Source organism: Talpa europaea (genome assembly GCF_964194135.1).
Source record: "Talpa europaea genome assembly, chromosome: 10".
Taxonomy (NCBI): Eukaryota; Metazoa; Chordata; class Mammalia; order Eulipotyphla; family Talpidae; genus Talpa; species Talpa europaea.
This window is the reverse complement of record NC_140077.1, coordinates 44,050,939-44,122,578: the sequence shown is the minus strand read 5'-3', so window position 1 is coordinate 44,122,578 and position 71,640 is coordinate 44,050,939. Positions and strand designations below refer to the sequence as shown.

The 71,640-nt window shown below is 46.7% G+C and overlaps 3 protein-coding genes across 4 annotated transcripts in view; 1 reads left to right on the top strand and 2 right to left on the bottom strand.

Moving 5' to 3' along the window:
* Positions 1–21,523: 21,523 nt before the first annotated feature.
* Positions 21,524–41,171, top strand: MACROH2A2 (macroH2A.2 histone; the record flags this gene model as incomplete). The annotated part of the gene is made up of 8 exons (XM_084244827.1): positions 21,524–21,695; positions 30,479–30,585; positions 32,139–32,336; positions 33,676–33,786; positions 35,257–35,356; positions 36,765–36,854; positions 39,312–39,486; positions 41,006–41,171. The coding sequence occupies 8 exons, from the start codon at positions 21,524–21,526 to the stop codon at positions 41,169–41,171; spliced, it is 1,119 nt and encodes a 372-aa protein (XP_084100953.1).
* Positions 41,172–43,244: 2,073 nt separating this feature from the next.
* Positions 43,245–50,910, bottom strand: AIFM2 (AIF family member 2; the record flags this gene model as incomplete). The annotated part of the gene is made up of 8 exons (XM_084245803.1): positions 43,245–43,396; positions 43,675–43,875; positions 45,033–45,185; positions 46,144–46,252; positions 47,764–47,856; positions 48,604–48,723; positions 49,960–50,075; positions 50,730–50,910. The coding sequence occupies 8 exons, from the start codon at positions 50,908–50,910 to the stop codon at positions 43,245–43,247; spliced, it is 1,125 nt and encodes a 374-aa protein (XP_084101929.1).
* A 15,659-nt stretch (positions 50,911–66,569) lies between these two features.
* TYSND1 (trypsin like peroxisomal matrix peptidase 1) overlaps positions 66,570–71,640 on the bottom strand; it is a gene marked incomplete at its 3' end in the record, with an annotated part of 7,486 nt that continues 2,415 nt past the window's right edge. Inside the window, exons 2-4 of one of the 2 annotated variants that reach the window (XM_084244825.1) lie at positions 70,717–70,847; positions 69,593–69,778; positions 66,570–66,787 (exon numbers count right to left, since the gene is read on the bottom strand). In XM_084244825.1, coding sequence (XP_084100951.1) covers positions 66,570–66,787; positions 69,593–69,778; positions 70,717–70,847 — 535 coding nt within the window. The remainder of the gene's footprint in view (positions 66,788–69,592; positions 69,779–70,716; positions 70,848–71,640) is intronic. The other variant, XM_084244826.1, reaches the window with a different exon arrangement.

Genomic DNA, 71,640 nt, shown 5'->3' with positions numbered 1-71,640 from the left:
TAACACACTGCAAAACCACCGAATTAAAATTACTGTCCTTGCACAGTCACCCACCAAAACATGCATCTGCTAAGCGCAAATATTATGCAACGCTGGATTCTAAATCGGTCTTTATAAAAAGCCAATAGGCGTGGACATAAATTCTCAGTTCTGGTGACTGCGGTCACCCTATGCTATCGTCCCAGGGGTGGACGCGAGCGTTAATGCATTTGTTACTCTTGAACGACCCGAGACCATCGAAGGTGGCATTTTTCGCCTTCACCTTAAGGCTCTCCCCAGACCTGCCCGATGAACGCCCACGCCGCCTTCTTCCACCAAAGGTGGATTCTGCTAAGAGGAGACTCTGGATCGTGACCCGAGTGCCTCTGTCCCCAGCTCTGGGGAAAGCCTCCTCTTGGCAAGTGGCCCTCGGCGCGTCCAGCAGATCGCTCAGGTTAGCGACGCGGAGGCCGCGCGGTTTTATCATTAATGCTCCTGGAGGACAATAGCTCATCAAGCCCCACCGAAAGCCCCGGACCCGTCGCGGAGCCTGGGCTGGCGGGGGATGAGGCTGAGCGACTCCTCCTAGAGGTGGTTATGTGGAGAAGGAGCAATCCCTTCTCCCTCCTCCTCCTCCCCCCGCTACTATCCGCGGCCCGGAGAACTGCCGCTTGCCGCCATTGACACGCACAGATAGAACCCAAAGAAAGGCAAAGAGTCCTGCCCCGCACCGGCGCCGCGCGGGCCGAACCTGCGCCCCGGGAGAGGCGCGCCGAGGGCACCGGGCGCCCCGAGCAGGCGGCGCAGCACCAGGTGAGCCCGCCATGGCGATGGCATTATTGTTCAGAGGGCTTCGGGGTCTGGAAACAAAACCCGCCGCTGGGGCAGTGCAGGGACCCGAGAGACCCCCCAGCCTCTCCCCGCAGCCCGGCCCCTGTGGGCGCAGCCCGAATCGCGGGCCCTCCCCGCAAAAAAAGAAAAAAAGAGAAAATATAATTCAAGCGCCCAACTTGCTTCTTCGGGAAATAAAGGGGGGGGGGTGCTAAAGAAGCGGTAAAATCCCTGCGGCCGGCGAGGAACTGGGGGCGTCTCGGTCGGTGACCGAGGGCGGAAAAGGGATGCGGGGTCCAGCGGCTGGCCCCGGGCGAAGGTGGCCCGGGAGGGAGCGGAAGGCTCCTGGGGATGAAGAGTTTGGGGCGCAGGAGCGGGAGGAGGGAGGCGCCCGCTGCCGAGGGGGGGCTGGTCCGGGGGCGATGGGCTGCACAGGGTCCGGGGGAGCCGGGGCAGGGCCGTTCGGGGGCCTCCGAGGGTGCCCGGAGTGGGCGCCGGCTGCTCCGGGCTGACAATGGAAGGGGCGCCAAGGCTCCGGGAGGAAGGGACCGAGGCTCGGGGGCGGGCCGCGCCGGGGAAGGTCAGGCCGGGGACGCTGGGCGGTAGGGGCGAGAACAAGGCTGAGCGCGGCGCCCCGGGCGCCCCGGGCGGCGGTGAGCCCCGGGCGAGCGCGGAGGAGGGCTCGGGGCCGGGCACTCCCCTCCGGTTCCCTTTCCGGGGCGCCTGGTGTCGACGCGCGTTGCGCTTTCCCGGGGAAATGGCGGCCCCTCTGCAGCTCGCTTGGGCAGTCCCGAGTTCCCTCTTTGCGCGGGAAAAAATAATAATAATAAAGAAAAAGGGAATAAAAGTAAAGTGGGTGCGCTGCAGGAAAGGGCTGCGCCGGGCAGGAGGCACCGCTGCGGGGTGCGGTGGGTGGTGACCGGCTCCGACTCCCGGGATTCCCAGCCCGCTCTCCCGCTGCACCCCAATCACCACCTCACCCGCCTTCTAAATTGTGCCAGCGTGTCTTTCCCCACCATTCCTCGTGGGGGCGCCCTTCGCTCCTGCCCTCTTTGTTCCTCACAACAATAGCCAAAAAGGACATGGAGCCCCAAAGGGCCAAATTTGCTTCCTTCCCCCGGAGTTTCCAGTCGCAGATTTTTCTTGACTGAAAATGGGCCTCTGTGGGCTTAACTCAGGAATTATTGGCAGTGGCGGTAAGGGTGAGCGAAGGGATGAAAGGGCCAGAAGAAATGAGCTGAGAAATCAAAGCGTGGGCCCAAGTGTATTTGAGGGGAGCACCAGCCCACAGTCCTGATGGGCAAGGCAGTTTCCATGTTCCAACAGCGCTGGTGAACTGGGTATCTGCCCAGCGTCCATCCAGGAACCCAGGTGAATTCAAAACCCAACCTAGGTCTAAGCTCCCCAGACCAATGAGCGACCAACCCAGCATGGCTAAAGGTCTCCTCACTTTCCTCTTCCTTGTCTGTGTTGATATAAAATTGCACTCTCCCAGCGCTGCGTAGTCACTACTGAAATTGTTCAATGCGTGAGAGAAAAAGAAACATTATTAAGAGTGAAAATGCGTCTTTGTTTCTGTTGTTTCCTATTTGGGACCAATTTCTTTGTAAAGCACAAACTAACCTACAATTTCTCCATTCCTATTTAACTGAAAGTTAGCTTACCCCTTTGGAAAACTTATTTTCAAATAAATGTTCAGAGCGCCAAGATTTGGAACCATGCTCATGGATTTTCAGAATTGCTTTAGCCCAAGATTATCATATAAATAAATACAGGCACTGCCTGGAGGGAAAGTTTATCTTGAATCGCATAATTCACACCTTTAAAGCCTCCCTTTGCTCTATCCAAATTTCCCTTAAAAATATGTTCTCCACTCCAGTTTTTCCTACCCTGTTACAGTTACTCCCCACCTGGATCCATTTATTGCCATGCTTTAGACATTATTGATGGTTTCCTCTGCTTCAAAACTATAAATGAATTTACCTTTTTGGATCCAGAATTTCCAAAGATTCTAACCCTCCTCCCTTACCATTCCATCTTCTGTCTGGTTCCCAGGGATTCTGAGGCGCCTTTGATCTGCTGTTTCTCAGTGGTGGGGACACCCTGCTAGCTATTGTCTGAGACAACCAGGTCTGTTTTCACTGCCTCCTGCCAGGAAAGCAGGAGGCAAATCCTGTCTTAGGCAACTTTGAACGAAAAGATATCTGTAACTTGTTTACCGGGAGGGATGTGCAAAAATTCAACCAACTTTCTTAAGAATGTTTTTCATTTTTAAGAAATAACCTCAGTGAGATGTAACATTGGTGAGTGCTTTTGAATTGTCTATATTGCACAAATAAGAGCAAAGAACTTATGGTTAAAGATCATCCAGCAAGCATTTATGGAGCACCAATTATTAAATACCTTCAGATGGAAAAATATGTGAAAAATGTGAGAAAGCCATGGGCTCTCAGGGAGCTTACAACCCCGAGGTTGGGAAATACAATACATGTGCAGGTAAAATAAGGTAGAAATGATTAATACTGGCAAGCTAGGGGAAATGGATACTTTTAACTACTACTGACGGGTGTGTAAACTGATATAGTCAATTTGGAGGGCAGTTTGGCATTATTAAAATTAATAATGTGCGCCTTCTGTGCCTCAACAGTTTAATTTCTTGGTGAAGCAGGCATATGTGTGCACAGATTATGTAATTTCTTTCCACTGCAGAGTTTTGGTAGTTCTGAAATTGATAACAATCTTATAGCCATCATAGGGAATAGCTTAATGAAATCTGGCACATCTATCTTCTGGAAAATTAGGCAGCCGTTTAAAAGAATGATGTGAATCTATATATATTCTGAGACTGAAAGGTCACCAAAACATATTGTTAATGAAAAAGGCAAATTGCAGAATATTACATGCTGGTACCATTTAGTAAAAGCAAATATGCATAACATAGTCCTCTGGAAGAACTAAAAACTATGTATTTTTAAGTAAAAATGTACATCTAAATGGTTAGAAAAGTTATCGAACAAGACACCCACTAAGAGAGGCAAGAATAGGAGGACTTTTTGAGTTTAGTCACATTGTTCATGCACATCTGTACCCATTGTTATAATATTTGAAATTTGACAATTTGAATTAATGTATATATTGTTTGGATAATTAAATACAATTAGCAATTTTACATTGACACATAATGTATAATAAAAGCCACAAATAAAATGCTACAGTAATTTTTTTTAAAGATTTTTTTTATTTATTTATACAAGCACTGGGTACAGTCAGAAGCGCAGGAGGGTGAGAGAATTCACCAGAGCCAGAGCAGGGAGCAGAGCAGGCAGAAGGACCGAAGTACACTGCTGAGGGGAGCAGCGGGCGGCAGGAGAGGTCTGCGCGCCATGTGGGACCCTCCTCCGGTGGCCAGGGAGCAGCCGGGGATCGAACCGGTGCTGCAGAGGCTGTGGGCAGCTTCACAACCCAGCGCTCAACCGCTGCGCCACCGGGGAGGCCCTACAGTAATTTTTAAAGGCAGAAGAAAACTTTAGGTGGAAGGAAGGGGTAAGGCAAGGCTTCTAGGAGGATGTGGTAGTATTTGGAGAGAGGAGGAGAAGGGGACAGGGCAGGTAGAAGGATGCTTGACAAGTCATAGCCCTCACTGCTCACCCTCTTTCTTCAACCTGATTGTGTAAATCCCCTTACAAGATAGAGTCCTGGCCTCCCCTGCCAGGGTTCAGTTTGGGGAGTAAACTAAGTGGACAGTTCCGAACCTCTTTCATTGCTATGACTCCGGGATTGTCAGATTAGATTAGACTTAGAAGGGAAAAATGAGCAGTTGAGGATATAAGTTCTAACCATGGTATTGGAAGGTGGCATGGTATTGGAAGGAATATAGTGAAAATTTGAGAATGGGAGATTTTTTTCCCTCCCAGCTTCCTACTGGGATGTATGTTGGGAATCTGGTTGAGGGAATGGTGTTTAAGGAGCCAATTCATTTCCTCCCAAATCACAAAAAGAACTCCAAACTGCTTTTGAAATAAATATTCAAGGCTGGTTCTTTTATTCATGATGTCATTTATGGTACGTTTTTTGAATGTTGATTATGTAGGTAACACTAGACTAGGTGTCATGGGGGTGGCACACACAAAAAAGCACAGCAGATACACCCCTGACCAGGGTTCGGAAGTCAGGCTAAGAGGAGGGGCTCTAGGTCTGGCCTCACACGGGCTGTGGCTATGGACAACCTCTTCTCCCATGCCACATCTTGTATTGTGGCTAAAACTGAAGTGGGCTCCTAGGAATCTACCCAAAGGACACAAAAACACCAACTCAAGGGCCTCTTCAGTGGCACAGGGGTTAAAGACACAGTGCTATCAAGCTATTGCCAGCCACGGCAGCACTAATTTGATCCCTGCCTGGCCAGGGAGCTACCCACATGGCGCACCAGACCTCTCCTATCTCAGCAGTGCTGCTCCCCTCAGCAGTGTATTTCAGTTGATCTGCCTGTTCTGCTCCCCACTCTGTCTCTGGTGAATCCTCTTACTCTCCGCACCTCTGGCCTGCACCCCAGTTCTTAGATGCATAATAAATAAATCTTTGATTTTAAAAAAAAGCAAAACACCAATTCGAAAGGAAACCTGCAGGCCTATGTTTATAGCAGCACTGTTTACAATAGCCAAGTTAAGGAAACAACCAAAGTGCCCCAGAACAGATGAGTATGTCAAGAAAATGTGATATATACACACAATGGAATACTACTCAGCAATCAAAAAAGATAAACTCATGCATTTGTGGCAGCATGGATAATGGAAGGGATTATTCTACGTGAAGTGAATTAGCAGGAGAAAGAAAAATACTGGATGGTTTCACTTACTGATGGAATATAGAGAATCCCAGCAAAGGATCAGAGTAAGACAAACTTTAAAACCAACCCTTAAAAACTAACCATAGATCTGTGGCATCCAGGAGAGGCGGGGGAGCAAGAGGGTAGGGGAAGAAAAGTGAAGGGAGGAAGAGAGCACAGTGGACTGTGGTGGAGGACTATGGGTGTTTTGGGAAAACTATGGTGACCACACCTGAGGGGAGAAATCCCATACTGTGAAAAGAAACAACCAGGATGTAAAATAATGTTATGTCATTAATTTTTTAAAAAATAAATAAATAAAAATAGAAGTGGGGGGGACTAAATAAATGATCACTCACATCCCCTTGAAGCTTAAATGATGATTCTGTGAAATCTGATGATTCTGACATTTTCAGGACTGTGAACCCCAGGCAGATGGAGTTTGGGGGACATGGGATTAGACTTGGAGGGGCCCAAAATGCCCAGCCTTGAAGAAAAAAAAACAAAAATATTTTCTGTCACAAGAGTTCTCAGCAGATTATGTGACCCTCAGAGTTTTCCCAGGGCTAAAATGTCATCATCACCCCTTCCACCAGCTCCCAAGATCAATGAGGGGAATAGATAGTGCTGAGTTTTAAGCCTCACATTACCATCATATATGTATATACATATCTAGTCCTTTTGAAATGAAAGGACAATTGGCCTCAATTCCAAGAAAAGAAGTCTCTAAAACTGTTCTGTAAAATAAGTCATCATAGCTAATATTTACTAAAGGTCTACCACCTGCCAGGTATTGTTCTAAGCAGTTTATATATGTATTAATTCATTTAATTCTTACAACAGCCCTATAGGTAGGTAGTATTATTATAACCATCTTACAGAAAAGGAAAGAGAGGTAAAGAACATGCCCATTGTCACCACACAACTCGTGGATGACAGAGTTAAGACTCTAGTGTGCAGGCCTCACCCATAGCCCCACATGCTGACATTCACAGCAAGAACAAGGAGCTGCTACTGAAACAGCCACACAGTGGTGGCTTTAGCAGGGCTACAGCATCCAAAGGACAGTGGCCAACAGAGGACAGGTCACTGTCTGTGGGTTCTCACCCACGCACGCAATTGTACTCAGGCTCAGAGAACAACAGCAAAGAGGTTTATTTAACAAACAGGGATACAAAGAGTTTCTAAAGCCACAGGTGGCTGCCTACCTCACCCCAGACGGTGTACACAGTGTCCAAAAGCCGCTCATCCAAGATGGCTCTGCCCTGTCAACGAGGGCCTGGAGCTCATGGTGCATCGACAGGCAGCAGGCCAGGATCCAGCTCACCACAGCGGGAGGTGCCACACGTGGGGCCGCTGAGTGAGGCCCCAGCAGCCCACAGCAACAGTCGGAAGTTCGGGAAGGACAGCGCCGGACTCTGACCAGACCGCAAGGAGGCAGCAGCCCCAGGAGGCAGCACTGGATGTTCAGGAGCAGTTACCATCTCTCAGAGGTGACCCCGACAGAAAGCACCAGTCATTCATCAGCAGTGCTGGGTAGCACTGGCCAGTAGTGCCAGCGCTAGGAGGCGGTGTAAGATACACCAGCTTACAGCAATTTGTGAGTTGCTGATCCACACCAACTACAAACAGCTCTTTGAGACACCAGGCCCGGGGCCTTTGGTACTCCTTTCAGGGGGTGTCAGGCAGGGCCCGGGGGTGACAGGCGTGGCCCCCAGCCTTTGCAAAGCTCTTCAGCTTCTCTGAGAAGCATTTCAGCTTCTGTTCTTCCTTCAGATGTGGCTGCTTTCTTCTGAGGCCAGGAGCAGAGTCTGATTGTCGGGTGTGTGTTGAGAGTCAAAAAATCGAGTCCCAAGCTGGTTCCTGCCCGGTCTTATCTCCTCTTTCAGAGCCCCCCACCTACAAGTCTGATTGGCCGTTTTCAATCTTATGGCTGATTGGTCCATTCTACGATCCAGGCACAAAATCCACCGACCTCTACTGCCTGCAACTGCATGGAGCCACAGTGTTGGAGCTAACCCCATGCCCCTCCCGGCAGCCCCATATTTGGGGCTGCGTGGTAGCCCCATGCCCTGGGGCAGCGTGGTAGCAGACTCACTGCCAGCTGCCATCACCGATGGCCACTCCCTGCAGCTGAGCCCCCGTGAGGGGCCACTGGTGGCGGGTGTAAAATGTGCACCACTCGATGCAGCTTGCACTGCTCACAAACAGCTTCTGGGGCCAAGTGCTGGAGCCCCGAGAAGGGGGGAGGGGTCTCTGGGTTCACTCCATTCCCTAGCGCCACGGGTTACTCCCATTTTAATATCGTTACATGCCTTTTTTAATTTAATTTAAAAAGTCCTTATTTGCACCTGTATTTTACCTACATCAAAGGAAAGATACAATGCATCAGATTGGGCCCATAACACTGTACTTTAAACTGTCTTGTCACAAAGTATTAAATAAGATAAATTTGGTGGCTTTTCTTCAGCCCTTACTGTTCATTTATCCATCTCACCATCCATCACACTTTGCCCGATTTATTTGACTGGCATTGCCAATTTGGTCTTGGAATAGAGTAAGTAATTCAAGTCAAAATTCTCCTGCTTTGACAGAAATGTGTGTGGATATATGTGTTGGACCCCCAGCCTGGGTACAGGGACCTTTCCTTCAGCTGATTCTGTAATGTCAGAAGAATTATCTATAGCAATATTTTGCTTAACCCAAAACTGCAACACGTGGTCTGACCAAAAATTTGGGCTTGTTTCTGGATGGGGTGGTTGGTTCTGTTGATATAGTTTAGATGCCTCAATTTGGAACTGATCCATGACAACAGGACAAAAATATGACAAAATAAAATTAAACATCCTGGAAAACCTCAGCCTTGTGTTTGCTGGCCTGGCACTATGAGCGGTCTATACACAGAATTATGTGACTTGTATTTTTGTGCTGCCTCCACTGCTCAGTAAGATGATTAAAATTAAGTAGAGGTGGTAGACTACCAAAAGGTAAATCCCAATAGCATATGCAATATACAACATAAACTTTTTAATCAGGCAATAGTTCTCTGGGTTCCCCACTAGACAGCTAAACTTCCAGAATTTCAGTGAAGTGGTAATCAACACAAGTGTTGCCCCCTTGCCACTTAAGTGGCTGTTCTGGTCTTTAGTAAACAATATAGACTATTGTCTTGGGTGCAGAAGAGTTCGGTCCCATAAACAAAGTAGAGCATATTTTTCAGGACCCAGTTTTCTTTTCTATGATTATGACGGGTGATGAAAGTGAAGTCAAAGAAAGGACATCTGCATGTGACTTAATTCTACCCAGTTGTTACATTTCTATGAATGTAAGTGACATTGGGGGAGGGGAGCTTCAGTAGGGACATTTTGAGCATCTTTGTAGAATTTTCATAGGAAAATAAGTCATTGCAGCACCTTTGGGCTGGACAGGACCTCCAAGGTTAGCTTATACAATGATTCTCAGGTGCAGCTCCACAGAGCCCTGAGTCCCAGAAGAAATAGGACCAAGCCATCCAGGTTTCCAGGCACCTCCCTATCCAACAGCAGCGCCCCCCCCCCAACTGTTTTCTGTATCAGAACTCCTGAAAGATTTTGTTTGAGCAGAAGGGAGGGTCTTAAAAATCAACTGGCTTTCCTGAAGGTCATAGCTGGCCAGCGCAGAGATGAAGCCACACACACATCTACACCCCTGGTCCTACACCACTGGCTCCTTCTGTGCCACCCCATGCAGTCTCTGCATCCCACCCACAGGTGGAATGTCCTTATCTGACTGCTGGTCATACCTACCTGGTGCAGCTGATAAACATGCTAACCTGTATTTCATGAAAAGGAATGTGGGCCAAGGGCTATGAAGGGCCCACATAGCCATGACCAGGGAGCCACACCTGTCACCAGCACAGAACGCTCGACAGAAGCCACAGCCTCCCAGCCATGTGTCCCTCAATGCCACCCCTGCCTGAGGACTAGTAGTAAGGGAAATGGTAGGGAGGAGCAGGCAGAGTAAGGGGTGGAGCAAGAGGGGTTCTGGGCAGCCACCTCCCCTTAGAGAACGGCCTATTACAACTTTTAGAGTCACACCTGGACTCGCCTGTGCATACTGTTGCCCAGCACCAGGGGCTGTACCCCAGCTGTATGGACTCTCATGCCCTCTCCCAAAGGCGCTTCCACATCCCTCACACCTGAGAAGCTCGTCTTAGCTCAGCTAATGCTAGTGCCCTGCTCAGAGAAGGAAGCAGGCCCCTGTTTATAACAATAAACCTCATGAATAATTTGAAACTATTAGGTTTTGAGGAAACTGGAGAGCTTGTCCAAAGACCCAAGACCAGGCTGGACCCAGTGTGGGCTTTGATTTTTTATAATGTTTTCCATGAACAAATAGATTCAGGAAGGCAAAAGGGTTCATTTTCTTCTGGGGTACATTACTAAAACCCAGAGAGAACTAAGCTTACTTACATTCCTTTATTGATACTCATTTCTCATCGAACTAGTACCATATGTGGCCAAGTATATCTATATCAAAAAAGAACTGAAGGCTCATAATGAAGAAACAAAATATATATCAACAACCTGTACTTCTGTCATTTTAAGGGAAAAAAAAAACAAAAAAAAACCTTTGGTTCAATTTCAACCAAGACAGCAAGACATACTAAAGGTCACCTCAAATGACAGCAGCAGATACCCTAATGCCACCTGCCTACTCCCTCCCACCCCACTGTCCTCTCTTATCCCCTGTAGAATACCTGGCATTGCCACACAGTCCCAGGCTCTGAATTATGAAGAATGTGCAGGCAGTTGAGCTTCCCGCTGGATCACTCCAAGACATGACTTGAAATACTTTTTAAAAAGGGAATGATTTGTAATCCAATAGTATAATTTAAATAAATTGGGTTAATGCTTGGTTCTAACATTCATGGCTGGTTAATTTGGTTAATTTGATCCATGTGTCATTTGATGAAATTGCATTTGATATAGCTCTTTACACTATAAATTGTTAATGTGCTTTAACATATATGACGATAAAATTATTGACTGTTCTCGTTCACTTAAAGGTGGCCTTGGAAGAAAATGGTTTGGAAAGTATTACTTGTGCAATAATGATTTGCCCTTGGAGTTCATAAATGGAAGTGTAATAGAGCAAGTGATTTAGCTAGTATTACTGAAAATGGTTTTTATAGCTTCAAAATAATACTAACAAAACTATTATTATTTTAATACAGTACTTAGGGTAACACACTAAAATATATTGGAATTCTATTAGGTGTGAGACTAAGAGATTTTTTTATATCCTTTGAAAATATATCTCTACATAGATTTCATGTATTTATATTGAATTCTCTGATGTCCTACCTAGTTTTATTTCAGCTCATTTTATTCTCCCCAAGGATAGTTTTGAACTGACAGAGTAAAGATGCTTCATTACAGTGTCTACTTCATCTTTTCATAAATATTTACAATATAAAATATTCTGAAGCACAATACTAGAGATTAGGGAAATATCATGAGGACTAAAAATGAATAAATTTCAGCAATTTTAAAACAGTACACGAATGCATTAGGGGATGGCACTATGAATTTCATGTTCGTGAACATTTCAGAAAACAGTTTTTTTTTTATTCATTTTCATCATTAAAAAGCTTTAAGCCCTCTTATTTCTAGATTAAAATAATGTGGTTTGTGAGAGCATTTTGATTTGCATTCTTTTTTTTTTTTTTTAAAAGATTTATTTATTTATTTATACAAGCACTGGGTATAGTCAGAAGTGCGGGAGGGTGAGAGAATTCACCGGAGCCAGAGCGGGGAACAGAACAGGCAGACTGATGAAACACTGCTGAGGGGAGCGGTGGGCGTGCAGGAGAGGTCTATGCACCATGTGGGACCCTCTCCAGTGGCAGGGGATTGAACCTGTGCTGCAAAGGCTGTGGGCAGCTTCCCAGCCTGGTGCTCAACCTCTGTGCCACCAGGGGAGGCCCGATTTGCATTCTTTTGAAAAGAATGACCTCAAAAGAGTAGCACTGTCAAATAAGCTGTTCAGTAAATTCCAGGTCCTTTTTTGGGGTCATGAGCCCAGCCATTCCTCACCTGAACTTGTTGGTCTATAACTGATGGACTGCTGTCCCTTCTTTAAAAGTCACTTTTCAGAAGTTTGCAGAAAAATGGTCACTTAATGGATCATCTTGCCATTGGCTAGAGTTTGTCATATTCCTCATCAGCTTACTTATAATAAAAATGTCAATTAATTGAGGCATCTAAAAAAAAATGTGTTACTCTTTATTGGTTCTTTATGCTTGAGAAAGAATTGTTTAAGTGAAAGGAAAATATTAGCGTAAAGAAACCCTCTTGTCTTTTCATGAAGACATGCTGTAATCATTCAAATATGGACAAACTGAATTTCATTCTATTATATGAATGAGTCTTGTACAATGTTTCCATATAGAATTTTATACTTCTCAATTATCTCAAGACCAGTTGGTTTCCAGTAACTCACCTGTGATGAAAGTGATCTAAATTTTTTACTGTATCGTTACTGCCTACTTATAAAACATTTGAGCTTTTTCAAATCCTTATTCATATTCATTTCTAGGCCAGTCCCCAAATGGTATTTGTTAAGTTAATACCCATTACATTAAGTTAATATCCAATAAATAAATATCCAATTCAATATCCAATCCAAAGAGTCCAACAACACTAATCCAAAGAATACAAAAACACTAATTCAGAGACATATGCACCCCACATTCATTTGCAGCATTAGACACAATAGCCAAGAATTACAAGCAACCCAAGTGACTCAAGTGCCCTTTTTTTTTTTTTTTAAGATTTATTTATTTATTTATTTATTTAAGCACTGGGTACAGTCAGAAGCACGGGAGGGTGAAAGAATTCACCAGAGCCAGAGCAGGGAACAGAACAGGCAGACTGACGATACACTGCTAAGGGGAGCAGCAGGCAGCAGGAGAGGTCTGTGCGCCATGTGGGACCCTCGCCCAGCGGCCAGGGATCGAACTGATGCTGCAGAGGCTACGGGCAGCCTCGCAACCCAGCGCTCAACCACTGCGCCACCAGGGGGGCCCTCAAGTGCCCTTTGACAGAGGAATGGATAAAGACGTTAATATATATATGGTTTACTCTTTATTGGTTCTTTATGTACTCTTCACGTGTGTGTCTGCATATAATCACCTTCTTTATCCATTCTTCTTATGTATGTATACATACACACAGTGCTGATTGGCATGCCCTGCCCTCACACCCCAAATTCCAAACTGGAACCATACCTACCAAACAATAGTTGAGGAAAACTTTTCTATGTACTTGCAAAATTATCCTTGTCTTTCATTCTTATATATGAATGTATGACCCCAAATCACCAGACATTAAGGAAAACCAGCAAAGAGAAAGATGAAAACAAATAAATAGGACAACTTACTAGGTTAAAACAATTTAGAGGGCCTCCCCGGTGGCGTAGCGGTTGAGCGCTGGGTTGCGAGGCTGCCCGCAGCCTCTGCAGTGCCAGTTCGATCCCAGGCTGCTCCCCGGCCAACAGAGGAGGGTCCCACATGGCACGCAGGCCTCTCCTGCCTCCCACTGCTCCCCTCAGCAGTGTACTTTGGTCCTTCTGCCTGCTCTGCTCCCCGCTCCGGCTCTGGTGAGTTCTCTCACCCTCCCGCACTTCTGACTGTACCAGTGTGCTTATATAAAAATAATAAACAAATGGATCTTTAAGAAAAGAAAAAAACAATTTAGAGAACAGAAGATAATTTATATGCATCATAATTAGTTTCAGACAGACTAGAACATACAGTGCATTCATAAAGAGCAAGGTGCAATGAAAAAGGAACGGAGAACAAGAAAGAGCTTTTGAAAATTAAAAATATAATTACTAAAATTAGATAATGAAAGGATTTAGAAAATAGAAAAAGGATAAGAGATTTGGGAGATTCAACATCTGGTTTACAGGCATCCTGGTAAAGGATGAGTAAATGAAGTGAAAGAAATAAGAGATGGAGGAAAAGATAATCAAATACTTAATAGGGAAAATTTCCCAAAGTCACAAAAGCTATCAGTGTTTAGACTTGAATGGGCTCATCACTGAGTGCTGAGGAGGATGAATGGGGGGGGGGGGGAATTGAGGCACCAGATTTATCTGTAGCCCTCAATGCAAAAAATAATAATGATGGATCAATGACCTCAAAATGCTGAAGCAAAATGATTTTGATGGTACAAATTACATATCCCACCAAAGGCTAATCCAAAGATCATTCCAAAATTTACTTTTCTGTGCTGTCTCGGAAGAGTTACAGAAAATAAGAGAAAATCGAGAAAGCTGAAATCATGGGATCAGGGATAAACTAGGAAGATAGTTCCAGAGTGAAAGCTGGTAACCACCATGCCACACTGGAGCGATGTCAAGAACAGTGTCTCTGGGAAAAAAAGTAGACCCAACAAAGAACAATGTAATTAAGAAGCTGGGATATCCCAGCTGAAACTAACTATATATAAAGGCCCTTTTTTCTCTTGTCAACAAGGACAAAGAAAAGGATAGTTGAGGAGTCTGTATTTGCAAGTTGTCTACTTGCTAAAATTTATTTGTAACCCCAGAATCAATACTCTTGGTGCTTTGACTATCACTCAAGGCAAAGAATGGCATGCCCAGAACAACAAAAAAATGAGCCATTTCTCACACTATAAACAAATGTCCTTTTTTGGGTTTATTTAATGTCATGTAGTTCATATTTTTGTACTTTTTGTTGGTGATTTTTACTGATTAAAATGGCCACCAAGCATAGCCCTGAAGTGCTGCCTAGCATTTCTAAGCACAAGAAGGCTGCAGTGTGCATTACAAAGAAAATATGTGTGTTAAATAAGCTGTGTTCAATCAAGTGTTATAGTGCTGTTGGCAGAGTTCGATGGTAATAAATCAACAATAGATATTAAATATGGTGTCTTTAAACAGAAACACACATAAAACAAGGTTCTGTATTGGCCTATTGATGACAACGTATCCAGAGACTCACTGAAATCTAACCCTGTTTCCTGTTTGAGCAGTGGTTCAGTATTTGCTAATTCAATGTTCCCAGCTACTTTACAGAACTCCATATAATGAGAATCAACTGTAATTAATAACCTCAAGGGTTGGGAGACAACCTATATAAGAAAGACAGCATCCAAATGTCAGTCCAAGTAAAATGTGGAATGATAATAGCACATTCCTAGAACAAACCCACTGTTTGATGCCAGGACATGAAAGTCCTAGTGTTGAACCACAGAGAAGCAAATATGAGGTTAACACTTCATTTAGTTCTGCAGGGAAGAGTATTTACAAAGTCTTGATCATATAAATGCTGCTTATGGGCATTCAATTGCCATTATAAACCTAGAAACAAATTGAAGATTTCATTGTGATTACAAAATATCTTGAAGCAGGACATTATAAATGTCATGAATCAGGACAGTGGAAAGGATGGAAGACAGATGTAGAATTAGTGAGCTAAAGTAGGAAGTAGTCCAGGGAAGGACTGGAATGTTCACAGCCTCATTTTACAGAACAATGACTCACGATAACACCTAAATTTGGTGGAGTCAGAAATAAAGATTGAAGTGTATTATTAAGAATTTCCAAGGTGGGTCCTCCCTGGTGGCATAGGGGTTAAGTCTCAGTGCTATCACCCCTGCGGGCTGAGTTCCATCCCCAGTCAGAGAGCTAACCCACATAAAGCACAGCAGACCTCTCTCCTGTCTCGCCTGCTGCTTCCCTCAGCAGTGTCTTTCAGTAAATCTGCCTGTTCTGATCACCACTCTGTCTCTGGTGAATCCTCTCCCCGCACATACACACCTCTGGCTTACACCCCAGTTCTTTGTATAAATAAATAAATCTTTTTAGGGCCTCCCCGGTGGCGCAGCGGTTGAGCGCTGGGTTGCAAAGCTGCCCGCAGCCTCTGCAGTGCCGGTTCCATCCCCGGCCACTGGGGGAGGGTCCCATATGGTGGGCAGACCTCTCCTGCCGCCCGCTGCTCCTCTCAGCAGTGTACCTCCATCCTTCTGCCTGCTCTGCTCCCTGCTCTGGCTCTGGTGAATTCTCTCACCCTCCCGCGCTTCTGACTGTACCCAGTGCTTGTGTAAATAAATAAATAAATCTTTTAAAATAAATAAATAAATAAATAAATAAATAGATCTTTAAAAAAGAATTTATTTATATATGCTCAGCGAAATAAGCCAAAAAGAAAAAGAAAAATACCGATGGTCTCACTCATAGCAGGAATCTAGAATACTTAAATAAGGGACCAGGAAAATGAATAACTATAAGAAAGTGAAAATCAAAATCAACAAAAACTATGAACCAGAGACACTTTTTGGGGGGTGGGGGGGCGGGAGGGGAGGGATTGGGGTCAGAATGGGGGGATTGCAATTGTATGGGGAATATAAAAATAAAATTTATTAATTTAAAAATAAAAGAATTTCCAAAGAATTAACAAAAGAAATAGAAATGAAAATACACTGTCAACAAATGAGAAAAATGAACTAAGTTTTCACCTGTCTTAGACAGGTATTGATAGGACTGTCTAAAAGTAAAAATAAGTTGAAAACTAGAGGTATCAAGATTGAGTTTTGGAGGTAATCCCTGGAAGTAAAATTCAAAATTGTTACATGGAATGGTCTCTGGAAGCAAAATTGGGAGTAGAAAGAGGGGGCGACAAGGGAGTTTGTTGCTGTTCATATTACAAATTTCTTGGCCTTTTTGTTTTATTTTACTATGTACAAATATTACTTAGATTTGAAGATGTAATTAAACTCAAATTTTTAAAACAAGTTCTTTAACTTTCTTATTTTCCTTGGATAGGGTTAGCTTGAGCAAGTCATCTTGATATATTTCAGCTTTTGGTGGTGGGCCCTAACAGAAGATTCCAAACAGTTAGATCACAAAGAACATAGTGTCTTAGTCATGTTTTCCTCAATGCCCCTAAGACAGGAGAAATGCCGCTCAGTTCAAATTATTAAATGATTAGGTTCAAACAACACATATTTGTGTCCTAACAATTTAGTAGCTGTTTGGAGAAAACAATAAACATGAATTAAAATTAAAAAGGATATTGACACCCCTCTTAAATCTGTCACAGTGAATGACAAATAGCATGTGTGCACCCCTTGAGCACTGCACAACTTCTGACACCTTGGAATCAGACACCAGCACTCTCCTCTCTATTCCACAGTGATTTTTCATCCCACACTTTTAATCATAGTAATGGCCAAAAGAATCAGCTTTGCAAATATATGGCCCTGCTGTGAGCTGATACTTGTGGATCCAAGACAAACATCAGTGTGTTTCCCTTGGAAAACATAAACATCCAATGAGATGCTCCAGGGTGCCTCAGCACACAGGGTACCACAATTGTAGCATCTGTTTGAAACTTTATTATGGCCTGTCCTGCAACTTCAGTGGAAAATATTTGAGGACAAGAGCCATATGTATTCCACAACAGCTAGTGTAGTTTCTTGTTCAATAACAAATGTCCCATATATACTATCTGTCATTGAATCTGTGATGTCATACATTGTAAGATGCATGCTGATTTCTAGAGATAGACAGAAGTTTTTTTGGGAAAAAAAATGCATCAAAAAATAAATAAAATAAGGTAGATATTTGAATAGGCTGGTGTGAGTTTATTGCCCAAATCTGAGTTAGTTCTGCAATTTCATATTTACCCTTCTGGTATCCGTATAAGTTAACTCATCAGTGTCCTTATGGGTTTAAATCCCAATCATAGAAACAAATCTTTAAACAGTGGAGTCCAATTATGCCCTCTTGCCCAGCACACACAAAACCCGTGCTGTTCTTCCACCTGCTGCTATTCTGTGAATGAAAGGGAATGAGTAGGCAGCATTCTCTCCCCTAATTTTTGACTTTTATTTTTTCTGTCCCCCATTGTTAAAATGCTTAAAAAAAAAAACTCTCCCATTCACTTGCAAGTTAATATGATACTGCCTACCTTAATGGTACCTTGATCTTTCATATATGAAAGGACAGGTGTATTGCAGATCCCAGCTGCATCTGGTCGGAATCCCAATTTCTCAAGCACCCCATGAGGGACCTGGTGAAGGGGAGGCACCTGAACTCGGCTTCCAGGGGGTGCCCACCTAGTGTGCATAACCTGGCAAGGGCTTCGCACTGCTGGATTTTGTCCTCAAACATGTAAATAAACATAATGTATACTATAGTGTGGAGTATAGCTTTGGCTAATTAGAGCAAAATTTGTTTTACCTGCAAAAGGTAAATAATTGTATGAGTGGGAGGAAGAAAAATCACATTGCAAAAGTTCTTAAATAAATTACAGAGGGCCTCCCTGGTAGCTCAAGTTTTAAAGTCTCAGCTTTATCAAGCTATTGCCAGTCACTGTGGCATGAGCTCATCCTCCCAGCCAGGGAGCTACCCACATGGCACAGCAGACTTCTCCTGTCTTGCCTCCTACTCCCCTCAGCAGTGTATTTCAGTAGATCCTCCTGTTTTGCTCCCCACTCTGTCTCTGGTGAATTCTTTCACACACACACCCCTACCCCGCACCCTTGGCCTACACCCCAGCTCTTGTATGCATAAATAAACAAAATAAATCTTTAAAGATAAATAAATAAATTACAGAGATCCAAATTCATAGCAAGTAGATAAGAACCCTATCAAGTTTTTAACTCCAGACTGCCCAAGACTGGATAGAATCCCTAGGAAGGAGTGGCCTGGAAAAAATGGAAGTTAAGTGTTGCAACTTCTCACAACTCTAGGCAGGGTCCAGCACAGGCTGAGGAGCGGGGGTCTTAGAAAGTGGGGTCTTCTCTCCAGTGGCCCCAGAAAGCGCAGCACTTCCTTACGTCTGTGGTTCCCAGTTGACATCTAAGCTCCTGTCAAGCCTATTCTCTGCTTCCCCTAAAGATCCCTGGCAGTGGCCTGATTCTCACTCTGCCCAGGGCCTCACAACCCCCCTGGGCCTAGGAGTTGGGTGGCTGCTGCTTACACTCTTCACATTGTCTGAAATGGTGGGTTCCTGGGCTCAAAGATCCCAGCAGCCCTGTTCAAGTGCATCTGACAGTCAATCTCACACTTAGACCTAAAATGCAGCCCAGCTCCGTCTGGAAGCAAAAGAATGAAAGTCTTGTTCAAAGTGGTATGTGTTTGGGGTAATCCCTGTGTTTTGCAACATTCAGCTGAACAATATTCAATGTTACTCTATTTGATCTAGCCCTGATTTTCCTTACTTGGCTATTGTATTTTCCTAAGTGGTTTAGGCATCAATCCCTGAAGACACCTGTGTTTCTCTACTGCCAGGACAATCTGTGACTCCTGTGGCTGCTATTGGGAGTCTCTAGGGGGCAAGACGGGAGTGGCAGGGCCCTGCCCTGTGGCATTCAGGCTGCGTGCATTGTTCCCTCTGCTGCCAGCAGAGATTAGGACTGTCCAGCACACCCTGTATCCACAGGGCATGTCCACCCTGTGATGGACTTTTCAGGTGGTTTCCTTGGCAACCAGACCTACTAACCTTCCTCCCCTTCTCCTCTTACCAGGAAGTGAAAAAGCACATAATTGGCTTAGTGGAGTCACCAATACTAACTAATACATCTTTATGAAACTCCACAGGCTCCTAACTCTTTAGAACTGAATTCTTTTTTTTTTTTTTTTTTAGAACTGAATTCTTAAAGACACTAAGCTTCTTTTCCACAACCATTTGAAAAGTGTATTTTATGAAAATGGGACTCTTTTAGACCAGAAGGACCTATAGGATCAATTAATCATATGTTATCCCTGTCCCCTGCACTATTTTAATCAATAGCGCAAATGACTATACTATAACTGTGCCTATTATAATGGTTGCATTTAGCCACAAAATCAGCACTGACCAGCAGCAGGCCTTCGTACATTTACCGATGCTTGAGTTTCCCCAACATAAATTGATGGTTGATAGTTACTGGCCTAATATGCTTCCTCAAAGAAGGACATCTGTGAATGAATGCATGAGAGTTAGCAGCCTCAGACAGCAGAAGCACAGAAAATGTGAACAGATGTTCTAAAAACAGCGATACCATTTTATCCCTGGGCCTTCCTGTGAAAGAGATCATAGTCTAAGGCATTTTGCCCATCTTTGCTGGTACTTAACTTTGATGAATACCTCCATCTTTTGGAGACAAAATGACATATAAAATAGGAGTGTGGTAAGTATTCAATACACACAAGCACTTAAACAATCACGTCCAGGAAGTGTGTAATAAAACACCCCAAACTCCTGGCCTTCACCTCACAGATAGGAGCGTGGTAAGAATGGGGTTGTTGCTAATTTCATAGGTTGTATATAAAACTGCTCAGTCACAATAGGGGATAATTGGATATTTCAGAAATTTGAACTCTAAATTCATTCTTCCATCCAGTTAAGTGAATCCCAGCTTTGGGGCCTTCATATTAGCCTTGAGTTCACATAACATTTTCTTCCATCGTCATCTTAGACCTTTTCTTAGGTCGATTCATGGCCACCTCGGCTGTGGGCAAGCTGACATGGTCACTTTTTGAGATGGACGTCTCCATGGATGGAACCAATTGCAATTTTTTAAAAAGATTTTTATTTATTTACTTACACAAGAACCGAGGTACAGGCCAGATGCGCGGGAGGGTGAGAGGATTCACCAGAGACAGAGAGGGGAACAGAACAGGCAGACTGACAAAATACACTGCTGAGGGGAGCAGCGGGCGAGACAGGAGAGGTCTGCCACGCCATGTGGGACCCTCGCTGGTGCTTGGGATCGAACCAGCACTGCAGAGGCTGCGGACAGCTTCACAGCGCTGCGCTCAACTGCCTGCGCCACCCCGGGAGGCCCGCCAATTGCAATTTATTGTTGACTTTCTTATTTTCCATCCCCAAAGGAAATAGCTACTGAGAATATGGTGACCCTTGGGGCAGGGAGCTTTGACTCTACCACAATTCTTAGGAAATTTCTCTTTCCTTTTCTTTGGTCCTGCTTGTTTGTCCTCTGTAATTTGCTTTTACTTATTCTGAATGATATTTCATTTTTTGATCATAAGACTCCTCCAACCAATAGGTTGAACTGTTACAATTCTCTGAGTTATTTTAGCCTTACAAAGACTTTTTCAGACATGTACGATCATTTTATCTTCACACATAAGCTGGCTTCCTGAAATGACAATGAATTACATTCATGTCTCTCAGCGTACTGGACTGAAGTCACCTCCTGCTGTTCAAAATCAACCTGGATTCCCATTCCAAAGAGGAAGAGCTTGATTTGCCTTATGGCTTTTAATTTGTTGTGTTTGGTTCCTCTGCATTAGCTTATTCAATAACACTTAAAGAATGCTACATTATTGGAATTTAGAAAAGGGTTTCCCTCTGAGAACTGAACACATCAGCTTTGAGTTTGTGGTCAAAGCTGACCACTATAATAGGCATGACCGTATTATAGTGACTTTTATTAAAATAGGCAGAAGTAAATCAGAGCCCAAAAGGACCGTTTCATTTTCTTGTTGCTGTTGAAACGAATTATCCCCAAATTTAGAGGCTTAAAACAATACAAATCTACTCTCTTAATAGATCTGGAAGACAGAAGTCCAAAATCAGTTTCTCTGGGCAGCTCTATTTAGTGACAGTTTCTTTGGCTCTTCTATAGGGACTGGGTTGGTCTGATGGGCTGGGGATATGTACCCAAGTCCGGGAGCCTCCCTGCCCGCAGCACCTGCAGGCCCAGCCGCCTCCCCCAGGTCAGACACAGTCACAGTGCCCGGGGCCACACCACTGTTCCCAAGATGTTTGCCAACTGCTCCTCCTCACACTGACTCCTTTTCTTTTCAGCATTGTGTTGGTGTCTGGAGACCACTGAATCAGCAAGCTGAGAGGAAAACTGCAGCAAGATGTCGGGCCGAAGCGGGAAGAAGAAAATGTCCAAGCTGTCCAGGTCAGCCAGGGCCGGCGTCATCTTCCCGGTGGGGCGACTGATGCGCTACCTGAAGAAAGGGACGTTCAAGTACCGGATCAGCGTGGGTGCTCCGGTCTACATGGCGGCCGTCATCGAGTACCTGGCAGGTAAAGTGAACAGTGGGTCCCCCCCCACCCCCTCCCAGCGGCTCCTCCCACACAGGCCAGGACCGACGCTCTAATTCCCCCTGCGGCTGTGTTCAGGCTGCTGCGGTAGTGGTGGGGTTTCGGCTTGCCTGCTGAGCTAAAATCAATTTCTGCAGGCTTTAGGAGAGAAAAGAGGACACAAGAAGGACAGATGATCAGCACGAAAGAAGAGAACTCCCAAGAATGTGCTTTTTCTAGACCAGCCCTCCCCCAAATTGTGTCTTGCTTTAAGTGAATGCAGTACACAAAAATCTAGGCCTCAGCAGAAGGTGGCAGGGTGGAGGGTTTGTATTCCTTTTGTAAAAAAAATTCTGCACTTTACACCAAATTCCTCGTTAAACATCCATTTTCCTGGTGTATTAAGACTAGAACTCAATGTACATAAATAACATTAACCTGAGCATGGGAGGCATCTTCTGTTGGTTCTATGAAGCTGATGGTTTTCTAATTTTGCTCTCCTTTATTTTTTTTTAAAGATTTATTTATTTATACAAGCACTGGGTACAGTCAGAAGTGTGGGAGGGTGAGTGAATTCACCAGAGCCAGAGTGGGGAACAGAACAAGCAGACTGATGAAGTACACTGCTGAGGGGAGCAGTGGGCGCGGCAGGAGAGGTCTGTCGCACCATGGTGGACCCTTGCAGGTGGCCGGGGATCAAACCGGGGCTGCAGAGGCTGTGGGCAGCTTCACAGCCCAGCACTCAACCGCTGCACCACTAGGGGAGGCCCTGTTCTCCTTTATTGTTGTGGGTCTGCCTATAGAACAGTACTGGTACCTTCCTATGCGCCTCTCTACAGAGGGCCAGTCCAGCCTTGCTGGTCAAACAGGAATGGGAGGTGGGTCTTTTGCAGTATAGTGTCAGGACAGGACACAGGGCAGGTTTTCTAATATCCAACAGACCGGGTAAAGGAGGAGTCAGAGTCCTCAGTGGTTTTTGCAGGTCTTTTATTGGGATTTACCCGGTACACAGCAGTTAAGTGTGCTGGGGGGCCGGGAGGCTGGCAGTCCTCCCAGCCCCCAGCAAATCCTCACTCTATCTGGGCTCTCCGGTGATCTCTGCTTCTGCTTCTCTCTCGGCTTCTCTTTTGGCTTCTGCTGGCGTCCCCGTGACGCCACCCTTAAAAAGTACAGTCTTAGCCCAGGTGAATCCAATCTACCTATGCCCACACCCTACTCCAGGTGCCCGCCATCAGGCATGCATTCAGGACCGCAAGGATCCATCATCTATCCTGATGGCGGGAGGGCAGAAAAGCCTGACATTTTTCCTTACCCTCCATGCAGCCAGGCCTGTCTCCTCTATGTCCTTTCCTACCCATCCTTTGTGCTTTTGTTACCCTCCAAAGGGGGGCTGGAGTTGAGAGGACACAGGCTTAGATGTCAGCTTCAATGCAACTTATTTCACCAGCTCTGTTACCTTGGGCTGGTTCCTTAACTTCTCTGAGCTTCAGGTGTTTCCGGCTGTAGCTCATTGAACTCTGCTAACTCATTAACTGAGTTAAATGAGGTAACATTTGTAAAATTGAGCTAATGCATGTCTGCTGCATAGGATGCATTCAATAAATGTTAATTCTTCTCTCCTTTCTATTAAGAGCTGATGAAATCATTCTGGGCAAGGTATAAATAATTAATTTCCTAAAGTGTTGTATTTTCAAGCTGTATTTGCATTTTAATGAAAGGAGTTTTAAGACAAAGGAATGCATCATTATTAGTAGAATCTCGGGTCATTGTTGAGTAAATAAAAAGGGGAATTTTAAATCAAGTATTAGTTGTTTTTACTGTTGTTTTTGGAGGGGGCATCAATTGACTTTGCTGTGGGCAGGGAGTTCAAAGTACCAAAGCTTCCTGTCACCCTTGAACTAACCTTCAATATTCATGACTGAGTTGACTGAGTTCCTACTTTGGATCAAGCCTTACAGATACAGCAGAAAGAAGATATGTGATCCTGCCTTCACCCGGTTTAGGGCGGAGAAAAACATCAAACCTATCACAATCAAATGACATATATGTTGGGCAGTAAAGTTAGAGACGCTTTGGGAAGCGGGGAGGGGTGATGGGGGGTCCCTAATATAAAGCAAGTGTCATTACAGCCTAAATCAGGTCCTCAACTCTGGCTTTGCCCAGGTTGATTGATCTAAAATCCTGATTCCTGGGTCTCACCCTGGCAGATTCTAGGCTGTGTTCTTGACATTAGGATTTTTTTAAGTTATCTCAAATGATTCTGATGAGCAGCTAGGATAGGAAATTCTTAAGTGTTTGCCAGATTCAATGGGAGGGTTAAGCTAAGAGGAGACTGTCAGGTTGGGGAGCAACAAAGATAGAGACCCAACGTTTATAGGAAGTACTCTACTGGAAGTTCTCCCTTCTGGGAGCTGGAAAATGGAAGAGCTGGGAGCAGAGCTGGGAAATGGGAGCGGGTGAGAGATGAGATGGGATTGGTGGGGGAGTAAGCGGAGAAGGCAGATCCTGGAGAGCCTCGGTGAACTTGTGTACATTTTGCACTCTCTGCAGGGGAAGGCATCAGAAGAGGAGGTGGCAAGAACAATAATCTTGCCACCCCAAGGTCATGGCAAACTTGGTGAGGAAGGTGTGGGTGATCAAACTGCAAGGGGGTGAGGAGATGTAAATGAGAGACAAAGGAGATAGGGACTCTTTTAGGGAGTTTGGTCCAGAAGAAGGAAAGAGAGGGACTGATGGGTGATGGGGTGGGAGAAAGTGTCATGTGGAAGAGGCTTGAGTCTAGGGTCCTTGGAGTCTATCCTTAGTCTCACTAACCATACCTAAAATGTAGTATTTCCTTCCTTTGTGAAATAGGGCAATAAACCACAGTAGTGTCTGCAACACCTGGAAATTTCTCACTGATTAAAATCACCAACATTCTCTTACTAAATTTTCATTATTATAAATATCTAGGATGTCATGTACACTTACCTTTATTTCAAATCACTGTAGTTATTAGACCTGCCACTGGATCTCATCATTTATGTTTGAATAAAGAAGTACACAGACTACTAAGTCCCAGATTTTTTTAATACTTTGAAAATTAGATCTCATTGTAATTGGTTTTGACATCCTCTATATTTTATGCATTTAAAGCCTTATCCTGACACTCATTAGAGTGGCTATTGTTAAAAAAAAAAAAGAAAATGAAAAGTGCTTATGTGGATTTAGAGAAACCAGTGCCTTGATGTAAACTGCTGGTGGGCATATAAAATGGGGAAGTGTGTGGGAAACAGTTTGGTGGGCTCTCAGAAATTAAGCCTAGAATTACCCTATGATCCAGCAGTTCTACTGATAGGTATATGCTCAAAGAATTGAAATCAGAGATTTCAACAGATACTTATACACAAAAGTCATAGCAGCATTATTTACAGTAGTCAAAAGTGGAAAATAACCCACGTATCCATCAACAGATGAGTGGATGTGGTTTACACAACCAATGGGATATCATTCAGCCCTACGATAGAATGAAATTCTGATATGTGCACCAACATGGATGAGCCTTGAAGACTTTATGCTCAGTGAAATAAACCAGACACAAGAGAACAGATATTGTATACTTCTACTTATGTGAGGTAGCTAGAATGGGCAAATTCATAGAGACAGAAGGCAGAAGGCTGGTTGCCAGAGGCTGAGGGGGCAGGATGGGGAGTTACAGTTTCATGGATGTGGAGTTTCCATTTAGGATGGTGATAAAGTTCTGGAAATGGAGGTAGCGATGATGGTTGCATGACACTGAACGTAATCAGTGCTACTGAGTCATTCGTTTAAAATGGTTATAATGATAAATTTTACATAATGTATGTTTCACTACGATGAAAAAGAAACTTTATTCCAAGATGGGTCCTTGGGTCTCACCAGACAACCCAAGAAATTCCTGGTGCTGATAAGTTACAGCATCCCTGCTGGAGGGAGAAAAATTGGCGATGCTGGAGAGTGGTGGAGAGGGAAGGTCACTCCTCCAGCTCCCAGAAGTGGGGGAATGGCTAAGGACAGATGAACACACCACCATGTCCCATGTGGAGACATCAGCCTATCAAAGTCATCCTCCTCTGACACATAGAGTTTTACCTTCACAGTTTCTCCTAATTGACCCTCAGAACAGAGCTTTTAAGTTGCAGTGTTCAGCTCTTCTCTCCTGCCCAGATCTCAGTAGTGAATGGTGCTCACCTTCCCCCAAATGAACTGGGACATCTCTCGCTGATGTCCTGAGAGCCAGCCTCGCCAGGACCAGTGATATCATCTGGCCAGTTTATGTCTACCAGAGTCATGGTTATGGTCTCTGAAGTTCCTCTCTCCATTCATTGCTTCTGAGTGGAAACCCGAGGCCATAGGAATGGCATAAGAGAAGGCTGACGACTTAGCCAAAATGAAAGTTGCATACATTTTCAGCAAACTCTGGGGGAGAGATGCAGGCTGCCTTGCCTGATTTCTCTGGACTGGCCTCAGGTTCACACACCATCATCATGAGAGGCAGTTTCTAGTCCCAAGGTGGAAGAGGTTGTACCATCCGGGGAGGAATGTGTGCTGAATGGCCTGCCCCCAAGATATCCTCCATCGCCCAGAATGGACATCACATGCCTTCTTCCGTATATAGATCTGTAAATGGCCCAATGCTCACCTCCAACAAAAGCAAGGGAAATTCTATGGAAGAATTTAGCATTTATCAAGAGCAGATAAAATATAACTACAAGATATCCAAACTGAATAATTTTTAATCATTTTTATGGCAAGAAAAGGTTATATAGTATATATTTTTTAATTGACAATAGATAGATCTTTTAAAAAGGTTGCCTTTCAAGGCACCTCATGAAACCATAATGGAATCGAGAAGTCCTTCATTTCCATACAACTGCATTTATTCATTTAACACCACCAAGCATGTTTAATCTAGTGATTTTCATTTAGTACATTGGTGTTTTGAAAAGATTGCTTTGGCAGCCAAGGCCACGTGTACGGTTGTGTAGGTTGTGAACTGCACAAGCAGAGTATCATTCACAGCAGGCCTCACATTGGTGTATTTATTAGGAGTACTTCCAGTAGATGGCAGTAAAGGGCCTTCTCAAGAAATCAGGACACAAAGTGTCTTTTTATTTTGCACAAAGGCTTACCCATCATTGGCACGAGTCCACAGTAGGACCAAACTAGGGGTGAGAACACCATTTAGACATCCACTGCAATTATCTGGGCCAGAAGAAAAGAGAGCCTTAACTCAGGTAACGGCAACGAGTGTGGAAAAAAGAGGCAAAGGTATATGAGATTGATGAGGTGGATGGAACTCCATATGGTGCCTGGGGGCGAGGGAGAGGGCTGGGTAGGGAGAAGATGAAGCTGTGTGGGGATGGAGATATCAGTTCCAAGGGCCATGGGAGGAGCAGGTTTGGGGGAGTGATTCGAAGTGGGGGGCATGGAAAGTTTGAGGTACTGTGGAACTCCCAGATGAGGCTGTCCAGGTGACATCATGCAGGGCTGGAGGGGCAGATCTGGTAGCATGGGCAGGTAGATGGGGTTTCCCGGAAAGACTGCAAGTTCCGAGCAAAGCAGAGGGCACAAACAGCCCCCGGGGCAGCATCACCTGGAGAGCAAGTGGGCAAGTAGATAAGCCAGTAAGAAAAGGGGCTGGGACAGGAGACACATGAAGGAGTGGCGAGTTCACGGACAGTTCATGGACATCACATCCCTTCTTCCGTATATAGATCTGTAAATGGCCCAATGCTCATCTCCAACAAAAGCAAGGAAAATTCTAGGGACGAATTTAGCATTTATCAAGAGCAGATAAAATGTAAATATAAGATATCAAACTGAATAATTTTTAATCATTTTTATGGCAAATGGTATCCCATCTCCTGCGGCTGGGATACCTATCCAGTGTTGGCCTAGACTGTGTACAAAATAAGAGGACATGGGCTCTCCAAAATATTGTGCATGATGAGCTTCCCACCATCCCTTTTGGCTACAGGCATCACTCTTTTTACTACCAGAGGCATAGCTGTATTCCAGATGGTGACTATTGTTGGGAGTATGACTTCTTACAGGTGAGGAGTTGGCTAGAGAAGCCTGGAGACTTCCACAGACATCTATGCCTCTTAATGGAATAATGATTTTCCCACAAAATTTTCAGTGGAGTAAATTCATGCTCTAGAAATCCAGTTTTCCTATTGATTGCCAATAGAAGGGCACTGATGTTCCCAGTGTCAATAAAATCACCAAAGAATGTAGCAAACTTTTATAGTTCATGCAAATGTATTTGTCATAATAGCATTTGAAAATATTAATAATGACTGTCATTCTAAACATTTAAATGGCAGAGTCCCTGTCACAAGGCAGACTAAACATCTAATGGAGAAAAGAATTCCTTGGTCTAGATTTCTGCTGCATATTAGTTTTTCTTATTGAAGAAAAATGTTCTGCCTCTGCTTTTGCACCAGAGCTCATGATGTCTCTGAAATATAACTTATTTCAGAAGTCCAGGAGTCCAGTCTCATGCTGGCCAAGTCTCACCTGCGTGCCCAGCCGGGCACTGCCTGCTGAATCCTTGCCTTTAGTCTCATCCTGTGCTGATTTGATTCCAGCAGATTTTCTGACTGTGGCTCTAATGTCTGTGCATCTGTCCATCAACCTGACCTTCAGGATCTCCCTGAAGGTTTTAAACATGTAGGACTTCATTAGCCCTGCCTGTCACGGTAACGGCTTATTTGATCAACTTGGAAGGATGCTTCTTCCTCTCAATGAAGGCGACAGAGGCAGCAAAGTGATGATCTAAGATGCTAAATTAAGTTCATTTACTCAGAAGCGTAAAACGGAAAGGCTCCTTGACACCCCATCCAGAAAAGGACGAGGGGAGTGCTCCTGCCTCCCAAGTGTGCCACCCCCAGCCCCAGATAAACAGGTGCAGGAAATGCCTTTGCACTGAGCTTAGCTGTACTTTTTTTTACCTGAAGTCATACCGCAAGCCTGTTTGTGAAAGCTTCATAACTACATTGCTCTTCAAGGGGTACCCTCACAAGACAAAGTACTGGGCAGCTGCCTGAATGCAGCAAACCATGTGATCTCACACAGCATTCATTTCAAATACTCTATCTGTTGTCCCAACAGGACTGTCATCTTCAATTCAGAAAGCACAGTCACATATAAATGAATTGTTGGTAAACACAATATCATCACTTAATAACCTGGGAAAGATGTGGTGAGAATGGATTTTGTAATGATGTAGCACTTTTCATTATGGAAATGTCATATAAATATTTAACTCTAATGCTTATTTTATTCTAATTTTCTGTTAATCACATTTACTTAGTTAATATGCATACTTATGCCAGGTTTTTTTTTATTGCCATAGATTTATGAATGATGGCAATTTCCTGTGCTATTTCATTTGAAATTAGGTTGATTGTAAAGATTCACACAGACTCATCTGTTCATTTTAGAGCTTAGTGTTTATGCCATTGTACAGTGAAAAATCCCTCAACACACACACACACATTTCTCCCCCCCACATTATCAGTAGGAAAAATACATTTGCACATTGCCTCTAGCTTTCTAAGAGGAATTTTTCCTTGAAGACTCATTCATGTTTTTGAAAGCAGACCAATTTGATTTAGCATAACATCCTCTCAAGTTGAGGAAGAAAAATGAAAGAAGATAGAGGTATGCATGCCCATAAGGAGCATAAACCAATTCTATAGATTTTTTTTTAATTTTAACTCAAGCTTTGATAGTATATGAAATAGGTTTAAGAGCATTCCTTTTATTAACTCTTCCACGCCTACCAAGCAACAAGTTTTTTAAAGTCAGAAATATGCTTAAGTCCTGAGGGATATGTAGAAAAGCCTTGAACCCCAACATACTTTCCTTCCCTAATAGGTATTCCCATTAGGAGCTCCCTTTTCTGGTTAAGCATTTCCTTTTCTCATAGTGTAAATCAGTTCTTCCAACCTACTTTGCTTTAGGACTTGGGGCATCAAGTGAAAAGGAGAAGGAGACTCTGAAATGGAGGTGGGGAGGGTCTCAATGAACACCAAAGACACACTTCACTTACAGCACTATTCTCTTCAGATGGCGCTGCTCAAATCCTCTAATGGATTCTGTGTTGGTCAGGATTAACTTCTGCCGACAGAGGGTTAAACAAGGGAGTTTATTTCTCATGCAAAAGAAGTCTTATCAAAGATAGTCCAGTTTGATGAGGAGGATATACCATTATAAGAGACTCTGGTTCTTTCTAACTTGTGCTCTCTCATCCACAAATTCTTCCTCTTGAATAAAGGCAGCTGCTCCTATCCCAGCCATCACACACACCCAGTCTGCCAACAGAAAAAGAAGGGCCCAGACATTCATTGATGGACACTGCCCAAACATACCATACAATGCGACTGCTTGCCTTACATTGGCCAGAGCTTCGTCACATGACTATACTGATCTACAGGGGAGGTTGGGAAATACTGTCTTCAGTCCTGTGATGATGGGCACAACAAAAAAATCAAAGGTCCACGTGTTAAGGAAGAAAGGTATTTATCAACGTCAAGCAACAACTAGAAGACTTTGCCACAGGATCATATATCAGGTCTTCTAAAGTAAATTACTTTGAATTCTGAGGTTTTTTTAGTTTTCTGGATTTCTTTCCAAGTCCAGTCATAAATATTACAGGTGAATATCACAACGTAAAATTAAAGACTATTTCCAAAGAAAAGCATTAGAAATTTCAGATCCCAGTCTGTGGTTATCTATTAACCTCCCCCTTGTCATTTCAGCGGAAATTCTAGAATTGGCTGGCAATGCTGCGAGGGACAACAAGAAGGCCCGGATAGCGCCCAGACACATCCTGCTGGCAGTCGCCAATGACGAGGAGCTCAATCAGGTGGGACCGGAGCTTTGAGGGAAATCACAGAATGAGTTTGCTAAACAACCTACCAGTGTGCTCCCCTGGCTGGCTTCAAATTATTTCCTGATCCAGTTGCTAGGTGCACGTATAGAAAGACAATTCAGATCATGTAAGAAAAGAGCAAATTCTGCTAGCTAGATCAATAAAATTGCCTCTTAAATAGATCCCATTATATATATATTCTGGGTCTGGCCAGACCTTCATTCCCTCTTTAAAGAACAGCTCTCTGGGGCCTCCCCGGTGGCGCAGCGGTTGAGCGCTGGGTTGCGAAGCTGCCCGCGGCCTCTGCGGCGCCGGTTCGATCCCTGGCTGCTCCCCGGCCACCGGAGGAGGGTCCCACATGGCGCGCAGACTTCTCCTGCCGCCCGCTGCTCCCCTCAGCAGTGTACTTCAGTCCTTCTGCCTGCTCTGCTCCCTACTCTGGCTCTGGTGAATTCTTTCACCCTCCCGCGCTTCTGACTGTACCCAGTGCATGTATAAACAAAACAAACAAACAAATAAATAAATAAACATGCCTCTATTTAAAAATAAATAAATAAATAAAATAAAGAACAGCTCTCTGACAAGAGCAGAGCACTCGTATTACTCTTTTCATAGTTTCTTCACCCAGATTTTGTTAATGATTTATTCTGATAAGGGCATGAGAGACCTTCTTTATAGATTAGAACTGACCCTTTTATTTTAGAGCTGACTCCAAAGTGGAATGGACAATCCCCAAACATACACAAGGTGGCGAGTAGAGAGGACAGGAATTTTTATTTATATTTATTTTCTAATCTCACTCATCTCAGCTGCCTGTGGTGAAGAATCAGTTCTTATTTCCAATCCATGATGGACTGACAATTTCCCAAAATACAATCACTAGGAAAAAAACATGAAAACAATCAAACTACAAGCCACAGTTTTTATTAGTGCCAATAGGTCCCCAATAATTCTGTCAACTTGCTATATACATTTCTAGACTCTTCCTGGTTATTTCTCTAATCCTCTTGTCACAGACAGTACCCAACAGTCTGTGGACCAACCCTGCTTGCAGATCTCACTTGAAGGAGAGCTGCTAGATGCGCCGACTGGGTTGGGGTAGCCGTGTATGTCACTTATTTAAATTAAACATTTATCAGTCGGGAGGTGCATAGTCAAACATGTTTTACTGATGGAATGAATGGTCAAAGAGTGTGGAGACCACCGGTCTGTTATTAATGGGGTCTAGCCCTAGCACTGACCTTTGAACTTCATTTTGTCAAGCTGCGCTCCCCACGTGGGAAGCCCTTTATCCTCTGTTGTGTCTGAAATTCCAGAGCCCTGGTTTCAAGCTCTATCGTCCTTTCACTTTGCTTCACTTGCTGTGCTTTCTGTACAAGATCACAGGATTCCTTCATACAAGTGAAACAGGGAGAACCGATTCAACCATGTATTATGCAATGCCTTTGGGAAAACAGACCATTTTTTAACACTTGTTCTGCCAACTGCATCCAATCCAGAACCAGCAGGAGCTCTGCTGTCTGAACTCATGCTTTTTCTCTCTTCAGCTGCTAAAAGGAGTGACCATTGCCAGTGGGGGCGTCCTGCCCAGGATTCACCCTGAACTGCTGGCCAAAAAACGAGGGACCAAAGGCAAGTCAGAAACGATCCTCTCCCCTCCCCCAGAGAAAAGAGGAAGAAAGGCCACTTCAGGCAAGAAGGGGGGCAAGAAATCCAAGGCTGCCAAACCTCGGACGTCTAAAAAGGTGAGCCAGAAGGGAGTTTAATGATCCAAGCCGAGTGTGGAGCTGGCATCACCAAAGGACTGAGGACTCTCCACAGCTTGGCATGGGGGAAATTGACAAGGATGTCCATGTGGGATAAAGGGACACTGGCACTAGAGCCCAAGTCACCAAACAGGATCTGTTAGCGGCTTCCACACCCAAAGCTTGCGTGGTTTTCATGTTTCCAGATCCCTTCCACTGCCCCCACCAAAACTGGAAGTGAGAGCTGATAACCTAGAACTCCACTTTTCATTTCTCTAGTGAGCTCCATGTTACCTACTAAAATATATATATATATATATACACCACTAGGGGCCTCCCTCATGGCACAAGGGGTTAAGACACAGCACTACCAAGATATCCACAGCCACTGCAGCACCAGTTTGATCTCTAGCCAGGGACCCACATGGCTCAGCAGACCTCTCCTGTTTTGCCAGCTTCTCCCCTCAGCAGTGTATTTCAGTAGATCTTCCTGTTCTGCTCCCCACTCTGTCTCTGGTGAATCCTCTCACCCACCACATCTCTGGCCTACACCCCAGATCTGGTATGCATAAATAAATAAATCTTTTTTAAAAAATGAATAAATAATTTAAAAAAAACCTCTAGTTTCCCATAGAGGGGTGCCTGAGTCCAGTTCGTGAAAGATCAGGTGTTTGAGGATAGCCTGAAATGCTAAGTAGGTGCAGCTCAGAGGTGGACTCTCATAGGCTGACCAGTACACTAGCCACTAGCTACAAGTGGATATTTAAATATGAATTAAAATAATTAAAGTTAAATCAAATTAAAAGTTAAATTTATTGGTTGCACTAGCCTCATTTCCAGTGCTCCATAGCACTGAGCAGCCCAGACGTGGAACATGTCTGCAGTCACAGACGGTTCCATTGGACAGTGCTGCTGCAGTGCTTGTCAAATTGTCATTCCACAGACCCCTTGATAACACGAAAGAGTGTATAAGTGTTCACTCCACTGCCGCTGGGCCCGGGAAACCTGGGGGAGAAGGAAATCTGAGCAGTGTGCTGCAAAGGAGCACTCTTGCTCCTGAGGCCTGTCATCATAAGCTGAAGGTGTTGAAAAGAACACGAATACCACACCTGTGTCCAGGTTTGAGTGCCTGGGTTCAGGTACATGTGGATACCTTGAACACACTTTATTTGGGGCAGCACCCATTTCTTTCCCTCATATTACTGTCGAGAACAGCAAAACAATGCCTTACCCATTCCTTTCATATCCAAGTTGATAGTAGCCAGGGGAGAACGTCACAGAGCCACTTTGGACTTTTTCTGGATTATTTCCCATCTGTCCTTCTGATCTCTACCAACAGTCCAAACCAAAGGACAGCGATAAAGAAGGAACTTCAAATTCCACCTCTGAAGATGGGCCAGGGGATGGATTCACCATCTTGTCTTCTAAGAGCCTTGTTCTAGGGCAGAAGGTAATAAAGAGAACTGTAATGTGTGGCAGTAAAACACTATTGCATTTTTATAACCTACTGTTTACAAGCAATGATGCCTCCTCCAGCCCTTGCTCCCCTAATGTGACTTTCACTCTGGTCTTGAATTATTCATGTTTGAACTAAAGAGCCAAAACCATGTTGCATTATGAAAGTAAACTAGCTCTTTGGTGCTGACAGTTGTTCATGCTGACAATGGTCAGCCACAAGTATGTAGAGAGACTTTTTCTGGTTGGTAGATAGGATGGCCTTACTGGCTTTGCTGTGAATTCCCCATGCTCCAGTTACTTCTTACCCACCAAAAAAATCCATCGCTAACCTCTCAAACAGCCTTTGGGAGGGCCACCTGACATGGTTCAATGTAATTTATCAAAAAGAGAAAATAGAAATGTATGTTTCCTGAATATCCCTGGTGCTAGAAATGAATTATTTGCCAATAATTCAGTCTCCTTGCCTTTCTCGACTTTAGAAAGAAAACAAACAGGGTCATACATTTGAACGGTCTCTGGCAGCACAACAGCCACCCAGTCAGACATGCAAATAATTCATTCCCACAAGCATAAAGTTTACAGAACAGACAATTTATCTACCAAGTCAACTGGGACTGAAACAAAATACACGAGGAAACAGTTAATCATATCTCTGGTAGCTGAAAGCTTGCAGCTGACAATACTACAAAGCGATTGGGAAGAACGTGTTAGAAGAACAGCATAAATGTGGCTGCTTTCTAAGTCATCACTGATGGGAGCAGGCAAGCAAAGAGGTGGAATTTATGTCCCCTCCAGGGGTGTCCATAGTTACACGATGATTAGCTTTGTCTCTCTTCTCTAGGGGAACATAAAGTTCTTGCTCACATGAGGGGCATACGCCCATGATGAATGCCCTCCACTCTACTCTGCCACCAGCACTGACATAGCACTTGCCTTTCCGAAGTATTGCCTGATGATTGGTCCCCAAAAGGCAGGATAGCAGACACAGGCAGATCAGAAGCCCAGAGCTTTGCTCAAGCTGATTGGCTCATGGTTGGCTCCATGTCCCTACACCTGAGGATCCTTGCTTCTCTGGGAAGAAGATGGGGTGCTGAGGGGAATAGAGAGAGCAAGTCTGGGGTTCCCCTTGCAGCAGCTAGTCAGAGACCATGTGACCACCACTGAAGCCACCCAGAGTGGGAGCGAAGGCTAAAGGGATAGGAAAGAAAAAGGAGAGGCAGTCCTGCTCCTACTCCTGAAGAACAGGCAGAGGTGTACCCTGCAGCAAACTCAGCTGAAAATTAAATCCACTGAGCTTGAGAGAGCCTGCTGGGAAACACCTGGAAAGCGGGGGTGGTGGCTCCATGTCTCTGTTGATATTCAGCATAAATGATTGAGAATGAATAGATAGATAGAGGTTAAATGGGAAGATTTTTCACAGGATTTGTTCCTTCCCCATTCTCCATTTTTCTTCCTAATACAGCTGTCCCTGACCCAGAGTGACATCAGCCATATTGGCTCCATGAGAGTGGAGGGCATTGTCCATCCAACCACAGCCGAAATTGACCTCAAGGAAGATATAGGTAAGGTCCTGAGACTTTGGTAGAGGTGCCATTGCGTAAATAGTGCCCTGTTCTGTCAAGTTCTTATGAAGTCAGTCATGGCCAACTAGATATCCCTCAGCTTAGGATGCCATGTCAGACTCTTCCTTTGTGTGTGGTCAAATGGCAGCCGTGTAGACCTATTTCCCCTGCCTCTCAGTGTGAACTTGTCTATGCCTTCAGATACATGGCCCTCTCCCTGCTGATCTCCCTGTGATCCAGCAGATCCACACTGGTGAGGGATCTGCGCACAGAATGGAGTCTTGGGGGCCCCGGGCACAGCCTATGATCACTGTTTCCAAATTGTATCACTGAGACCCACAGTAATGGAGACCACAGTAATGGAGAATGCCCTCCCAGTGGAATAGTCATTTGTCCCTACATGAGCTGCAGTGTAGTGTGGTTCTGAGTGGGGAGCAGGAGACACTCCCTAGCCTCTAGGGAGCCTCTTAGCTGAGTAATAACAAATACAATAACCAATAGCCGTGTGTAGAGTTGAGACTTGCCATATCCAGATCACCAGATGCGTGAGAAGATGAAAATATGTGAGGGGAAATTCCTCCCCTCCCGCCTAAAAGCAGTGCTCCTCTAAGTCTGGACAAAACAGCCATTTGTCACCTCAGAGGTACGAGAAGCCCCTGGGGCACATAGGCAGGGTTCCTGCTGACCAGATGGGGCGGGAGGTCTTACCCACTGCGGGACTTCCCCCGACCTCTCTGTGCGGAGCCTGAACTATTGAGAAGGGAACTGACCTAACAGCAAAGGCCGAGGGATCTCCCAGCAGAAAGGTCCTTACAAATTAGCACTAGGCGGGGGAATATGCTAGGCTGCCCTGGGCCGGTGCTTGTCCTTTGACCCCAGTGAGTTACAACAAATTGGTGGTGGTGAATTGGGAATGAGACCCCAGAGCTTTCCGCCCAGAGGTTCCTCCTGAGCCATCTGTCACCTCAGGCCCTGGTTCCCATTGTGGCTGGCTCTCCAAGGGTGGCTCTGGCAACAGGTGGCAGGCTGCAGGGTCTGTGGGATGCCTCCAGAGTGGGTGCTGCCATCCAATCAAGACAGTGAATATAATCAACACAATACGGCCACTGAACACAGAACAGAACTCTAGATCCTCAATTTAAAAAAAAATCATTTTCAGAATTCATGTCATGAGATCACTTTATGCCCAAATGACTCCCTTAAACGGTCCTTTAAGAGAGTTTGCCAGAATCTAAATCCCAGGGACAGAAACCCAGAAACCCCTGCCTCTAGGGAAACTGGTTCAATTTCAGAGTTTGGTTCGCACTTCTAAGCATGGTTTTTTTTCTCACCTTCTGAAAATATGTCGAGGTGCTAACTAGTTAGGTTGAGAACACTCACAATGACTTGCTGTTGTTCTCCACCACAGGTAAGGCTTTGGAAAAGGCTGGGGGGAAAGAGTTCTTGGAAACAGTGAAGGAGCTGCGCAAATCCCAGGGTCCTTTGGAGGTTGCTGAAGGTAAGCGTGGAATCAGGCCCACCTTCCCAGCACCCACCTTCCTCTCCACAACTGCATGCTATACACATATTTTGTTCGTAAAACAAACAGACCCTAACTAATCAAAAAGTTATTATAGCATTTCTCTGATCATTTGGGCAGTTCAAGTCAACTTGCATTTGATCACCCACAAGAATGGTCTGGGGTTTTAGGTAACTCTGTGTGTGTGTGTGTGTGTGTGTGAGTGTATGTGAGTGTGTGTGTGTGTGTGTGTGTGTGTGTGTAAGATACGTAAAAATCTACCATTGTAACATTACAGTTCAGTGGCATCCAGCACACAAGCACATTTTTTTTTATGGAATAATTTTTTTTTCCTTAAAGATTTATTTATTCATGCATACGAGAACCAGGGTACAGGCCAGATGCACGGGAGGGTGAGAGGATTCACCAGAGACAGAGTGGAGAACAGAGCAGGCAGACTGACTGAAATACACTGCCGAGGGGAGCAGCGGGTGAGACAGGAAATGTGGGATTCTTGCCGGCCAGCTGGGATCAAATCCACGCTATAGAGCCTGCAGACAGCATCACAGTGCTGTGCTCAACCACCTGCGCCACCAGGGGAGGTCCCACAAGCACATTTATAATGTTGTTCGGCCATCACTACCATCTGAGTCCAGAGCTCTTTTATCTGTTAACACCTTCAGCAGAAACCCCCCACCTGTTAAGTAGCCACACCCATCCCCAGCCCCTGGCACCCATCTATCTACTTTCTGTCACAAATCTGGACTTGGCTGTTCTGGACATTTCATATAAACAGAGTCATACAATATGTAATCTTTTGTCTGACTTCTTTCACTTAATTTTTATGAAGCTCACCCCTATCATATAGCATTGCTTCCTGCAGCCCCCAGACTCTGAGGTCAACAGGGACATCCTGCTTCTGGTACTTGGTTGTGGAGTCAACCAGTCAGGCCTGCGGCCTCCTTAGTGTTTATGCCAACAGATTCCCTTGCTCACTGTTCACTCACCAGACAGTCAGCACCCACTCAGGCACCGGGAAGCAGGGTGCTGGCAGGCTTGCGGGGAGGGTATGGGGCTGCAGAGTGTCCCTTGCCTTTCACCTCCACCTGCCCAGCAAGTGCAGTCACGGTTCTCCATGAGTCTCTAGGAAACACTTCTTGTCAACTAGGTGGGCACCATATATTTCAAAAAAAATCTTTCAATCCCACCCCATACATGCTCCAGAAGGCGGCAGATACTCATGTGTTATAAACACTATTTTGGGCAGTCAGCATCTGTCCCCAGGGCCCTAGGCTTCCAGAGCCAAGTCACCTGAAGGGCCTGGGACCCAGCGGTAACTGGTGCCGTGAGCCCCAGCTCCTCAAAGTGGTGGCTTAGGGTGCTGCATGGGCCTGACAGAACCCTCCTCTGGGCATGATAGCCAGAGGGACCTCTCTCTGGCTCCTCAGCACCCAAAGTGCTTATCAGCTCTGTCTCTGTTAGGAATGGGCTTGGGGGAGTAAAAAGCAAAGGTGGGGAATATGAACGTATTCAGCAAGCTGGCATAACTCCACAGTCTGGAACACCTGCTCTCTGCAGGCTCCTCAGGCGTGTTCAAGACAACCCCCGTCCAAGGGGGTACAGGCAAAGGCAGGGCTTCCCAACTGAGAGAGTCCTCAAGTCACAGTCTGTTGAGCAGGATCTGGCTCTGTTAAAAGCTGAAAAGCCACTATGTGAGTTTCCTGTCGCTGCTGCCACAAATTACCACAAATGTGGTGGCTTCAAACAACACAAATCTAGTCTGATGGAGTTCTGGAGGTGGAAGTCCACCTCAAGTGTGAATGCTGGTTGCTGGCAAGGCTGGCTCCTTCTCGGAGAGCCGCTGCTTGCCTCTCCCAGCTCTGGGCGCCCATGTTCTGGGCTCCTGGTGCACCACTCCAGGCCCTGCTTCCACCGGCACATCGCTTCTCCCGCCTTTGACCTGCTCGCTTCTCTGGCATAGGGAGATACTCAGGGCTTCTCCAGATGGTCCACAACAATCTCCTCTTTTCAAAACCCTTCCCTGACCATAGACTTGTGCAAGGTCCCTTTTGTCATGTAAGGTGACATGCACGGGTTTCAGGGATTAGGAGATAGACATTTTGGGGAAGACAGTCCTCAGTCTACCACAGCCACCAGCGGGGATTCTGAATGGACCCTTTGATTAGGAGCCATTGTCACTTGGCAGCCTCACCTGATGACTAGCTGGCAGACCAAATGGAAGCCTAGCACCGTCACATCAGGGTTTATCCAAAGCAATTCCAATACAGCTTCTGGTAAACATTCAGTCCCCATCAGAGGCAGGGCACAATGTCCAGACAACTTCTCTATGACTTCCTGGTGCCCCAGACCTCTAAGAGGCCCAAGGAGTTTCCATCCAACTCCTGCTAAGACGAAGTTGTAGGAAATAACCTGCGTCATTTCTCTCTCCTACCCCAGCTGCCGTCAGTCAATCCAGCGGACTCGCAGCCAAATTTGTCATCCACTGCCACATCCCTCAGTGGGGCTCCGACAAATGTGAAGAGCAGCTTGAAGAGACCATCAAAAATTGCCTGTCAGCGGCAGAGGACAAGAAGCTAAAGTCCGTGGCGTTCCCACCCTTCCCCAGCGGCAGGTAGGAGGTGGGTCTCCAGGAGGACAGGAGGGGTCCTGAGTTTATTCTTCCAGCCTACTCCCTGGGACTCAGCTGCTCCCCCACTTACTCATATCCACTCCAGCACCCCTACAAGACATAACCAGGGCTGTCACTGTACCCAAGCCCGTCAACCAGGTGACAGAACCAAGAAGGCCAGTTTCCATCCTTCAAAACACACAGGAAAAGACAGCTGTAGGGTGGAGTGGGAGGCAGAGTTCTCTTTGCAGCACCTGCCATGTTCAAAGCCCATCGCCTGCCAGCTGTGTGAACCAGGATCAGAAACACCAGGCCAGAAGGCCTTGGTCTGTGGTCCGGCAGCAGCACCCCGTGTTAGAATGTGGTGACCCCACCCCATGCATCTCTAGGGTACCCTGTGCTGTCCCGGAAGGCAGGAGGGCCAGGAGGCTGAGGCTTTGTCAAGTGCCCCTGGAGAGATGAAAGACTCTCACTGAGGCTTTGCTTTGGAGGGTTAGAAAAATGACAGCTCTAATTGTCACTGACCCCAACAGGCACAGCAGCAGGTTTCAGGTAAATAATGAGTGTAGCTGTCCCCAACTGCAGCACAGCCTTCCCTCTGTGTTCATCACCAAAGCGAGTTATGGCTTTAATTTTGAACACCCTCTCTCTTGAGAGACACCCCTCTGTAACATAGATGTGATTTACACTCTAAAGCCCTTCTGTTTGTAGCTGAATCACAGGAAGCTATGAGAGAAATATGAGGCCTAGCTTCCTGCTGTCATCCTGTCTCAACCTCACCACACAGCTCTGGTCTCCAAGGCCCAGGCCCAGCAGCACTGCCAGCTGAATTCTTTACAAAGCTGGGGCCACGTGCCCTGCTGCGCTGGACTAGGACACACCATCCATGTGAGAAATCCGAGGCAGACCCACCCTGCACCCGTCTAAGGGGGATTAGTGACTGGCCCCAAAGGACACTGTGGCTAGGTCCTCTTGAGGCTAGTTATTACCACCCTGCCGGGCAGGCAGTTCTGGCCTGGCCTTCTGGTGCTTGCTTGGGCCCTGACCAGAGTCATCCATGTTGAAATGACCTTGACACCTCCCTTTGCGTTACTGAGGACAGCTTGAAGGGCACAAAAGAGGAATTGTAAAGGCACTCTTTGCCCTTTAATGAGCAATGCTTGGCACAAAATCCAGTTATAAGGACCAAATAAAACCTCTATTTGCCTTTTTGAAGACCAGGTCTTCTAAATGCCACGTCAGTGGTGTTTTTAAAGCCCAGCTCAATTTGATTGAGGACTTTCAAGCACAGGCACCGCTCACTGGCCAGTCCTATGACCTGGGCTAAAACCACTGGGCCTCCGAGTCAGTGTAGCACCTACACAGCAGGGACAGTGGCCACTCCCAGGCTGTCCCTTGACAGGGCTCATAGGTGATCATGTGTGGACCAGAGGCAGACAGTGAGACCCCAGCTACAGGAACTGGGGCCCGGAGCCAGTTAAGGGCCCAGAGTGACGTCAGCTCTCCTTTTCCTTTGGCACAGAAATTGCTTCCCCAAACAGACCGCAGCCCAGGTGACCCTCAAAGCCATCTCGGCCCACTTTGATGACTCAAGCGCGTCCTCGTTGAAGAATGTCTACTTCCTACTCTTCGACAGCGAAAGCATCGGCATCTACGTGCAGGAGATGGCCAAACTGGACGCCAAGTAGCTGCCCCCGGCCAGCACTGCTCGCCAAGGGAATCCAAGGAGGAGCAAAGTGACAGCAGCAGTGGGGGGTTATTTTTTAAAAGAAGGGAGAAGGGTTGACAGCAGGGGAGCGAGGGTGGCTGAAAAGGAAGCAGGTAGCAGAGGCTGCAAAGCAGGTCCTGCCCCCTTGACCCCCCAGGAGCCCTCTGCCTTTTTATATTCTGGTTAAAAAGAGCCTCAGTCCGTAATTAACCAGGTGTCCACCAGGGGTTTCTTTCCATGTGTTTTCTTCCTGTTGTTTTAAAACTTTTTTAAAAAAAACAGACTTCGTTTTAGATTTATAGCATTGACTTTTACACACACACACACACACAAATCCTTTCAAAATTCTTTAACTCTTCTGTTTCTCCTTTTTTGCAAGGGAACAGGGCATACAAATGACTGGGCTTTGTTGGCTGGCTGTATTTGGAAATGGAGAAGAAAATCAGAAAGGCATCAACTGGGTGCTTTGCTTTTCTGTTTTAGTGCCCCCACCCCTACCCCTATATCTGTAACTACTCCTAAAAAAGGTTTTGCTTCAGGCTTTTTTTGGTTTGGTTTTGTTTTTTAAAGAAAAAGAAAACAAAAGAAAAAATAAAAGATCCAGTGTCTTTCTTATAACATATTCTTTTATTACCACATTTTCCTCTGTTTGGAAAGCCATGTCCCCATGGATAGATACTTCTAGAAAGTTATCAACAGAAGAGGCCCTATCACCAAAGGACTGAGGCTCCCACAGTGCTAGGCCTCAGGTTAGGCAGCACCAGAGTGGCCTCATTTTGCACGTACCAAGTGTGGTGCCTCATTGGTCTGGGCCCACAGGATGGGAGGCCTGGGCAAAATACAGGCCCCTGCCTGGACAGGACAGACTGAGAACCCCAGGGAGGCTGGTATCCAGGACTCTGGCAAGTACTTGGGTTGCCATCAAAAGTGGGGAGGGCGGGCAAAGGCAGTACCTGCATTTATTCAGATGAACTCATCAACCACTTCTGCGATAGAGATTTAAACTATGGGGTCCAAAACAGGCTCCCCCTCACCCCCCAATGGAAGTTCTCTCTGGAGTCATCTCTGTACCTTAGCTGAGCTGGTGATGGTCCACGTGGCTGGACCTCAAGGTAAGTGACATTGGGGTTAGCCTGGAAAGCCACAATGGTACCCCCAGGACCCTCCTCCCCACCCCCCAGCATCAACTAAAGTTCTGTCACTTGCAGATTTGCCCATGACGGTGGCCTGGAAGCAAGTAGGGGTTCACCTGCCGGACGCCCCCCCATTCCCCAAATGTCAGTTCAATGGCAAGCCATCTCCACGGGCTGGCAGGCCAGTGCTAATCCCTATTAGTTTTGTGGAAACTCACTCTCTTGGGATGGACTAAGCAGGAAGGAAATTTTATATCCAACTCTTTTATCTTAAATGTAACCTATGGTATATAATCAGGACCTAAAGATAGAAATATAGAAAGTACCATGATGGTGAAAGACTGTAGGAATGAATAGTTTAAAATTAGTCTTCTATTAGCAACATGGGTTTTTCAGGGGATGTGTGCTTCCCCACCCCTGCACCTCTGCTGTGATAGGGGGGCCTGGGGTGCAGGCCATCTCTCCACAGCAGCTCCCATTCCTAGCAGGTCTCTGTGCAGGCTCCTTCAGACTCCTTCCTGCCCTAACACACAGGACATCAGCCACTGGGAGACCCAGCTCTCCTACTCTGAGAGCTCTGGATGGCGCAAGCATGCACACACACATGCACACACACCACATGCTCACACACACGCATCCAAGAGGAGCCTGGCTATAGAGAAGGGTGGCTGTGAACTCCCCAGGACCAAGTGACCCCTCTCTCTTTCTCTCCCTCCCTCTCTCTCTCTCTCTCTCTCTCTCTCTCTCTCTCTCTCTCTCTCTCTCTCTTTTGGTTTTAGATGGGTTGTTTCTGGTGAGTACATCATTGACATCTTACTCCACAACAAGAGCATTTGCCCCTGGCACTTGTCAGGCAGGTGCCCTTCGTCAAGCGATCCAGTCACCTGGCCCCAGTGCCTTGGCTCCCAGCAGCCTCCCCATCAGGGTGGAGACTGCCTCATGGTTTTCCAACTTGTGGAGATGAACAGGTCCCGGCTCTTGGCCAGCCGAACCATGAGCCGCCCCACGTAGAAGCCACTAATCTGGCCCACACCATCGTTTCTCCCCATGGACAGCAGGAACGTCAGCCCACCTGTGGAGAAGAGACACCAATAAGCTAGAATCGTGCTTGCTCATTTGTGAGCCTGCTACTCCCAGAGTACAAAACCTTCCTGGGATCCTTCAGCCCCAGGGCAGGGAAATGCATGAGCTTTTCAGTGGGTAGAGTTCCTGATTCAGTTTCAAAGAGCTCTAGGGAAGTGCTTCTGTCACCAGTTGGTGAGGTGGTTCTAGCTGACAGTCATTTTAAAGACCCAAAAAGCTTCCACATATCTAGTCCCAACTCCTTTAAAATTGTGGGAACTGCCCTACCTGGCTTGTAAGCCTTGAGGGGCCTCTGCTTCATGGAGTTGACGATGTTGGCCACGGCGATGTTGGCGTGGAGGCCTGCGTGATAGGCCATCTTGGGCTCCTTCACGTCAGCACAGTCACCAATGGCATAGACATTGCTGCAGCCCTCCACCTGGAAGTGCTCGTTCACCCTCACAGCCCCATTGCTGGCCAGTCGACTCTCTGCCAACAGAAACCAAGACCCCAAGGTGCCAGATTAAGGGACCTCCAGAACCAGGTGAAGATGAGCTCTGTGCTGGATAAGCCCCCCTTCCAAAGGCACATCCCCAAGAGGTGGGACCTGCCTAATTCATTTCCGCCTAAAGTCGCCACTTCATTTTCTTGCAAAGAAAAAGTTACTAGAGCAGGGTGGGAGCTGGTTGGAAAGACGCCAGTGTCCTTTTATATATGCACAAAATTTTTCACAAGTCACCAGGATTAACAATGATTAATTCATGATGGTTAAGATATGACTTAGCTACATCCCTTTAGAATGTGCATCAGATTTTTTTTTAATGTAGGAATTTCATAAATGATAAACTTTTCTTTTTAAGGGACTTTAAAAATATATATCTTCAAAAATAAAACATTAGAACAATCAGGTGTTAAATTCTGGATCTCTGTCACTATAATCTCTCACTCAAATCCCTACACATGGCTCAAATTAGCTTCCTTCTTCCGGAATTGGATCAGTCTTCCCTGTTGGACATAAAGCAGGACCTCCTTGTTCAGGAAGGGTTCTTGGGAATAAAGGATGGGGATTTGGGGACCAGAAACCATGTGGACTGAGGAGGCTGCCCACTCACAGATGGAGGCCATCAGGCTACCTCCCCCAGTTCTTTCAGCTACTTAAACATTGAGCTTTGAGAACATGAGACCACATAATTGCTCCCGCTCCTCAAATGGTCATTCTATGTGCATGTGGCCAAACATTTGGACCAGGATTTGGGTAAAGCAGTGAACCTGTGAACAGAGAAAGGCCTGACCCTAACTTTCTTCTGCATCCGTGTACACAGAAAAGGAACAGAAAATGCATGTTTGATCTCTCTGAAACCTGTTCTCACTCCTCTCCACTAGGGGGCAGGCCCTGGTGTGGGACGATCCTTATCATTTTGGCCGCCTTGGGCTAAGTCAGCACAGGCAGAGCACAGGAAAGCACAGAGAAGGGACCCAAACCTACACTTCAAGTTCAATGTCATCAATCAGAAGAGACCAAAGGAGTTGCTGGAATGGAGTGGGGAGGCACTGACTTCTGGGCAGAGGCCTGCAGCGCCTACCCTGGTGGCTGGAAAGTAAGGAGACAGCCTGGGAAGTGGGCTGCAGCTGGACCTCCTGCTTACCGAAGGCACTGCGGTAGGCTGAGCTGTTGATCTTGATACCATTGCAGACAATCACCAGGTTGGTGGCCACCTCCGTGCCTTTGTCGGTCTGCACTTTGATGTATTCTCGATACTCATTGACAGGCAGCGCCTCCAGGTTGCTCACCCGCTCACCTGTCAAGGGAGGTACATGACCAGGAGGCCAGCAGAGGGTAGACACTCCACCCAGGCTGGGGCCCAAGCCAAGGCTGGCCTGGGGAAGGCCGGAGGCCATGGAAAGGCCTGGATCACTGCAGCCCAAGTAGGTTATTACTCCATCCCCCCTTTCCCTCCCGCGCCCCTCCCTGTCCATGCTGCTGCCCCAAGAATCACAAGCTGGACATCTGGCCCCACGGGATCCAATGGAAGGAAAGTTGCCAGGAACAGGAAGTGAGACTGAGTTTCCCAAGAAGTTCTTGGAAAAGATTTTTGAGGAAGACCTGAAACATCGCTCCCTGTTGTCAGCCAAATGGCCCTGGCCAGGCAGGAGGTGCCCTCCCGCACATCACTGAAGTTGACAGCAAGACCTGCTCTCCTCACAGCCTGAGAGCTCACTGGACACATCGCCAGTTACAAGGAGACTGAGAGCTGGGAGGGGTTTTCATGGACATCCCCCCGCTCATTGTAAAAAGTGAGGAGAGGAAAGGAAACTCAACGAGCTGGGTCATCATGCTGTCGGGATAAGAGCCCTCCTCCCTAACATGCTGGTGTTCCTTTCCATCCTGCTCTGGACAAAAGCCACACTCCCACCATCCTCAAAATACAAACTATTCTCTCACAGAGACATTATTGTTCCGGTGAAATCCTTCAACAAATAGCCAAAACCAACAGCACTGTGTCCAAAGCAATAGCCAGGCCCCTGCTAACTCCATGACACAGCAGTCCCTAAGCACCAGGGCATCTGCCCCACCTGAGGACAGACACAACCCCCACTGGACAAGGCTCCAGTGGGCTTTGAGGCTCAACCCCAGGACACACAGAGAGCTTGGGTTGGGCATAGCACCCTCCCTAGTACCTGGGGGCAGGTACTAAGCCTCTGAGTCAAAGCTCACTGGGCCAGGGAGAGGAGTAGGCAGGTAGGACCCACACATACTCAGCAGCAGCTGCACGCCTTTCCGGAGCAGGATCTCCTTCACTTCCTGCCGGACACAGGGCAGCAGCTCCTTGTCAGCCAGGGCCATTTGGGAGTGGATGAGAGTGACCTGGGGAAAGGGACCATAGGGCAGAGAAGGGGCCTTTGAGTCTCCTACTCAAGTGAAAAGGTTTAAAAACATGTCAACCTGCCCCCACCCCCACCCCCCAACTCCAGTTTACAAGTGAGGAAACTGAAGCTTCAGGGAGGTAATTTGCCCGATGCCTGAATCAGTGAGGGGCAAGCTGGACTTCAGCCCCATCTTCCAGCCTAGGACTCTTTCAACCCTGGCCCGCTGCCCTGGCCAGATGACCACCGGTAACTATGTTCCCCAAGTGACACCGCACCTAGGTTCATATGGGCAACCATTTTCCAGCACCCCTGGTCACTTTAATTATACAGCCTGTGTAGGAGCCGTTGCATTCCCACTACAAAGCAGGCTGACAGTTACGTTAAGGTTGGTCCTAAAATTGACGCTGCCAGGCATGTTGACTTGCTGCTGGGTCAGCTGGGGAATGTGGGCAGTAGCCTGAAATGATGCCAAAGTTGGGGGTTGAAATCTCATCCTGGATATTCACTCCTAAAGCCTTAGAAAGGCCTGGATCACTGTCTCACCCAAAGGAATTTTGTAACAATGAAATGAGAAAGTACACATAAAGCCCCTAACTCAGCACATGCTGAGTCCTTAATAAAGGGAGGTGACTATTATGTTACCCTTCTTTGTCTACTAATTATAAACACATGGAAGATATACTGAGCCACTGACTACTTCAGACTGGTCTTTACCCCATAATTCAAATTAATAAACTTTTACATCAATCACTTATAATTTCCAACAATTTGTCAGAGAACATTTGTATCATTAAATTAACTCACATTGATCTTACTTTCCAAAACCAATCTGCCTTCCTCCAGGGAGAAAGAGCCATTCAGAGCCTCTCAGAGCTGATCTGGCATCAGCAGTAGGTTAGCTCTAAGCTGGAGGACCCCTAATTATGGCATATTACTCAGCCCTCAGCCTTTACTGCCTGCCAGGCTGTTTCCTTTCTCTCCAGGTGGGTTCTCTCTCCTCCACTGTTAGCAGGAAACGGGGTTACTCCCCCCAACACACACACATGGGCAGGGGACAGCACTGGCCAGTCCTCCCTTAGCACTGGCTATCAAGAGGCTATGCAGCAGATCCCCCCTTGTCTGGGGTAAAAGTTGTTGCCTCTTAAAGACCAAAGAGCCTCTAGTTGCCCCTGACAAAAAAAAAAAAAATCAGCTGAGGATGTCTTTGACCAAGCAAGTTGCCAGCAAGAAGAGGTAATCAAAGTCCTTAAGCTGGGACACGGCAGGGACCCAGGGCTAAACTATTCTAAGGCCGTCTCTCCTGGGCTTGCACCTTCCTATAGAACCAGAGGCAGGCCCCTCACACCTGGCTCTGCAGGAAAAAACCCCAGTGGACCAGGACTTGAGGGGACTCCCCAAGGCAGACAGCAGGAACAACACACACTCCCACTTGATATTAATGGTGCTCCACTCCTCAGATAATGCAAAGAAGCCAACCTCTGGGAGTTCAAAGCCAAGGCGCTAGCCCACCTCTTTCTCGGGGTATTCTGTTTTAATCTCGGCTGCCATCTCCACGCCCGCAGAGCCGCCGCCTACCACGGTGATGAACTGTGAACGCTGCACCTGGGGAAGGAGGAAACACCAAGCACACCCTCAAATTCGCACTGCTGCCCACTTCACCCTGGGTTGGGAGGGGCTCGTTGGCCAAAGAAGAGTAGACAACCCTTTCCAATTCAGGGCCCAAATGTGCTTCCTTGCGGCCAGGCACTTGCTGGGTATTTCCCTGCATTTGCCTCACTCCATTCTCACATTGGCCCCACAAGCAGGCATCACTACCAGCTCACCCTTCAGATGTCCCCGGCCCAGGTCTGAGTTTAGGCCAGATCCAACCCCCCACACTAGCGTCTGCCCATGGCTGTGCGAGAGGCTCCCAGGCTTCTCAGCTCTGCCGGAGAGACCTGGCCTCGTCTAGCCCCAGCACTTGCCTGAGGCTCCTTCTCTGGTCTCCACTCCTCATCTGCTCTGTGGGATCTGCAGCCAGTCCCACCCACCTCTTAGGATGGCTGTGAAAGCCGCCTGAGATCACGGATGGAGCCTGCTCCATAAAGCATAAAGCCCAGTGCAAGCAGGAGCCCAAGAGGGAGGTTGGAAACATGCTGATCACTTCTTTAGAACCACATCCAGACTCCAATTTCAAGTCCAGAGGTCTCCTCCCAGGAGCCTTATCCTGGTAACTCTGCATATTTAAGTCTGCTCTCCCAGCCCCAAACACCTTCAGGGGGTCCCCCTGATACAGCCCCAGGCGTCCCACAATTGTTCTGCTCCTCAGGGGGCACCTGGTCACCTCTGCCTCCTCAGCATGAAGCTCACCTGCTTCACCATGTCCTCGTAGGCCTGGATAGCGACCTGCTGGCTGGAAACGTGGTTAAACTTGCCCGGGAAGGGCCCAGTGCTGCCCGTGGCCAGGATAAGATGTGAGAAGGGCAGGGCCTGGGAGGAACAAGGAAAAGAAAGGTGAGAGCCTGGCTGGGCTGCTGCACCCAATCTCAGGTTCTGTTGGAGGGGTGGGGAGAGGGTCTGCAGTCTGGGCATATGGCAGCATCCTTCTTTGAGGACAGCAACACCCGCACATCGGTTAGGCAAAGGGGTGGCACAGGAACCTGGGAAATGCCTAAGGAAGCTGATTTTCCCTCCTGCCAGAGGCACCCAATACAAAAACAGGAGGGCAAGCTCCCCACAGCAGGGTAGGTAAGTCGGGAACAGGAAACCACTGTGGGGAATAAGCAGGATTCTAGCTTCCAAGTGGAGTCACTTTACAAGCACCTAGGTATTTTAGAAAAAATGTTCCTCTGGCCTTGGAAGAGAAGAAAAGGAAGAAAGGGCGAGAGAGGGTAAGCGGAAGGGGAGAAGGGAGGGGTGGGGGGAGAGAGAGAGGGATATCTTGTTTGGATCCCACTCAGCCTGTGGAAGCAGGAGATGCCCTCATGGGCCCTTCCGGGTCTCTGAGACGCAAGCCCCAAACCATACACTAGGGGACTCAGTCATCTTTCCAACTGTGGGATTCTCCAGCCCTAAAATGATTTCAAGGAGGATTGGTTCACACTAAATTGCATTTTCACTGAAGACTCCATGTCCCCTTTCTCCAGTCCCCTCTTGGCTTTAACAGGGGGCCAGGTTGGCGGGTGACCCTCAATGGGCTGGCAGCAGCTCACTGACAGAGCTCACGTCACCGTAGGTGTGTCCCAGGCACCATGCCATGCCCCAGGGCTGAGGAGGGCAAAGGAGAGTGAAGAGAACCTTTACCCCACTGACGTCCTGGTCAGGGACATGGGATCATGCGTGTCCTTTCATTCTAGACAGCAAGGAGAGTCCTCTGGTCTGCCCAGACACTGGCTTACGGAGTGTGGGTTCTGAGTTCAAATCCTGACTGAGTCTCTTACCAGCTGGGGGATCGCGGGCAAGCCACTCAGCCTCTGGGTAAAGGGCTGCATGGTCACGAGGGGCTTTAGATCAGACTATGGGAGGCTTAAGGCAGTGCCTGGAGTACAAAGAGGCTCAAGAAGTGTCTAGCACCACACTTCCATGCTGCTGCGGTCAGGCATTGTTGAGGACCCTGCCACCTGCCCAGCACCTCTCCTGGAGAGTCCCTCCAAGGTCTCGACACCCGCAGCCACACCTCCAGGCCTCTGAGCCCTACTAATGGACAGTCAGTGCCCCCGGACTTACCTCGCCATCCTCCAGCCGCACCGTATGATTCTTCATGTCTATCTCGACCACCAGGCCCTGTCGGAAGTTTTCCTTGAAGGTCTCCGCATAGGAAATGAATGTCTTTTTGGAAAATCCTGAGGAATGGCCACAGAGGTCACAGTGTAAAGCTGGGCTGCCCACAGAAGGTCAGAACCTTTCCTAAGCTGCTTTCTAACAGGGGTGCACTTGGCCAAACAGCTGGGCCAGCAGCATACACAGGCTCCCCACTACCCTCTCAAGTGCAGGTCCGGGCCTCAGGTGCTCAGGGAAGCTCAAGCTCTCGCTTCTGGAGCTCTGTGCCATGATGGCCTAAGACCAATGACCTTAATAACGTTCTCTGGAATTTGTCTCATGTGGAATGTTGGCACCTGCCCTCAGTGGAGAAACCACCCCCAGACCCACAATGGTGACAACTCTCAAAATGAAAGCCCCCCAAAAAGACACCATTACCGGGCCTCCCTGGTGGCATAAGGGGTTAAGACACAACCTATGAAGCTATCCACAGCCACTGCAGCACGAGTTCAATCCCCAGCAAGGGAGCTACCCACAGGGCACAGCAGACCTCGCCTGACTCGCCTGCTGCTCCCCTCACCAGTGTATTTCAGTCAATCTGCTTGTTTTGTTCCCCACCGTCTCTGTCTGGTGAATCCTCTCACTCCCCCTCCCACCCCCATACCTCTGGCCTATACCCCATCTCTTATATGCATAAATAAATAAAATCTTAAAAAAAAAAAAAAAAAGACCATTACCACTCTCCACGGAGGCCCGGAGGGCGGCCACATTGTGATGGAAGGAGTCTTTCATGTCCACCATCATGAAGGGGATGTTCAACGACTGCAGCTGGCTGGCGGCAGCAATCCCACCAAAGCCCCCGCCCACAACCACCACGTGCAGACTTCCTCCCATGTCCACCGAGACCTGGGACCCCATCTTCAACCAGGCCCTGCTGGGAGAGGAGGAGAGACCACATTAGAGACCCGAAGGCTAGAAGAGCAGGTGGGCCCGCAAAGAGAAAGATGTCCAATGCCAAGACTTGATGTTTTTAAATTCTGTGACTATATGCGTGAAATTCCAACTTTGTAAAATGTGGGTTTGCTTTTTTTGTTTGATACAGCAAAACTTGGTTTATTGACATTGTCATAGCACAGCGCCAGTTCACAAGAAATAATTCTTTTTTTTTTAATTTTCTTTTTTTAAGATTTATTTATTTATACAAGAACTGGGGTACAGTCAGAGGCACAGGAGGGTGAGAGGATTCATCAGAGACAGAGCGGGGAGCAGAACAGGCAGACGGACCAAATACACTGCTGAGGGGAGCAGCGGGTGAGACACAAGAGGTCTGCTTTGCCATGTGGGTATCTCCCTGGCCGGCCAGGAATCGAATCCACACTGCAGAGGCTGCAGACAGCTTCACAGCGCTGCACTCAACCCACCGCGCCACCAGGGAGGCCCTCACAAGAAATTCTGCACATAAACAAGCCATACCTTAAAAAGTGCTTCTACTTTGCCCTCCTTGAATTTCCCCGTCTCACAGCAGAACATTCAGAAAGAGCAAGCTACAGTGTTATATATTTTTTTCATTTATATGGAGATTCAAAATTTATGTTTACAAATGAACACTCTCATTTACCAGCAATTGTTCAGAGGAAGTAACTCAGCGTCTATTTACTTATTTGCAAAATGGAGATACCACCTGTACTAAGTAACTCCTATTTTGGTATGAGACCCAAGACTGTGTAAGAGATGGATTGATAAAGTTATGAAGCAAAATGGAAATGTAAATATTTTATAATATTATAAGGCTTTATGAGCGAAATGTTCTCACATTTCTAGGTGATGGTTCTGAATCTCTCTGTGGGTACTGCATGAAGAGAGGGCTCCTCCCAAGTCCAGTGAGATGAAGTAAAAGGTAACCAATTGTTCTATTTTTGCTTTGATATCAAGTCCATAAAATGAGGTTCTACACTTCTAAACTCATACATTAAAAGTGCCACCTACAATTTTTATTGTAAGCTAAGGTCTTTGCAAAATGCATAACTTGATTGAAAAATCACTATTGTAAAATAAGACTGTTCTTACATTTAAAGTGTTGAAGAAAATCTAAACAGTGATTTGAGATTCACTAGCAGTCATTTTAAAGGATGAACAAGATGTACTTGAAAAAAAATGCTATATTATTTTCTTACTCCTCAAAACTCCCATTTTCATTCCATTTCTGACATACAGTTTGATCCTAATCTGTTTTTTTTTTCCCTAAGGTCATTTATTGGTACCTTATCATCTCTGCAATAAAATTAAATATATAGAAAGACCATAAAAATTCTTGCCATGGTAAGCACCTCAGTGTAAAAGACAATGGATGAAACTACTTTTTAAAATAATTATTAATAGTATGCAATTAATCAAAAAAATCTATAGTATGCATCTTGATAAATATTTATTAAACATATCCATTTTTTAATCCAGTCAAAAAATGGGCAGAAGAGCTAAAAAGACTTCTCTGAAGAGGAAATGCAAATGGCCAACAGGCATATGAAAAAATGTCCAATATCACTTGTAATCAGGGAAATGCAAATCAAAATTACCATGAGATACCATCTTACACCAGTGAGAATGGCACATATTAAAAAAACTAGCAACAACAAATGTTGGCGAGGGTGTGGAGAAAAAGGAACTCTTCTACACTGTTGGTGGGAGTGCAAACTGGTCCAACCACTGTGGAGAGCTGTGTGGAGATTTCTGGACCTTCTAAACATAGAGCTTCCATATGATCCAGCAATTCCACTCCTAGGTATTTACCCAGAGGACACAGAAACATCAATTCCAAAGAACACCTGCACCCCTATGTTTATAGCAGCACTATTTACAATAGCTAAGCTTTGGAAACAACCCAAATGCCCAAAAATAGATGACTGGATCAAGAAGATGTGGTACATATACACCATGGAATATTACTCAGCATTCAAAAAAGATAAACACATGCAATTTGCAGCAACATGGATGGCGCTCTAAGGGATCATGCTCAGCGAAATAAGCCAGAAAGAAAAAGAAAAATACCGGATGGTCTCACTCATAGCAGGAATCTAGAAAACTTAAATAAGGGATCAGGAAAATGAATAACTATAAGAAAGTGAAAATCAAAATCAACAAAAAACTATGAACCAGAGACACTCTATAGGGGGTAGGGGGCGGGAGGGGAGGGATTGGGGTCAAAATAAGGGGGTTGCAATTGTATGGGGAATATAAAAATAAAATTTATTAAAAAAATAAATAAATAAAGTTCATGCTTTTAGTGAAAAAAAAAAACATATCCATTTTTTACATATGATTGTAAAAAATGTCTGAATGGTTTTACCTAGGTACAGGGACAAACTTGCTTGCTCATATGAGCAAACTGTTTGCCTACATGAAACAGGGTCCAGAATCAATTCTGAGAAACCTCATTTACTTAAGGAGTCCTGTTACATATATGCTGCTCAATGCTTTAATGCTGTTGGAGTGATATAATAACAGTAATCTAGGATCAAAAATCATTCCTAATGTTCTATAAGTTTATAACTCTGTCTTCCTGTAGTGTATTAAAAGCAAAGTGGAGACTGCCTCAATTACAAAAGAATATACCAACCTCCAGAGTTACTGTCTCAACATCAACACGGTATTTTTAATAGTCTCTTTGTTTCGTTACCCAGAGATTTATACTTTAGGATTTGTTCCATATGATTCCGTATGTTTGAGAGATTTGGTGAGAGACGCTTGTGATCACAAGAGGTAGGAACGAAATGGATCCAATTACAGACCTACTCAGATGGATCACTTTTGGGAAAGAATGCACAGGAAAATTTAAGATCATGATATTTTTTAAAATTATCTGTTCCAACACAGGCTTTGGGAAGTGGTCATGTATTCTAACAATTTTGTAAAAGTCAATTAAATTCCAAAAGAACAAGGGGCATTAATTCCATCTCATCCACTACCCACGGAGCTCTTTTTTCCAAGACATCCACTGTCATGAAGCTATCAAACCCTTGCAGATATAGTTTATGCACCTTGATTATTTTTTGTACACTTAACAAACAGTCCTGTGCTTTCTTTTCCCCAATCAATATATCTATCCACTTGACAACATACATTCATTGAATTCCTGCTCTCTTATATGGTTTGTACTATGGATCCTGTGGTCAGAGCATATACAGACAAATATGGTGTCTGGCCTCATAAGACACATTTTGCAAACTCTATGGGCAAGGTGGATGGGGTGGATGTGGAACGCTGGCAGGTGTGCAGGAAAAAGAAATGGTGGGCACACTTGTGGGGAACTGGCAAGCACAGACCACATTAAAGCAACCAAATAAAGTCCTTTAAGCACTGTGCTAAGCAAACACCAGGACTGGATTCTGCCCAGCCTGCAACTCACCAGCTTAAGGTCCAGGTCTAAGTAGGTCAATTAGCAGATTATGACAATCATCCTGAAAAACAGGGTGCAGAGTAACTAAGGCCCTGATAGTGGGGTGGGGCCATGTGGTGTGATCAGAGCTGGTGGGACATTCCTGGGACAGTGATGTATGTTGGGATTTCTAGGTGAAATGCCCCAGGAGTCAAGGCAGAGGGACAGATGTCTGCAGGCAGAAGAAACAGCGCTGGTTATGGACTTCAAAGGAAGGTCTGCTGGTAACAGAGGGGGGTTGAGGGAGCTGCAGTGGCCATGAAGCCTCCAGTCAAGGGGGCAGGAGGCAAGGTGCTGCTGGGTGCTGGGGTCGGGGCTGCCATCCAAAAGCATGTGTGCAGAGAGTGGAGGCCAGGTCTCTAGACCAACTGCACCCCAGGTTCACACTCACATGTGGACTAGGGAGCCTGAGCAGTTCCCAGCAAGCTAAGAGCAAACCTTGGGCAAGTCCCTCAAGGAGCTCAAAGAAGGTTTGGCCCAGAGCTGGATACTGGAGGACATCGTAGCAGAGGATAGTGGAAGGCTGAACTACTAAGCACAGAGGCAAAAGGTGAAGGTAGCAAAAGTTTGCCTGGGAGAGTGTCTACCACGCTTACCCTCCAAAGGGCCTGGTGATGAGCTGTATCCCCGAATCTGTCCGTAGGGAGGGGGAGGGCCAAGGAACTGGCCTGGGGCTGCAGCCTGGGGCCTTGTTCCCAGCCCAACTTAACTCCAGAGAGGGATCCTCATGGTCCAGGCCTCAGGGCTCTCTCGGGTGGGTTCCCAGCTCTCTGAGGAGGACTCAGACAGCTGAGATCTGGAGACCGGTGAGGGACTGTTGGGAGATGCCGATTGGGGACACCAAACAATCAAGCCTCCTCCAAGTCTGTGCCAGGTTTTAAGAAGAGGCAGGAATAAAAACAGACTGCCAGGAAAGAAACAAAGCTGGAACTGTACAAAAGGTAAAGTGGAGAAATGTGTTCTAGTCCCTCTGGGAACCCCCCCTCCTCCACCTTCTGCCTCGGGACAGCACCAGGGGAAGCTGGGAGCTGACTTCTCTGTCCTGCATCTTTTGTGTGGCCTAGGGCACAACTCTTCCCTCCCATGGCTGAACTACTAAGAGGGTAAACTCAATTTACCCCCTATAATAAGAGGAGGCTATGAAGGCCTGACCAGCTCTGATACCCTGAGATGTCCTTGCACATCATATTTCCAAGATATGGGGGCCCAAAGATGGTCCCATTATTTTTCCATACTTATGTGGGCAGCTTATGGATGGACTGCAGACTGTTCTCATTGGCATTCAAATGCCCACTGCTTGACTTCTTCCCTTGGGGAGGGAGAACCTGGGCAGGGGAGGGTAGATCTGGCACAGGAGACTGGAGGAGACTAGAGTTTCTCATTGGCTAAATGGTCCCAATGCACTGAGGCTTGTGCATTCCGTCATTTTTACCAATGAGGAAATTGAACTCTCGTCAGGGCTGGGAAAACGAAAATTTCTCCAGCAGCCAGTGCCAACTTCACTGCTCCAGGTCCTTAGAAAGGTCATCTAGAGCTGGTCCCTTTGAGTGAGTGTTTGTCAGGCTGAATCGGCCAACTGGGCCAGACTATCTCCTGGGGGTCAAGACCCAAGAGCCAAGGAAAGGTCAGGAGTGGCCACTATGAGCCAAGCAGCAATGGGGAACATGGGAGGGTGGGAATGAGGCAGGCTATGGCACACACACACACACGCACCCTCTGCCAGCCTGCCCTTGGAGAGGTCAAGGAGGTACCCAGGAGTTCTGATTCCAAGCCTGCTGGACACAGGCCCTACAGGGGCTACACAGCTCATGGGAGAAGGGGGCTCACTGTGAGTCAGGTTGCGATCAAGGGGAAGCACAAGTGGAGTCCATGAAAACAGCAGAAGCCAGAGGAACAGTGTAGCCAAGAAGAACAGTGGCAAGAAGGGAAGAGGTAAAGAACTCAGGGGAATGGTGGGGAGGCCAGGAGAGCGGGAGACTCAGAGGGCCTGTCATGCTAGAGCAGTGTTTAGACCCACATGCTCACCAGCTCTAACCACCAGCCCTACCCTGGATCCCTGGGAAAGAAGAAAAGTACAGCAACCCAAATGCAGGCTTCATGGGCAGTGGGTTGGCCAAAGGAGTTAGTCCCTGCTCCCCTGCCCACCAGAATTACCAACCATCTTCCTCAAAGAGCAAACCATGGAATCTTTCAACTAGACACACCTCTCAAGGGAGGTAAACTGTTTCTGTGGAATGGTAGGTCTAGGGCCTGAGGGAATAGCCAGGCCCATGAGGGCTGCCAGGGCTGGGCCAGGTGGGGGAGGTGCTTTTATAGCCATGTCACTGCTTGAGACCTCTCCTGGAATCTGCTCTTCACTCTCCTCTACTGACCCTGACAGTCCCACTTGGGGAATTCGGGGCTGGCGACTCTCCTCAGCAGCCTCTCTTGTTAAAAAATCTGGACTCACTTACTCTCCACTGGTTCTGCCAGTGCCAATTTTTGCCTGAGTCCTAGGACCGCTGGACTCCCCTCCACTCAGCCATGACCTCCTTTGCCAGACACACAAACCAAGGGCTTAAGCCTTGGAGCTGCTTTGCCAATCACATACCCTGTGAGTACTCATCATAATTCAATTGATGTTGAATTATGTTCTAATGTAGCAACAGTGCTGGGCAAACAGCTTCAATCAATGGGAGACTATGAGACACTCTATTGTATACCCATACCATGAAATCTTCTGGAGCCATTTTTCAGAAGGGATCATTTTTACATGAAAAAGTTTATGCATGATTTGTCCACACCCATAAAACGTACATCAAGAGTAAACTGGGGCCTCCTCTGGTAGTGCACAGGTTGAGCGCTGGGCTGCGAAGCTGCCCACAGCCTCTGCAGTGCTGGTTCAATCCCCGGATGCCAGCGAGGGTCTCACATGGCGCTAAGACCGCTCCTGCTGCACTTGCTGCTCCCCTCAGCAGTGTATTTCATCCGTCTGTCTGTTCTGTTCCCCACCCTGGCTCTGGTGAATTCTCTCACCCTCCCGCACTTCTGACTGTACCCAGTGCTTGTATAAATAAATAAATAAATCTTAAAAAAAAAAAAGAGTGAACTGTAATGTAAACTATGGTCTTTGGGGATTACGTGTCATTTTTACAGAAATAATAATGCTTTATAAACAGGGCAGACCTCCTATTATCTAATTTTTCTATTGAGACTAGTCATATAGTATAAAATTCACTTCTTTAAAGTGTCCAATAGTTTAGTTTTTAGCACATTCTCAAGGTTATACAACTTTTACCATTATCTAATACCAGAATATTTCATCACCCCCTTAAAAAAAAAATACCCATATATCCATTAGCATTTGCACACCCATTCCCTCCTGCCTCCAACTCTTGGCAACTACTAATCTTCATCCTGTCTCTATAGATTTGCCTGTTTCAGACCTTTTGAATCTGGCTTCTTTCACTTAGCATAATGTTTTCAAGATATATCCACGTTGTAGCACGTGTCAGTACTTCATTCCTTTTTATGGCTGAGTAATATTCCATCATATCCATAACTCACCTTTTATTTATACATGGGCATTTGGGGTGTTTACATTTTTTGGTTATTATGAATAATGTTCTGTGAACACATCTGTACAAGTTTTTGTATGAACATATATTTTTAATTTTCTTGACTCTAGACCTAGCAATGGAGGTGCTGTGTCTCATAATAACTCTATATTCAACTTTTTAAGGGCCTACTGACTCTACCATCTGATTTTGAAGATCTAAGTCAAGAGAGAAACCTAAATCTGCCTAGATTCAGGGATATAAGCATAAAACAAGCCCCAAGAGAACAAATCCCAAGTGTCCAGCAACTCCTAAGTAATTTTGAGTCTGTCTGTTCCTCAACACACACACACACACATGCACACACACACACAATCTGGTTTACACTCAAATTTTCTCAGTAAATTTTGTTTTCTCTCCCAAGGAGACCCATCATGATCCCAGGGAGTTTCTGCTCTAATAATACAGACGAGAGACCCTTAGGAACTACAACAACAAAAAAAATGAGTAAGTTACATTTATGCCAAAGCTGTTGAGAGGTCACCTCTCAGAAGACACACAGTAGAACCATGTGGGCTCTGCCTGAAACAAGGATGACGCCCCAATATTGCTTCACAGAGAACACAAACACATGCAGCTTATTGAGTCGTCACAGTTATGCTAGGGGTAGATTTCAACACAGACCTTTTTCTCAGCCATGTTTCCAGAATGGCTGCTAGAATGTGACTCCAAGGAACAAGAACATCCCGTCGTCCACTTGGGAGAGAAGGGCAAGTGGTCTCGCTCACTGGACACCAGGGCCAGGCTGAGAGTGGGCATTCTGTGGCCAGGCCCCAGGGAACATGCCTCAGTATAACCCAAAAGAGACCAGTTTCTGAAAAGAACTCAGTGTCTGCAGAGTGAGTTCCTTCCCCTTTCTTGTTCCTGGAGCAGGCAGCTCAGGGCAGACGGGAGAATTCAGGTGTCATCTTCCTTTGGGAAAACCTAGGCAAAGCACCTTGTACTTCCTCTTGGAAGCCAGTCTGTGGTTTCCTTAACGCCCCCATGATTTGCTCACTGCCTGTGCCCGGATCCTGGCTTCATTTCACCATCACACAAACACTAGGCTGGCCCTGGAGCACACTGCCCTGCCCAACTCGATCACTTCACTAGCGGGGAGTCTAAACAAACAAGGGCTGGCCTGGAAGGGCCTGTTTCTTCCTACAGTGGAGCCCCTCCTGATGTGGGGTTACACACAGTGCTCCTTGGAGGGCTCCTCTTTAGGTGCTGGGGTGAGAGTGCACCAAGCCTGTACACTCATGCAAGAACACACACAACGCAGAGCAGGTATATGCTTTCCATATTTATATAGTCTTCAACTTGGTCTTAAACACAAAGGCAAAGAACCCAGAGGCCTGGAAGCCCCTTCCCAATCTTTGTCTGACCTTCTGCCCTGTGCAGTTCATCCCTCAGGATGGTCAGCTCCAGTGCTGCTCCCAGTATCCCCACCCTCATCGCAAATCCAAGGGGCCAAGGAACTCTTGCTGGAGGGGAAGGTGGGGCGTGTTTAGCGGGTCATGCTGGAGGGGAAGTGTCCAGTGTCACTCACTAAAAGCAGCTCGCGGTGGATTCAGGCGTTCTGGTCTTCACCCCAGGCCCTTGGCCTCTGTCCCCGCGGCACCTAGGGCGTCCCTCTAGGGCACCCCGGAACCTATGGGCTCTCAGGGAGCGCCAGGCATTTCCTTCCTAGAGAGAGGCTGAAGCTTTCCTCCTGCCTCAGCTTCAGTCAGGTCCGCGCCGGCTTCCACGCAGTGGGGACCCGCGGAGCCATCCCAGGACAGGAGCTTAGGGGTAGGGCAAGAGGCGCCCATCTTATTTGGGGCGATTTATGAGCGGCGAGCGGGGGACAGCGGGGAGAAGGGGCGAGTTTGCGCTGCACTCGCCGGGAGTAAACCTGCCTGTTGATTTGGGGTGAACTGGAGTGCCGAGCCTGAGTCCCGCAGCCTAGACGACCGCCCTCTTCTCCCAAGGCCGTGACCCCAGCTCACCGACCTGCGGCTGCGTCCGGAGTGTTTTCCTGGCCGGGGTGTAGGTCTCCGAGAGGCTCCCTCCCCGGGGCCTCCGCAACGCCCCGCTGCCTCCCGCGGTGGCTCTCGAGCTGGCGGGGCTCAGAGGACCCTCCCGGGGGCGGGGCTCAGCGAGAGCCCGCCCCGCCCCGCCCCGCCCCGCGGCCCCGCCCCGAGGCCCCGCGCGGCCGCACCCTGCCCCGAGGCCCCGCCCCGCCCCGCGGCCCGCCCCGCCCCGCCCCGCGGCCCCGCCCCGCCCCGCCCCGCGCGCTCCCGCGCCTGGGTCCCAAGCCAACTAACTGCCCCAACTATGATGCAGGTGAATGCGAAGCCGATGCTGCCCCGCGGCCCCCGATCCCCGCACCGTGGCCCGGCCGAGCCCCTCGGAGTCTGAAACCACCTCCGAGTTCGGACTCGCAGTCCCACCGGATCCGCCAGACGCCTTTAAAGCCGCCCGGCCTTGCAGCGCGCGCTCCTGAGCTGTAGCTGCCAGAAGGACCTTGCACGGATTGCCAACCTCCAGCCTTGAGGCATACAGATAAATCCACAAACCCAGTACAGGACCTCTGTATTCCTGGCACTGTTCTGGGTTCTGGGGAACAAAATGGGGCACAAAAATTGGCTTGGTTTCTGCTTTCACTGAAGTAATTGATAGTCTGGGGAAAGCCATAGTAACAACAAAAAGCATTTTCTCACTAATTGCATTTGAAAGATTGAGGGCAAAGGAAGGATTTGCAAAGGCCTCTCTCCAAGAATGAGTAGACAAAAAGCTATTATTCCAAGAGGTAGGACAAACCGTTGGGAGCAGGACATTGCTGAGGTGGCCAACGACAGCATGGCCCAGCCTAATCAAGATGATACAGAACTGCAGGCCCTGGTGACATCTGCCTGCTATCCCTAGGGCAATGGATGCCACTGCAGGGTTTTAAGTAGAAAAGTGACAGGTCTGAAGTATACTTGTAGGTGAAAAGAATGGGGAAGAAGGAGGGCTGCCTGAAATTGGAGAAACTATCAATAGTTAGGAGGGGAGGCCAAGTAGAAAAAGAGGAGCTTGGACTAGAATCTATAAGGAAACTGACTGATTGATGCAAGCTACAACCTAGAGGGAGGATCAAGTAAAGCTGGTGACAGATCAAGTATCCCCATCTATGTAATGTGAATAGTGACACCTACCCTAAGAGTGGTGGCAATGATTCAGTGAGATCATTTATGTGAAAATCATTTATGTGGTGCCTGGCACATGGCTGCCGTGTACCAGGCACCGCTGAGTGCTCAGAGCCACTTATTTTAGCTGTTTCAACTTGCCCAAAGCTGCATGGCACAATGGCAGCTTCCTCCTCCCAGTCCAATGCTGGTGTGAAGATTCTGAGAAAGAGGAGGGCAACAACCACCTCTGGCCAGTTTTTTGGACACAGACCTCACTTTGCTGGACTTCAGGTCCCCAGTCTATGACATCGACCAGAGCACCTGGTTCTCCCAAATCATCGATATTTTGGCTTAATTTTTTAAATTAAGATGCAATTCTGTAAAACTGACTTTTAAAATGTATAGTTCGGTGGTGTTAAGGTCATGTAACCATACCATTATCTAACCCCAGGATGTTTTCATCACTTTGAAAGGAAACTCCATACCCATTGGCTGTTACTCTCCTGCCCTTCCTCCCTGTGGTTTGGGGCGGTCCCTTACAGAAGGGCCCCACCAGCTGGAGAGGAGCCACCAAAAGGGCCAGCAGTGTGACTCATTTCTGGTGAGACAATCCTCCCCGTCCATACAAAAATGACAGCTAATATTTATTGAACACAAACTAAGTGCTTTGGATACTTTCTCAAATTTACTTTTCCCGTGGATGTTTGAGGTAAGTTTTCTTTCTGCCCACTTCACAGGTGAGGCAACTGAGGCTCATAAACTAAGAACTTGGGCAACATCATGCAGCTAGAGAAGCAAAGGAACTGGGCCTTGGAAATCCCTCAACCAGGCATCATCCCTAAGGGAGCCAGAGGTCACTGAGCAGCCAAAGCAGAGTCTCATCTGAGTCAAGCAAGTATTGGAAATTTACTGGGCCCTGTGGGAGCCGTAGAGGTAAATAGAGAAGGTGAGAGCCTTCCCAGGGCAGAGAGACAGCCCTGTGGCTGGGCAAAGTGAGGAAGGTGGATAGAGGGCCCCACTGGACAGGGTGCAAGGGAAGGACTCTGAGAAGCTCAGCACCAGCTGGAAGCTGGGAAGGGGAGAGATGTGCTGTGGGTACACACCAGGCTGGTGTGGCTCATCTCCTAGGACCCGCCCCAAACCACAAAGATCAGGAAGGTGCCTGTCACTCCTCACCTTCTTAGCAACCAACTTAGCAATTGTCCCAGACAGTTCACCCCACCTTACTCCCCATCTCTATGCCACAGTGCCCATAACTTTGGAGCTGAAAATCAGGGCTCCTTGCTTAACAAAGGACTTTTGTCTTTGAACTTTCAGGTGCCTGAATAGTAGTAAGGTGTGGTTTGGATGCTGAAACATTGGCAGTTTGAGGGAACTGTGCCTCTGCTTGTTATTTCTCAGCCCCTTGCAGTGCCGCTGAGTCTTAAACACCAATGGCCCCCAAACCTTCCTGTTCCTGCTCCCATAGCTTCAACCAACAGCAACTAGTTCACCTGTAGTCCAGACCACGTGAAGATCCTCTCCCAGCCTAATGAATGTGCCGTGACTACAGCTCCATGAAGAGCCAGCCCCAGATGATATGAAGAGATTCAAGGGTCAGAGAGGCCTGGATAGCCAAATGCAAACTGCATTTATGAGGAAGGAGAGACTTGGGTACAAAGGAGGCCAGAGAGAGTGGGCCAAAGCAAAGAGGGATGCCCAGTCATCTCTCATACCTAGAGGCTCCCAGAACTTCCTCAGGTCAAGGTGTTTTCTGGTTCTCACCTAGAAGGGCCCCAACTAAACCCTACCTTTATTTAGGCAATATGGTTCTTTGTTCTGTTCACCAAAAAACAGGCTCAAACGATGCCCAGCTTGGCAGAGCCAGCTCTCTACAAAGATCATTTCCCCTTCCATGATGCAGGAGTCTGTCCTGCTGACAAGCACCTGCCCAGCTAGGGAGGACACTGCCCATCCTCTCCTGCTCTTGCTTCTGGGTGGGGCAAAATTCTCACAGAAGCACAGTGAGCAACAGTGGTATGTGTCACTTAAGACACAAGAGTGACTTCTGTTCCTCTTCCTAATCAAGTAAAATCAATCACCATACAGGTCTATATGGAGCATCCTGCTAGGGATTAGAAGATTGGTTCCATTCAGGAGATAGAGCAAACAAGTAAAGATAATGAGCATAATGGAGCTATGTTTCTCATGGACAGGAAGGAGGTACAAATAGGAAAAGGGAGAAACTATAATGAACCCTACAGAGTTGAATTCAAATTGCAACTATCAGCATTAACTTGTGGCTTATGATACAAAGATAAAAATAAATACAGATGAAAGTTTTGTCTTACCAGAGGGCCTAGAAGCAGCAACACTGAATATAGACAGCACACTTACAACCTAGATCTTGGCTTCTAAATAAAAAGACCCTTGGAGAAACAATTGACTTCAGGGAAAGCACAAAGTAAGCCTAGAACATTTTGAAGGAAGTACTCAAAGAATGATAGGGAGATGCCAAAAGAACAGAGAAGCTAAGCTGGAAGCCATGCTCATTGGCCAATACAGGAAAATTTGAACAGCAAAATGAATATGACAACAATAGATTATTATCTGTGGAATAAATATGAATCCCTAAGTCCACATGGACAGAACTACAGATGGAAAGACTGAAAAGCTCTTATAATAAATGCTGACAAATAAATGTAGGAGAAATAATGAAAATATAAAATTAGCACTTGGCAACAACTGTAGTTATTCAGACCCAACCTATCAATGGATAATAAGCACAAAAGGTGAAAGCAGATAAGGAACGGTATATATTTACACGGTTTCAAAGTATTGCCACAAAATACTTAAATACAAAGAAAACGTTGTATTTAACTTCATAGTAGACAAGCCTGACAGGCACCATCTGACTCAAATGGGTGTTCTCAGTTGTTGGGCCAGATAAACATTACATGCCACCAAGAGGACAGACACAATGATAAGATGCATCACGTTTGTGATACCACAGCCAAAGACACAGAGCATGAACCTACTCACAGGAAGGCAGACCCAAGCTAGACACAGTCATGGCACATGGGTGCAGATTAGATTTTTTGGTTACAAAGGACATCATTGGGGCATTTGGCAAAGTAGATGGGTGAGAGGTGTATGGGGATTCTTGAAATTTTTCTCTAAGTTTGAAATTGTTTCAAAATAAAATCATTTAACAAAAGAAACAGGAATATCTTCTCTCTTTCCCCTGTACACCAGTCAAGTTACAGAGGACCTGGCAGAGAGGACTTTGTGACCCCAGACCTGATGACAGAGCCACAAAAGGGAAGGAGCCAGGGTCCCTCAATCTCTACTGCCCAAGAGCCACCTCCCCATCCCAGTTAGATACACGACTTTGGACTCTCCATGAGCAATATTCTTCTGTTGTCTTAAACCACTGAGATTGAGTGTGATGGGCAGAGGCTGTCTTTTTTACTGCATTATCCTAACTCAGCCTAATACAGCTTGCTGTATTTCTCAATTTGAGGCCCCACAGACACTTCAAGGAAACTTCTTGTCCCTAAATTTGTCAGCCACCCATCATTACCCTTGCTGGAGATCTGGACCCTGTTTAACCTTTCTCTGTCTCTGCACTGGCCCCACATCCAATAAGTTTCCCCTCCCGTATCATTGCTTGATCTTCTGCACCCTCCCTGGTCCTACCTTAGCCAACTTCTCCCTGCCCAGGGTCATTGCAATTAGTCCTCCCATCTCCAGTCTTGCTCCCTTCCAATTTCAATTACTCAGCACTCCCAGAACATGCAGGTGGCTTCACTCATCCCTGTCCCAGCTCCCATTCTCTCAACCTGGACACCCTGTTTCCAGTCCACTTGGTCAATACTGACTCTGCTTTCAGGTTCTGCTCATGATCAGCTTGAAGCTTGCCTGACCCTCTGTCCCTGAGCCCCTGGACATATTGCACCTGAACAGGACAAAGCTGCTCCGTTCATGAAACAAATGGGCTGACACAATAGTCTCCCTTTAACTCCTTGGTGCCCACACAGGGAATAAGTCCTCCCCCTCCTCCTCCCAGCAGTCACACCTTAACCTTCATCCCTACCATTAATTCACTATGGCACTTCTCTCAAGCTAACTTTGCCCTCTGGACCTACCCCTAATCTATAAAGAGAAGACAATTATCACAGGACTGTTCTATGGTTACCCAGAGTTGGCACTCAACAATCAGATTTTAGAAAAAAACTACTTCCAGTGATTCTCTGCTTAGAATTAGCCTCCCTGTCACCCCCAAGCAGTCATCCACCATTTAATGACTTAATGATCATTTCTTGAGGCCCATGTACAGGGCCCTGGGCACACAGTGAGTGTTCCTGACTGGAAGGGTTGGTCTTAACACCTCCTTGGGGGCTGCCTTGGCCTCATTCATGCCTGAATCCCCTAAAGCCCATCCACCCCAGGGGTCTAAAACAGGCCGAGCACATCCTGGACCCTCTGAACACTTCCTTCTGAGCCAAGACCACCACCTTCTGGGACCTACAAGCCCACCTGGTGCTGACAGGTTCTATGACCAGCTACCAAGGACCAGTCTGGCACGAGAATATCCCAGGAGATCAGCACCCCCTGCCCCAACAAGAAAGCAGTACAGAAAAGGTATATTTCTATGCCTGATGTTTGCCTCTTCCTAATTCAACTCTAGAAACAAAGAAGAAAGAATCTGATGTACATCAGTATAGATGTTTTCCCACAGGTTATGTTTATTCCCAAACCCCAAATAGATAATTCTACCCACCGACATCCCTGAGACCCATTTTAAGGGCTGGAAAATTAAGGCACTGGATCAGAGCAGCCCTGTAGGGCAATGTCCCCTAACATGCAAAGACCCAGGTCTGGCAGAACAGAACAGAGAGGTGCTCCTCTTGCCTCTCAGAGCAAGGCCCTACACGTACGGGGCCCTGGGCACACAGTGAGTGTTCCTGACTGGCAGAGTTGGTCTTAACACCTCCTTACCACCTCTCTACTGAGGCTTCTAAGGCAGCCTCAGTGCTCCCCATCATCCCAATTCTGACTGAGAGCAGAGAGGAACCGAGGCCTCAGAACAGCAGCAGCTCCAGACAGGGAACAGTTGTGGAACCAGGCTGGGCCCGTCTTCCAGCCAGCACCAGGGCCCTTGTGCAGTTGTAGTGGGGCCCCCAAAAGAGGAAATCAGAGCTGAATCTAGTGCCAGAGGGATAGAAAGAAGTAGGGGCTCAAGAAAGCACCCCAAACAGGCTGCCAGGTTGAAGACCCATGGAGCTGAGAAACATTTGATCTAGACTCCAGAGCTGAACGCGGTGGGTGAGATGGGTAGGCAGTCCCACAAGGAAGGGCACACCACGTCAGGATATCAGCCTTGGCACTTCTTGGGGGTATCATGGTCGCTCTTCTCTCCAGCAGGGTAACACAGTCTCAGAGCTTACTCCTAGGGGCCTCTGGGAGGGGCCGCTGCAGCCGCCACACCACCCTCACGGGCTCGGGGGCATTGTCCAGCTCCCGAAGGCCGCCCAGGTCGCCCGTCTGGCTGTAGCGCTGCAGGGCAGGCTGCAACACTGTGATGGGGATGCTGAAGTTCAGGTGAGGGTACGTGGCCCCTGTGTTGTTATCCCGGGTGTTGCTGGCGACGATGCCTATTGAGGAGTTAGAGAGGAAAAGAGGGTGTGAGTAGGACAGACATGGTTGGGAAGGGCAGCCCATCCCCACTCTAAAGTCCTAGGTTTCTTGAGGGCTTGAAGTCCCCTCATAGTGACAATTACTGGACTTGGGACACTGGATGCCCCACATCCTGGTCCCCCGTTCCAGCTTTACTTTCTCCTTAACAGCATCAGCATCTAACATACCATATATCTATCTTATTTTGTTATCTTTCTCTCCAAGTACTGTCAGCTCCGCGAGGGCAGGACTTCGTTTTGGTCATGCTGTCTCCTCAGTACCTAGAACAGTGCCTGGCACAGAGGAGACACTCAATAAACACTTATTAATGAATAAATGAATCGGAATCCGACCAACAGACAAGTTTTGTTTGGCCTGCACGGGTGTGTATGTGTATGTAATTTTTTTAGATAAATATAGACTTCTATAAGCCTTGCCAAAACAGTATAGAGCTCCTGTTTTCCTTTGTCCAGCTTTTGTTTTTGTTAATATCTTGTTACCAAAAACATTGATGAAAACCAAGAAATTAACCTCGGTGCAATGCTATTAGCTGAAGTATAGAATTCATTTGGATTTCACCAGTTTCTCCATTAATGCTTTTTATGTTCCAGGGGATCCAATCCAGGATCCCCCAAGGCATTTAGTTGCCATATCTCCTCCAATCTGAGTCAGTTCTGTGGTCTTTATCTTTCATAGCATTGGCACTTTGAAGAGTAGAGATCAGTTATTCTGTAAAGTATCCCACAATGTGCGTTTACCTGCTCTTTTCCCATAAGATTGATATATTACATCAAGAAGACCAACTTGCTTTTCTCATTGCATCCCATCAGGAGATGCGTGATTTCCAGAAGCATTACTTGTGGTGCTAATTACTGTCACTGGGCTAAGCTGCCCTCTGCCAGGTTTCTTCACTGCACACTCACTGTTTTTCCCTTTAGAAAGTACAGGCAGGCACACCTCAGACACTGCAGGTTCAGGTTAGACCACCTCAAAAAAGTGAATATTGCACCAATATTTTGGTTTCCCAGGGCACATAAAAGTTATGTCTATAATATAGTCGATTAGGTATGCAATAGCATTGTCCAAAAGAGAGTATATCCCTCAATTAAAAAATATTTTATTGCTAAAAAATACTAACCATCATTTGAGCTTTTAGCAAGTCATCATCTTCCTGTTGGTGGAGGGTCTTGTAAAAAAAAAAAAAAAACAAAGAAGGCAACTAAATGAGATATTGCCCTCTACTAAATGCTTTAGGCTTCTGCAAATGTTCTGTTTCTATGTAAATTTTGGTCCAGATTTGAGCATCATTTGGTGGATCTTGTCTGCAGCAGCTCCTACTGCGGTGTTCTAATAGTGATTTCCTATATTCCGCATTTCTTCTACATTCTACATTCTTCTGAGGTGTCACTTGTCTCCATTTAAAATTAATTCAGTGATTTAAGTGATGAGTCTGTGTGGATTCATAATAGTCACTCTTTTCTTCGGTTTGTTGCTCAAGTTGTTCCAGTGGTGCCTCCTTCAGATTGGCTCCTGGTTCTTTCGACATTTGATGTGCTCCATTGTTTTGTTGGAGTTGGTAGCATTTTCTTCCTTTCTAGCATTACAAGCTCCAGGATAAATTCTTGAATTTTCCCTGCCCCAGTCCTGTAATCAACCAGTTGTTGGTTTCTTTTATTAAAGAATGTCTCTTAGAAACCAAAATTCAGGCTCTAGTTGAGCTCATTGCAACTGGGATGTCACTGCTTCTAGCCCCTCAATGGACCAAGCTAGATTACATATATAATTTATATACACACGTATATTCTTATATACATAAAATACACACTAATTCATGCACCCACATGCATCTATATAATTTATGTGCCAACCAGTATATGGGGGAAATGGAATGCAGGTTGTGACAAATGGATCCCGCTGTATTACAAGTGAATCACCAGGCACACTGAACGTGAGGGAGAGGAAGGAGCTGACCCAAGAAACTAGCAAGAGTGTTTGCGTGGACACTTCAAGGCTAAAGATAAAAAGGCTGCACTCAAACACCTCACTCTAGTTGGTAAATTTGTTTCTCAGAGAGGTGTGGGCTAGGAATTCTGAAGCTCCTTAATTTATATACCAGGGTCAGAAAAATAAGTAAATCTACTGTAGATGGCACAGCAAGGCCTCCCACACGGAGGAAGCAGTCAGAAACAAGGAGAGGGGAGGCTGTTGCTGGAGTCCTTTTGGACTCAAGTTTGGCTTTTCTTTTTTTTTTTTTTTTTTTTAATAAACAGACTGTCTTATTAAAAATCTGAACTACTTGGCAATTTTAAAATTGAAAGATTTAACAATCATTTTTTTCAAATTCACATTTTCTAGGGGAAAACTGGAGAATCAGTCAGCATTAGGTCCACGTTCCTTCCTAAAGTGGCAACAACATGCTGGAGCTAAGTGGTGCTCACCCCAGTTTCACCCCTCACCTCTCCCGGCCATTGACTTTACTTGCTCATTCATTAGCCAACCTCTGTAGGCTTTTGAGTTTGAAACCTTCGGATTAACCCAACTACTGAGTTTGAAAGATCAAATGAGATTAAGTGACATACCTAAGACTGTGCCTTCGAGGCAGTGGCTTAGAGGCAGAAAAGAAACCAGAACTCAGGTCTCTTCCCTCCTGGATAAGCATTCACCCCTTTCCACTAATTCCAGCTTCCAAATGGGGGTGGCACCCAGGGCTGTCATGGAACACTGTCTGGTTAAGCCTTAGGCTCTGGCATGGGGAAGTCTGGGAGAGGGGCCAGAGAGCTTACCCAGGAGGTTCCCTGAGTAGGTGGAGAAGAGGGGTCCCCCACTAGAGCCTCCGTGCACAGCACACGTGGTCTGCAGCATCACCGGTGTGTCATCCACCTGCACCACGGCTGACAGGATGCCTGAGGTCACTGAGGGACCACAAGTCTGGCCGAAGACACCGAAGCCCACCACACTGACAGCCTCACCTGCCAGGAAGGGAAGGGGAGAGAACCTTGGGAGCCTCTTCTCTCTGGCAGGACTCCCCAACCCTGCCCCTGCTCCCTCCAGCATTCTAAACCTGCTCTGTTCTTCCATTTTCTGCTCACAGTCCTGCTTCCACACAGCATCCCCAGAGCCCCACAGGTGGCTGCCAGAACCCCCACTGAGCTCCCAGTATTGTATCTGCTGTATTCATTCCCCTGTGGGACTGGCTAGTCACTTTTTGGGGCTCCTAGCACCTAACAAGGTGCTCAATGAATGTTTACAGCATTAACAGCCATCTTCTCATGGAACTAAGAAGCATGTTAGTGAGAAAAGAAAAATAGTACTTGGACGCCACAAGGCACAGGGCTAAGGGCTTCACAGATCTCTCACCCACTCCTGACAACACCCAAGAGTAGGGACCATTTTATTCCCACTTCACAGATGTAGAAACTGAGGCAGAGAACATTAAGTTGTCTGTCCAAGGACACAGGGCTAATAAGTGGCAAAAGAGATGGCAAGTCTGTCATTCTATCACACTGTACCCACAAAGTAAGACCACTGCTACTACAGTGGCAGCATCACAGTCTTACTCAAATCATGCCACTAGGGCCTCAAACATGCAACAGCTGTCTGACCAGGCTGCAGAGTACCTTGAGGCTCAGCACCTCCACACTACATGGCTGTAGGGGCCAGGAAAAAGGTACCCTTACCCTCTGCTGGGGATTCCACCTGCCCCCTAGCATCTGCGGTCTGCTGGGCAAGAGCAGGAAAGCCTCCAAGAGCAATTCCAGCCTGATGCCACTCTGACTCAGTACTCCAGCAGAGATGGAAAAGGGAGCTGGCCTGGGGGACTGGCCCCTGATCTTCAGGGTTGGAGCACCCAGTCCTGACTCTCCTTCCTAAGTTCGGCCCAGACCAGAAGGCACCCTTTGTCCTTTACCTTCATGGAAATTCTCAGCGGGCACAGGTCTGGGGACCCCATCTAGCTCTTCCTCCAGACTCACCACCGCTATATCATAGGGAGACGTCTCCTGGGTGGCAAACACCACACGTCCCCAGATACGGACACTCCTGGGAGCAAGGGAAACAAAATGACATGTGAGCTTTCTGGCCATTAGCACTGGAGGAAGCAAGATGGGTGACAGTAAAAGTCATGAACTTGGGGGGGTCTCCCTGGTGGCGCAGGGGTTGAACACAGCACTGTGAAGCTATCCACAGCCCCCGCAGCACGAGTTCTATTCCCAGCCGTCCAGGAAGCTACCCATATGGGGCAGCAGACCTCTCCTGTCTGCTGCTCCCCTCAGCAGTGTATTTCGGTCAGTCTGCTTATTCTGTTCCCTACTCTGTCTCTGGTGAATCCTCTCATCCCCCGCACCTCTGGCCTGTAACCCAGTTTTTGTATGCATAAACAAATAAATCTTTTTTTAAAAAAAGTCATGAACTTGGGAGTTGAAAGTCTGGTGTCACCCTGAAACCTACCAGTCAGGCAACTCTGAGCATGTTGCTTAACCCTTCGGTGGTATTTCCAAAGATGCTTTACAAACTGTAAAGTACCTCTTCATAAAGTTTCCTGGCCTTCACTCACTAAGATCATAAACACCTATCATCTCATGAGCACTGTGAGCCAGGCCTGGTGTTAATGCTCTATGGACATCATTTAGTTCTCACAACTGTTCTCACAACCAAATACTAATATCTCTATTTCAGACAGTGCCATTTCAGGCCCAGAGAAGCTGATCAACTTTCCCAAGGTGACAAAGTGGTAGGACCCGGGGCAAACATTCCGAGCATTTTCCTTCAGTGTCCCATTTGATGCTCACGATCCTGAAGGCTGGTGGGAGAGGCATATGATTCCATCCCTCTG